The sequence below is a fragment of the Micropterus salmoides genome, unplaced genomic scaffold, assembly GCF_014851395.1.
Source record: "Micropterus salmoides isolate LMB-PRFRI ecotype aquatic unplaced genomic scaffold, ASM1485139v1 Ms_hic_scaffold_19, whole genome shotgun sequence".
Taxonomy (NCBI): Eukaryota; Metazoa; Chordata; class Actinopteri; order Centrarchiformes; family Centrarchidae; genus Micropterus; species Micropterus salmoides.
The window spans coordinates 30,685,829-30,757,917 of record NW_024041039.1 but is presented as its reverse complement, the minus strand read 5'-3'; the positions used below and the strand labels follow the sequence as shown (position 1 = coordinate 30,757,917).

The window sequence follows — 72,089 nt, the reverse complement described above, 5'->3', positions numbered from 1 at the left end:
CCTACAAGCATGGTGGCTAGTCTTCCCTAGTCTAGATCTGCTCTATATTAAAAGTGCAATGAGATAACCTTTGTTGCGATATAGTTGCTATATAAACAAAACTGAATTGAACTGAATGTCTTTGCACGATGACAAAAGTAAAGAATACAAAATGTAATGAATTTGCACAAGAAAACCCAGATAGCAAAATTTGTGTGGCCTACCTCTGGGCTGTACCCTTGCTTCAATTCTGGCCCGCTGCTGGCTGGGTCCCCGGCCCAAAACTGGCCCACTCACTGAAAACTGATACAAATAACTTGCTCTGGCCCAGATCTGGCCCACACACTGTAAAATTACTATTTTTTTATTTATTTGGCCCAGATCTGGCCCGCATACTGTAAAACTGATCTGGCTGAGTGTCAGGTGAGTGTCGATTGGTCCCCGGGTCAAATGTGGCCCTTACAAAACACTTCCAAATGTACTTGGAAAATAAACACAAATTCAAAACTGGTTATCCATTTAAAAAATAATTTTATTTGCAGTTAACAAAACTAATGCAGACAACAACAACATAAAAACTGATTTTTAAAGACACTGATTTCAAAGACAGACACACTATACATTTTCTTTTGAAAGGAGCCTTCTTTTCCTCCCGCCCTCTCGGTCAGCAGCCTCTTTCACTGAAATTAACGTGTGTGGATCTGTGGTGAGGCCGAGGAGGCATTATACATATTTCATTTCAAAATCAATGTTTTGTCCCCCCCTCTTTCCTAATGTAAAGTTTTATTTCGCATTGCCATTCCTGGCTAGGGCTATTTCGGAGCTGGCTCATGTAGGAGGCGGTTTACAAAGAGACCAGTCAATCACTCACACACTCCACATCAGTCACGGACAAAATGTAGCCTGTAGAAATTTTGAGGGAGAATAAAAAGAGTTGCTGGAGGCCGGAGCAGCAAAGTGCCTCAATATTACAGACTTTTCTTTTGTGCTGCTGTTCCTTCTAGCTGAAGGCAGCAGTGATGCTGTCTGCAGCAGGGGTGGGTACATCTAATGTATTTTAATTTCGCTACATTTTCCATTCATACCTTTTATAACTTAACCAGTCTGTAATCTACATTTTGCTTCCTTAACCAAAATGAGCTCATCCAGGCTGTGCGCTCGCAGGTACGCAGGCCCATTTATACTCCTGTGTAGGGCATTTATACTTGTGCGTAGGTGTGTTCGTCATTCTGCAATTACACTCCCAAACACTAGTCGGCAGTAGCGCTACAGCGTCCACTGTGTTGACTTTTGCTGGCCGAGCAGGCTAACTTCCGGTTTAGCGGAACATGTTGGAGGAGGTGCACGTCAGGTGGCGGCGTAGCCTCTGCGTAGCCCTGTAGCCTACGCCTACGCCGTCGATTTGACGCAGAAGTATAAAGTGCACCGCTGGTCGGGCGCTCTTCACAGTCACAGAGCAGGTTAGATGCAAACATTTATCTTTTGTATGACATTTCCTGCTCAATTTGAAATTGGCACACAGTAAAGTAGCATATTTCGATAGGGCAGCATCTTTCGTTAGAACACTGGTTTGTTCACTTTTCAGAGCGCCGTCAGTCAAATCCATTCAACTTAATAAATGCCCTAATTAATTTAAATTGATTCCACGTTTTAGCTACAGCCTTGACTTAGAGGCTGATGGGTCCTCAAATCCACTCCACTCATTAAACTTCATTCTGTAGTTTTACTATTTGCGCCTGCTGCTCTCCTACACTTTCCGTCTCTATCGACATAGTGAGGTAAACGAAGCAGCTGCAAGTGGGTCTGGCTGACCGTGTGTTCACATACTTTCACTAAACAAGCGTGTATTTAAGTGGATGTTAATCATTTGTTTGCCTGTTGCTTTAAAGGCATCATGTAGTCTGTACAGTCACAGTGTAAAGTTACACTATGCTTTTTATAACAACTAAGCTAGCTAGCCAGCAACAGTTAGCTATTTAGCATCAGTCAACAGTTGAGCCACCCACACTTATTTTCCCGACGCCCATAAAGTACAGAAGAGGCTGAAAATAATAAATACTGGTAAACAAGCACACGTCTGCTCGCACTTATTTCTTTTGCTTCACAAAGCTCAATTCAGACATATTTAGACTATGATTTACACAGAACAAATACAGTAGTTACTTACCACAGTGTCCAAAAGGAAAGAGACCGCTTTTCACGCCGCTCTGTTTATATTCTTCTGATGACAGTCGGCCCAGGACAGTGCTCTCTGGGGCGAGCCGATAGATCACTTTGCAGAATCGCGCCGTTTTGCCTCGAGAAAATATGATATATTGGGTGAGCCATTACTTTCTGGCCCGTGCCGACAGTCGCATTACAGAGTCGGGCTGTGTAGGCTACTGTCATGTACCGTTTGTCTATTTTGACCGCGCCGAATTATGATGAGATTTGTGTCAGTTGCATTAGTATCGGGCCACAGACTATATCCGTCTGCCACATTACAACTCTTTTGCGCGTTGACATATTTGACCGTAATCTGGCCAAGTAAAATGCAATGTACTCATACTGAGTACATCATGTCGGAGTCGGCCCATTCAAGAAACACAGTGCTTCAGCCAACACGGACCTCAGCCGACAGTGCCAAATTTCAGTCGGAATCGGGCCTACTGTGTTTGCTATTTGGGAATGCTCAAGATAGGAATGTAAAAGTAAAACATGATAATAAAGTAATGTATTAAAGAAAAGTGTACCCCATGTTCATTTTATATACAACAACTTTCATGTCACACGATTGTGTTAGGAACAAATTCAACAGATTTGTGAATAAACTCAGATTCCAATACAAAATCACAGACCACATATATATTTTTGTAAATCTCAGAGTCACACAACTCAACAATATTGCCTAATATTTTAAGTTAAAAAAACCACCCCCACAAAGCACGTTCGTGTACACACAGGCATGCAGACACACAACAAACTCCACGCAATTGCAAACATGCAGCCAAGGTCAGCAGGCCAAGTGCCAAAGGCACCAAAGGCGTATTAAAGCCTGTCCTCGACTCAGACCTACTGTCTCTGACTATCAAACAACTGAAACAGCTTTAGCCAGCCTATAGTAACAAATCAACACAACATAGCTGACACAGTATGTCAATAACCCCAGAAGAAATAGCAATCAAGAAAAGCACAGCAACTCATTATGTCAACACAGTATGAATTAATGGATGACTGATCAACACCTCAACAATCGCATTAAACCAATTGTTTAGACATCTGTTGATAAGCAGGCTGTCGATTCATGAGCTAGTGCTACGTATTTCATGGATAAAAGCAGAACAGCAGAAGAAGATTGAATGGCCAACAAGTTCTGGCAAAGACGTGAGTGAGGGAGAATCTGATGGGGGAGAGATAATGGTCTGAGTGAGTAAGTCTGTATGTGTGCATGTGTGAGCGAGAGAAAGACAGAGCACTCTGTTTCTTTATTCTCATAGTGTTGTTCTCAAGTTATTACCAAAATTACCAAATGCAAGACTAAAAGAGGGAGGACACTGGAGTTAGATTAAAAAGGGTTGAAAGGATGGGATATTGAGCTGGGGAAAAACGGGTGAAAGACTAGATACGTGCAGAATCAGGTTGGTGGCTGCTGTGCAGAGTGGAGGGGAAACTGTAGCTGAAATTCCTGAGTGTGGACCTTGAACCTAACACAATTTTCAGTGTTTGTATTGGTAATTCAAAAGGGAGAACTTCAAACCCATCCACATTTTGGATACAGTCCAACTACCAATAGAGATAATGAATGGGACTGACTGCAGGAACTCATTGTTGTAACTGTGCCCAATTCTCCACTGTATTCAACCAGTGAGACTATTTCTGCTTCACAAGCGTTTACCTTAAATAAATTCTAAAGAAGTGAATCATGATGAAGAGACGAGCTGAATGTAGCATTTGCCTCAAGTATTTCCCTGTGTATGAGCTGCAGCGCCTGTTGTACTTTGTGAGTACATCTGTGGAAGACTATGGTAGGGAACTGGTTTGTTATGTTTAAAAAGACAAACAAAGCAAAACCAGTGGAAGCAATGAGGTCTTCCAGCGGCAAGGATGCATAGAATCTTTAATGAAAGCTTAAGTTCCAATCAGCAAGCCTTTGCTTGCTCCAGGTAAATTATTTTCCCTCTATTAGCAGACCTGGAGTCAGCCGTTACCTCAGAAATAGATGCCAAATGCCTTTTTATGGCTCATCTGTGAAATAAACAAAATGATGCAATGACTTGTAAACAGCTTATCCTTCTTAATAGCTTTTATTGTATCATAATTTACATAAAAATCAAAGTCAGGAGAGTTTAATTATCCTCCTGCATGAACGATGCTGACGTTCTGGCAAAGAGGGGGAAACACAGAGATGTTTGTAAAGCCAGGCTGAGTTGATAAGATGGTCAGATCTATTGTCCCTGTGTGTTTTTAAAGCTTCAATCGACAATGTTTCTATGTGGAAATATAGCCACATAATGAGGTCAAATCAGGTTCTGCTTTTCCTTTTTGAGATGCTTTAGATTTCACTCCAGAGTTATAGCTGGCATAGGCTGATATTCTCACTGACTTGCCATTTTGTTTCCAGTTAATTTTCCTGTTTATGTTTGCTGATTCAACCAAAATCCAGGAGACTGAGAGGCACTTGGACACCTCCAGAGCCAGTCGTGACTACCCTGGGGCCCTAAGCAAAATTCTGCTATGGGGCCCTCCTACCTGACTCATGAGCCATGTTAACTGTGCCACACCTGACCCCACAGTACTCTCACTACAATTATCCCTCCTTCTCTGTAATAAGCCTGAATTGAAATCTCTTCTAGACTCTTAAGGGTAAGAGAAATCCAGAGCTGGTTTGACTGGACCTCACTAACTCAATCCTCATAAAGTCCGTTAGGACTGGCAACCAATGCATAACATATCCAATGTCCAGTTAGACTTTCAAAAATAAAACCAGTGGTTAACATTGTGAAACGCATGTGGTCAACGTTGTGAAGTGTCCCAAATTGTTTAGGTTTATGCAACGGTAACTGCTTGGTTAGGTTTAAGAAAACCTCATGTATTAGGGGTGGAAATAACAAATATTAATTGATAAAAAATAAGGTGATGAAAATGGATGTGAATTGAAAAATAGTGATAAATATTCAAGTGATTTGATTATTTATTATGCATTTTTGATTTTGTTTATGCATTGGTTGCCAGTGGAGTGGACTTTATGAGGACTGAGTTAGTGGGCAGTTTTAAAGGAGGGATAATTGACCCTTCGCTAAGCCCTGGCCCCCTTAGTTACTTTTGCTAAGACGGCGCTGCCACTGTCTATTACTAGCTAGCGTTAGCTAACTAACATTAGGAACAATCCACACCCGACATTTTTCTGGATTTATTTTAGGATTTGGAAATAGAATAAATCATACTTCTCCTATCAACCTCTCTGGGTAGCGACTGTAACTATTAAAAGTGACCCAGAAAGAGCATTTGACCATATCTTGGAATAATACGGGAGAAGAAAGCTAGAAAACGACTCCTTTTGCATTAGAGTCAATGGAGCGCAGCCATGAAAGTGTCGGACCTCGGTTAGAGCGAGTCCTATACAGCGCTGTGATTGGCCAGCTGTGTATTCGGGGTGTGGCTTAGTGAAGGGTCAATTGTAGTGAAGTACTGTGGGGTCAGGTGTGACTGTGCAGCAATGTACAGTAGTGATGTGCAGATCGATCCTAAAGTATCGATATTTCTGATACCAACGTTTCCTGCTCTAGGATTGATACTCATAAAAGGATCGATATCTAAACTCAGTAATTTAGAGTGTGTGTTTTACCATAAGTATCTTCCTGTCACCAGGATGGTCTAATTATAAGCTACTCGGTTGATAGGAACTACTTTTCCTTCCGCCTGTCAAAGTCATGCTTGCGGAGCTTCTTTGCAGTGAGCCGCTGCAGCCCTTTACATTTCCCACCATTGAGTACTGACTCTGGCTGACTGTTTTTACAGTCACATCTGGCTGTATTTTAGCTGTGAAGGTAATAATGTTACTCTGTGTGATGTGTGTGCAAAGACAGTGAAACACTTTGGCAACACTGCAAACTTCACTAAACATCTGAGATTAAGTCACAATAATAGGATGATGTTATGAAGCGGCAGTTCTGAGCAGGAGATTTTCATTTTAATTAAAGAATATGACAGTAGTTTGTCTTGTCATTATGCAGCTATTATTTTGAATTGGTAAGGCTACAGCCTACTCCTTATTTCTCTCATAAATACAGAAACGGGCGGGGGCAGGTCACATTAAACTAGAAATAAAATATGTAAAACGTATTGGTATTGGTATCGGCAATACCAGCCTGGGTATTACTTGGTATTGGCTCGGATAGGAATTAAGTGGTATCGCACATCACTAATGTACAGTTAACATGGCTCATGAGTCAGGTAGGAGGACTCCGGAGGTGTCCAAGTGCCTCTCAGCCTCCTGGATTTTGGCTGAATCAGCAAACATAAACAGGAAAATTAACTGGAAACAAAATGGCAAGTCAGTGAGAATATCAGCCTATGCCAGCTATAACTCTGGAGTGAAATCTAAAGCATCTCAAATAGGAAAAGCAGAACCTGATTTGACCTCATTATGTGGCTATATTTCCACATAGAAACATTGTCGATTAAAGCTTTAAAAACACACAGGGACAATAGATCTGACCATCTGTGTTTCCCCCTCTTTGAATATTTATCCCTCTGTTTTTCATTTCACATCCTTTTTAACCCCTTTTAATTACATTCATTTTCATCACCTCCTTTTTTTATCAATTATTATTTATTACTTTACCCCCTCATAGGTTTGGGTTAAAATAACTACATTACTTAAGTGACAAGCAAGCCATGTTGAATTTTTCACATGTGAAACGAACAGTATCCTGGGTAAAAGTGTGGTTTGTAGCGCAAACATCCTCCTAAAGGAGTATGTCCATACTAACAATTTAATGTTATTCTTTGTGTTTGTTAGATAAATCTTATTAGTTGTATATTGATGTGTACTTTTCCTTTAAGAACTTAAATGTGGAAATATATATGGTTTATACTGTACTGTGTGTGTATGTGTGTGTGCGTAAACCTATAGGTATTAATAATTATTATTCATTATTATTATTTAGTATTCATAAATTGCAATGAAAATATCATTTGACCAATTAAATAAATACAGCCTTCAAATAAAACTAAATAAACACATTTCTATTCTGTTTTTAAAAAAACGTCATCTTTTATAGTTGCCATGTCACCATGCTGAAACAATTGCTATAAGAAGAGTTTTGTGTTTTTGTGTTCAAAACGGGATTGGTGTTGTATCCCTACTGGTTTTCAAACTAACTGGCTGCTGTACACGTGCGCCTGTTGTCTGAAACAGCTGGTCATAATCAGTCAGTGGTGTGAAATATGGATTAATTTCATGGCGCCTACTTATTTTCCAGCCTGTGCTTTGGCTTTGCCGGTTACTTAGCGAGACAATCAGCTGATCAGTAACGTTAATTGGCAATAAAACATTTCATGTTGCTGCTGCACCCCTTAGAGCAGCAACATGCATGTAACTAGGGAACGCCCTGAATATAATAAAAAAGAGAGGAAATGGAAGAGATAACTCAGAGCGGTTGGAGTATGTAACTGAGTACATCTCTGTCCGTTCTCCTCGCGAGTAAAGAGAAAAAGGCACTAACTCTCTTGTCTTTCTTCCTTGTCTAAAATTATAGGTGTCTGAACCTGACAGTTAGTTGGATTGGTTTATTCTCCAGGGCTGTGCTTTGGCTTGTGGTGTTATGTTAGTTGGATTAATTTCATGTAGTTACTCTCTCTCTCTCTCCAGCGCTCTGTTTTTGGCTTTGTATGTTAAGTTCCTGAGAATCAGCTGATCGCTAATTGGAAATAAAACAGCAGTTTCCAGCATCGGAGCTCAGATCAGCCAGCTAAACTTAGAAAAAATATGTAGTTGGATTGTAATTTCATGTTGTTCTTCTCTAGCGGTTTTGTTACGTGGACAGAAATGCGCTCTTACCTTCCTGAGACAAACAGCTGATGAATATTATTGGTAATGAAACGGTAACAGCAGGGAAGCTCAGATCAGCAGCTAAACTTCACATTTTACTGCCCTGGTGGAAAACATGTACTTTCTTTTTTTACTGCTAATGGTGATATATAACAAGACCGTGTGCCTATCAAGTGACCAATAATGAATACTTTACGAATGTGCATTAACACTTATTGGATATTGCTTCCCACTGTGCACACAAATATGTAATTTGTACTTTCTCATGCTAAATACCCATTAAAACATTGCACCGTTTTACCACAAGCTGAAATTATGGCTGTCAGTACTACTTTGTGTTTCTGTTGTATTTAAAAAAATTAAAAAAGACATTTTGGTAAGATTTGCAGATTGCTTATGTAATTAAGCAAAGTGAGAGGAGCCTTGATCCTCACAGCCAATGCCTTTGTAAACTTCATGTATTATGTGGTTTATAATGGACTGTGGTGCAGAAACAGGCTTACATTGTCCTGGTATCTGTCAGTGGTCAGACTTGATGCACTAGATGTGATAGTGTTTGAGAATTTCTTCATTTACTTTGGTATGTTAGTCCAGATGAGCCAACACTCCCAAGATGTAAAATAATGAGACATCATGTAGCACTTCATTTCTTCATGTGGCTGTTGTTTCTTCATGAAAAAGTAACAATAATATTCAAAAAAACCTTTGGTTTTACATAATTTACACAATTTCTTAACACATCTATCTAAAGAAACCTAATTTCTTGAATGGCAATCTCTTTTTATCTCATAGATGACATCTTTGTCCTGTCTCAGGCACCGTAGTTATACTGCTCGCTTGGGTAGGGGAGGGGGGAGTGCAATTCGCAACCCCCACCACTAGATGTCAATATAACTTACACTGAACCTTATATACATAACCTTATAACCTTAATATATAATCTAAAGAGTGTGTGTGTAAATCTCCAAAAATGACCTTTAAATCCAAAATGGCCGACTTCCTGTTGGGCATCGCTCCAAGAGGCTTTTTTGTATGTCTGGACATGATACACGTACCACAGACATTTCGTACACATAGGTAAAACTTTCTCCAGGGGCTGCTCTGTAGGGTGCGCTAGCAAACCATTTTGCCATGCCCATGCGTGAAACCCATAAAATACTAAATTTTTTGCCACTCCTGAATTATGTGCAAAGTTTGGTGAGTTGTCGAGTATGTTTAGGGCCCCAAAATGGAGGTTACTTTGCAGAAAAATAATTCCTTCAGTTCCAATAGGGACCTCGCATGTTTCATGCTCGGGCCCTAAGTATAAACAAACAAGCAAACAAACCCATTAAGTAAAAAGTAAATCAAAAGGCAGACTGAGTTGTGGGCAGACTGACTGCAGCTGTCATGTGTTGTGCTGGTTTTCTCTCAGGCTGTGACATGCACTGACATATCTCGCTGGTTCTATGGCACTATTTTCTCCTAAGAAACAGGGCATTTTATTCTGTTCAGAGAGCGCATCAAAATCTGGGAATTTACATTAAATTTTTGTAAAGAACTTTGTTCTGATATCTTCATATGTGTTACAGTGTAGTGGGAAATGTTGCTCTGTCTCCACCTGTGTCTCTGGACACAGCCTGTCTTCTGGGCAGCCAGGTCTGTCTGTCTCTATGACCAAGCTGTGGTCAGAGTCTGTACATAGTTAACGTATTCCTCAATTTCTGATCTCTCACGGTGCTCAGATAGTCTGTCACTGTGTGTTTAGAGCCAAATAGCTTGAGGTTTGCTTTGAGTTTTTGTGGCAGATCTCCAGTAGTTAACGTAATTTTCTTTTCTCTCTCTCTCTCTGTCTCTCTCTCTTTATCTTTACTTGTTATTGAGTCCGTCTGGTCTGATGTCATCCACTCCTCCGTTGGGCGGCCTTGCCTGTGGGTTTGCAGATAGTTAATAGTGGCAGCAGCAGCTTATATATCTTGTGACATCCATGTGTGTTCAGTCACTGCTGTGTGTGGTGGTGGAGGCACAAGAGTACCAAACACACACACACACACACAAAAACATACCACAAAAATGTGTCATAGCTTCCAGCTACATGTAAAAATATGAAAATAAAACAAATATTTGTAAAAAAAAAAACAAATATTTTGAATTCCAAATAAAAGAATTGAACCACATTAAGTTGAGAGTGGAAGACACATGCCTTGGTGTGAGAGACCCGGGTGTGAATCCAATGTAAGACACCAATGTGTCCCTGAGCAAGACATTTAATAAGTAACCCTTTATCAAGGGTTTATGATTTGTAACAAATAACTTTATTAATAGTTAAAGAGAGAGTAAGTGATTCTTAACTTACGAATACACCCCTCCCTTCAGTGCTCCCTCAGAAGCTCCACCCCACAAATTTCAAATCTCTGAGGTTTCTCCAATGTTGAAGCCCGTCCCCCTTGACTGGTCATAAAACTTTCTTCTGTATTTATACTCTTCAGACCTTTTCCTCTTTGGCAGTTTCATGGCCATCTCTCCTTCTTCAGAGTCCAGCACGTTCAAATGTGCTGGTGTACAGAACTCTCTCTCCCACTGCCTCCATCTCCATCATTTAATGGAGATGGAGGCATTAAATGATGGAGAGCTTATATATCTTGTTTAATCCTCCAGGTGCACACAAAGTACGTAGGCAAGTATGTGAACAAAGCTGTTTGCGACACTGATGCCTGTCTACACCTACGCATTGTAAAAAAGCAAGTATGTCGGGGGCTTTAGCATGGGCATTGCTACCTGTTGCTGATTAGCTGGAACAATGTTGTGGGTATGAAAGAAAAATGGTATGTTTTTTAGAGCTTTGCAGCTCAGTTATAAGCCATTAATCTAGACTTAGAAAAATCCCTTTGACTGCTTGGATAGGACAGCCACTTACCAAAATGCATTTATAAACATCTTATTAAGTAATTATTAATGGCATACCAACATTTATATTCCCATTCTTATTAGTATCTAATTATCAAACAGAAAAAATAAAAAATACTCACCGCTCTTATTATTGGCTTATAACTGATCTGTAAAGCATTATTGATTAATAAGCCATTATTAAAGGCTGCATTATTAGAAAGTTTTACCTTTTTACATTTTAAAAAGCTTATTAAATGTTTATTTTTTTTTTTACAACTAGCATTTTTATGAGCTATTCAATCCCATAGAAAGTCATTTTATCACAGTTTTGACATTTGGGTTGAAATAAATCTGAACGATGAGATGACACGAACACTTACCCTACAGAGACCATTCCAGTGATAACCTGCCTCTGTGGTGGGGGTCAGATTACAACTTGTCAGACAGGACAAAACTGGTGTTTGATTGACGACAGCTCATCACTCAGTGCTGCCGTCAGAGTATTGGAGCAGCTCATTTAGCTAGGGCCTCAGCCTCCTGACTTACGGCCTTCATCTCCTGCTTTAATGGATATTGTGTTAGTAGTATATTTGCTTAGGGAAGGCTTCTACTGGCTTCTCCAGTTAATGAATGAATGAAGTGATGTGTGTCTGTGTGTGTGTTTGTGTGTGTGGAAGGGGACACCCAGGGCATGCAGCAGAGCTCTGCCAACACAAACTGACTCACTTCTTGGAATCTTTAAATTTGCCACAATAAATCAGAGCAGGTGCCTGCCAATCTACTGAAACATTTGACACTATTGTTACTATTGTGTATATGTGTGCGTTCAAAATTCACCATGTATACAGCCTGCAACAGTAACTGTATGCATGCATGTGAATGTTGATTTTTGTAAGTGAAAGCAGTCTTTCTTTAGCTTTATGGTTTGATTTATATTCTCTGAGCTGCTGCCAGGAAGCTACAGTAAGGGTTTACCAGCATGTTTTGACTAGTGCTTTGATTTACTTCCATTTTACACTGCATCAAGCAGCTTGGTAAGTATGTATGCAATGGGGACAAGACACCAGTGATGCAAAGCAAATGTAAGCAAATCACAGATGTACCAGCAGATTTCATGAAATTATTAGGAATATTCAGTCGTCTTCTTCTCGTGGTTTTTGTGCATCAGTTATCAGGTATGATGACGTAATCATCATGATAATTGCTGATATCTGGGAACACTACAGTGAAGTCTGTTAAGGTTACGAAACTAAGTCTTCCAAGCTACAACAACAAACAAAATCCAAAACAATCCATATCCAGTAATTTTTGATCTGACACCCCTATCCGCAGGATGTTGTTCTCAGAAACTCTTTGACCAAGATTCATATTCGAGCACAGCACAGGGCTTATGTCTGACAGTGATGTAAAGGGTTGAAAATATTCTTATTACGGTGTTAAACCTATATTTTATTTAGGTTATTTTGTTCTTTTTTATGTGGCTTAAACATGCCAGCACCCTCCGTTTGTCTATCATTTTATCATTTTTTAGCAACAAAAGACACAGACCTGTGAGTTGTAATCAAGATTATGCTAATCTATGATTAGGCTGACAGGACAGTTGATTTGGTGGTTACCTAGCAACATAGGGAAAATGCAGCGCAGACCCTGTTATTTGGCTGTGAGCATCCTGGTGGTCCAGCAGCCTGCAGCCTAGTGGACTCTGCCCCCCTCCCGCCGTATCTAAATAAGGTAGAATGGCTGCTTGTCAGTGATAGTGACTAGCTTCTAAACTGTAAACCTTTGACATTTAAAGCTTCAGGATGTGTTAAAGTACTAATCGATCTTTCATATGATCATGACCACGGCACATGGAACAATAAACACAACTCGTCATTCAAAAAAATTGATCGTTTGAGTGAATTTACTTTCGTATAACTCCATGGAAGTGTGACTAGTAAGTACTGTGGGACTGTATGTACTGAGGTACTTTGGCATATCAGATGTGTTTGGTCTCCGAGAAAATCGCTGTGTTTCATTCGTCCCGCGTTTCAATCGTCCCGGCTCTGCCCTATCCTGTTTGCTTACTTTGTCTATCAAAGCACTGTGTAAACTCTGTTTCCAGAGGTGCTATATACACTATATTACCCCTTTACATGCAAATGAAGGTTAATGAAATCCCATTCTTAATCCATAGGGTTTAATTTGTTTAATTTTAATTTTGAGTTGGTCCACCCTTTGCAGCTATAGCAGCCTCAACTCTCCACAAGGTTTAGGAGTGTGTTCATGGGATTTTTTGACCATTCTTCTAAAAGCACTTCAGGCTCAGATGTTGGACGAGAAGGCCTGGCTCGCAGTCTCCGCTCTAATTCATCCCAAAGGTGTTCTGTCGGGTTGTGGTCAGGACGCTTTGCAGGCCAGTCAAATTCCTCCACACCAAACTCGCTCATCCATGTCTTTGTGCACCTTGCTTTGTGCACCACTGTGCAGTCATGTTGGAACAGTAAGGGGCCATCCCAAAACTGTTTCCGCAAAGTTGGGAGCATGAAATTGTCCTAAATGTCTTGGTATGCTGAAGCATTAACAGTTCCTTTCACTGGAAAAACCAAGTCCAACCCCTGAAAAACAACCCCACACCACAACCCCCCCTCCACCAAACTTTCAACTTGGCACAACGCAGTCAGGCAAGTACCGTTCTGCTGGCAACCGCCAAACCCAGACTCATCCATCGGATTGCCAGACAGAGAAGCGTGATTCGTCACTCCAGAGAACGTCTCCACGTCTCTAGTGTCCAATGGCGGTGTGCAACTGCGTCCGATGCTTGAGCTCATCCGAAGGCATCACGTTGTTTGGAAGTCTGTAGCTATTGACTCTGCAGAAAGTTGGCAACTTCTGCACACTGTGAACATCAGCATGCACTGACCCCGCTCTGTGATTTTACGTGGCCTACCACTTTGTGGCTGAGTTTCTGCTGTGCCACTAACAGTTGACCGTGGAGTATTTAGTAGTGATGAAATTTCACTTGCTAGTGATGTGCGGATATTATCGATATTTCTGACACCAACGTTTCCTGCTCTAGGATCGATACTCAGATAAATGGATTGACATCTAAACACAGTCATTTGGAGTGAGTGTGTGTTTTATCATAAGTATGTTACTGTCAGGATGATCTAATTGTACTCGGTTGATAGGAACTACTTCTCCTTCCGCCTGTCAAAGTCATGCTTGTGCTACGGCTCTGTGACGGAGCTTCCTTGAAGTGAGCCGCCGTGACTGTAAAAACAGTCACGTCTGGCTGTATTTTAGCTGTGAAGGTAATAATGACGCTGTGTGTGAGGTGTGTGCAGTAAAATACTTTGGCAACACTGCAAACTTTGCTAAAGAGTCACAATAATATGATGATGTTATGAAGCGGCAGTTCTGAGCAGGATATTTTCATTGTAATTAAAGAAGATGACAGTAGTTTGATGTCTTGTCATTATGCAGCTATTATTTGGAATTGGTAAGGCAACAGCCTACTCCCTCAGAAATGGCGGGGGGGGGGGACATTAAACTAGAAATAAAATAAAGTAAAAAGTATTGGTATTGGTATCGGTATTGAAAGTACCAGCCTGGGTATTACTTGGTATAGGATTGTATAAGAATTAAGTGGTATTGCACATCACAACTTATTGCACAGGTGGCAATCTATCATGGTACCACGCTTTAATTCAACTTTTGTCAATATAGCATATACATATATGTACATATATACCTCCATATTTTAAAACCTGGCTGGACATGGACAGAAACAAAGCCAGAAGTGAGTGTATACTTGCATCTGACAGGTCCCAGTGGAACCGGGTCATTATCAGTACTTCCAACATGGCAGAATGAGCTGAAACTCTAAGTCAAACTTTTTGACATTACTTTGCCAAGTTTCTCCAATTTTCCATCTGTGATTGACTTTAAACCTTTTAGTGTAACTTACTTCTAAAGTACAAAACTGAATGCTGGAGTTGCATGTTTTGGCTGGAGGCAGTGAGGGAACTGGCCTCTGGCCTGGAAGCTACAAATTCCAAGTTACAAGCTGCTGTCAGTCGTGTCAAGGTTCAGTAAAAGTCTAGAGAGTACAGAGGAAACCTGCAGGGAAATACACCAACCCACATTTTATTAATATTAAATAAAATACTCCTGTTAATGAAAGCTGGAAGTGTGTGGCTCTTCGTGTGTTGTGTATGTGTAACAGAACCACTGTACACCAACACAATGATGTATAGGTGTCAGTGTAAGGCCTCTCCCATTAAACAGCTTTACTGGTTCCATAACCTTGAGAATGTGAGAATGTGTCCTGCCTGTTTTACAGCATTGCCTGACTTAATACTGTATAGTCTGCCTAAAGTGTGTTTATTGTTTTGCTGGCTTCCAAGTCTGGTAATATGTGCTGTACAATTACAGCATTCCCAAGAAGCAATAGAACTGCTGTAAAGACAAAACACAAAAAACTTTGATCAGTTCCAAAGCAGCCGGTGATGTCTTTTAAATATCTGTTCTGTGATGTTCCAGCTGTTATCATTTGGAAAGTGTAAGTGTGCTGTTGGTGTGCTTTCTGTCTTCAGGGCTGCAGAACTGATTGGCAGGGTAATCAGCAGCATGGGACACACCTGGGTCCGGTGTGCCCCATGTGTGTAAGCAGCAGTCAGTCTTGGGTTCCTCATCTTTCCTTTCATCCTTCCTTTGTTTGGTTTCTTGTCTTTATTTTTACAGCACAACATCCATGCAACACATTTACACTCATCCACTCCCTACACTACTGACTTTACAGATTCTTCCCACTCATTGGTTTCGCTTATTTTTTTATTAATAAATCACTGTTATTTAGTTTACCCGTGTGTCTCCCGTGTTGGTCCAGTCCATGAGCCGGGCTGTGACAGAGCATAGACTGTAGAGAAATGTTGATCTGTGATGATGCGAGACACTTTCAGTTGCTCCAGAAGCCATATTCAATATAAGACGACGTTGATTATAAGTTGTAAGAACTTTTTCAGCCATCTTTAAACAGAGTGAGAGAGAATAAGCATGTGTATTACACATAATCTGCCATAATTTCAGTGTAGCATATTCACATCTAGTTTATCCCTTTACTAGCACTTTTTAATTGTAACCAAAGATCTGTCTAAAACATGCCGTCTATGATACACTGACCTGCTGTTGAATACACCTAATACTACATGACAACTACAACAAGGACCTGCAACTTTGTCTGGCAGGAAGCCGTGTTAGATTTTTGATCAGCTCATGTTTATTAACGTGTCCGCTCTGATTTAATCATTTCCGACACATGGACTAAAACTGCAGACAGGCGCCACGCAAATTTATTTAGAATACGTGAGAAACTATAGCGCTCCTCCACCTGGATTCAATTTCTGTTGTGACATCTACCATCTACATGTCCCTGAGCAAGACACTTCTATATACACATATGTATGTGTGGAGCGGCAGCCAGGGTGCGTGGAGATTTTTTACCCCTTCTATTTGCTTTAAAGTGGGTAATGTGGTCGTCAATCTCAGGGCCAGGGTAAAAACAAGCAATAAATTATTTTTAAGAACTTCCTGGGCAGTAAGGACTGTCGATTCAGAAAATAATTAACATATTATTTTAAAATGTGTTTAATGCTAGTCACTTCAGTGGGCTTCATTAAGTCTCTCAACGGGCAGATTCAACCACAGAGCATACATGTTTTGAGCCTACAGTGTATAATTTCAAGTGTATAAAAATAAACTACAAAATACAGCAGCCAAGCCATATATCAAAATAAACTCCTCTGTTTTTGTATTCCAAAAAAAAAAAAAAAGTTTCCAGGTAACATGAAATCACTTCACAAACCTTGTTTGTTGGGCTATTTTATCTATCCCTTCACCAGTATACTCAATAATTAAGTGGACAGTGCTTGAAGACAACAGTTTTTCTCTGCTGAATGAGTCATGCGATTAAATCTGACATAACAGATGAAATATTCACATATCCTGTGATCACCCAGATGAAGGTACGTTTTAAAGCAACTAGTTTAATGTTTAATTAACACCCTGCTAATGGCTCATAATTGTATTCTAGTTTAGATTAGAATAGTACCTTGTTTTGAATAGCTTTTGAGGAATCCGTCGAATTAATGGAAATTATCTGCATGTAAGACAGACAGGTAGCTGCAACAGATCAGTTATGCAATGCTCTGTACTTGTATAGCGCCTTTCTAGTCTTTTCGACCACTCAAATCGCTTTTACACTACATCTGCATTCACCATTTACACACATTCATACACTGAGCTTAAGTGCTCAAACAGAAACACACTGGCGGAACAGCCGCCAGGGGCAATTTGGGGTTCAGTATCTTGCCCAAGGACACTTCGACATGCAGCCTGGAGGAGCCGATTTCCGAGTAACGGGCAACCCGCTCCACCTCCTGAGCCACAGCCGCCCTTAGTTATGTTTTTCAATGATGATGCTCCCATGAAAACTGTGCTACATACGATCGTGAATGTTTCAGGAGTGCAGCGCAGCCTACAAGCTTACACCAGCGCGACTCCCTTACCTCTTCTCTACCTAGTTTGCCTTTCTCTCACTCATGTTTCTCCTCATAGACTACTGCCTCTCCATGCTCCAGTCTCCACCTCCAATCTCATTCTGACTAACAAAAGAGGGAGACCGGCTTGAAGGCATGCATTTTCAACTATAGTGCCCACACAGTCTTGTTCAATTGTAGAATTAGTGGGGAACAATTCTCACAAAACACAAACCAGCCCCCAATCCACACTTAGACCTGGAAATGAATGGGGGGGGAAGGAGGTTTTCAAAGCACGTGTAGTTCTTAATCACAGCCTTTTAACCACAATACACTTCTCACTTCACTATCTCACCACTGTTATATAGTGAACCTATATGATGCTGGATGTGGAGGTTCTGGGCTGGTGTGGTTACACGTGGTCTGCGGTTGTGAGGCCAGTTGGATGTACTGCCAAATTCTCTGAAACGCCTTCGGAGACGGCTTATGGTAGAGAAATGAACATTCAATTCATGGGCAACAGCTCTGGTGGACATTCCTGCAGTAAGCATGCCAATTGCACGCTCCCTCAAAACTTGCGACATCTGTGGCGTTGTGCTGTGTGATGGAACTGCACATTTTCGAGTGGCCTTTTATTGTGGCCAGCCTAAGGCCTTTTATTGTGGCCAGCCTAAGGCACACCTGTGCAGTACCCATGCTGTCTGATCAGCATCTTGATATGCCACACCTGTGAGGTGGATGGATTATCTCGGCAAAGGAGAAGTGCTCACTAAGACAGAATTTGACAGATTTGTGAAAAATATTTGAGAGAACTAGGCCTTTTGTGTACATAGAGAAAGTCTTAAATCTTTGAGGGAAAACATAAAAGTGTTGCATTTATAATTTTGTTCAGTGTAATTACCAGCTGCTCTCTGATCCTTGCCAGCGCTGTTGTAAGGCTATGTAAAGTAAAGTTTGTCCTGTCTCGATAAAAGTACCAAAGGTCATAGGATCATTAAAATTAAATATGTTATTCCCTCAATGTACTCGGTATTTTGTGGAAATATGCCTGCACGATTGTGTCCCTGCGCAAGACACTTAACCCCTAGTTGCTCCAGAAGCGTGTGACCTCTGACATATATAGCAATTGTAAGTTGCTTTGGATAAAAGCGTCAGCTAAATGAATAAATGTAATACTTTTGCGGTAATGCTTAGTGAATCTTTGAATCAGAATGGCTGTATTATTATCTGGTTGACTTTACACACATTGAGCATGAGCAAGTAAGTGGCTCGATGCTAATCACAGTTATACGTTGCCAATCAATTGACCTTTTTCTTTTTCACGTGTACCGTGCATCTATCAGGTACATTTCCATACAGCCAGAACATACACGCAAACCAGCAAGGACTGGGGCGTGACGCAGCTGCCAGATGTTGGTCTGCACAGCTCAGAATTTTCATGCGTTTTGCAAACTGCATGAAAGAGTTATACGTTCCTGTTTCATGGCGAAACACTGAATTTCTACCCCACGCCACAGACATGCCCTTCAAAGGAAAACTCACACTTCGCACAACTTTTCATCCCCCATGTCTTTAGACTGCAAACCATTTATAAGTGATTCCAGCACAACCATAGTGTAAGAATTTTATAAGCTGGCTTGTTGTGTCTTGTGTTGTCGCACTTGCTTGATGTTTGCCTGTGGCTGCAAAGTTGTTGACCGACTTGCTAGTTTTTGATCATAAGTAATGTGTTTAATGACAGAGGTGAATTACTGAAACTGTAGAGGTTCAAAATTTTATATAATGTTGCTTTAGATCCGGGGAGTGTTTAATGGAAAGAGTATTTCCAAAAAGACAGAGCACACAGTGAGCTTAGAGAGCCATGAATTTCAGCCAGTAAATTGGGCCGCTAGTACTGATCAACCATCCTATCAAACCACTTTGGTAATTTTCTGTTAAATATTCTTATTCACTTTACGGTTTTGATTCATCATCTCATAAGTGCAAACATTTCCTACTTTCATTTAAGAGAAGCAAGAATTACATTATGGCAAATATGGAGAATCTTAATTAGTTAGGATGTAATAGCTTTCTCTGCTGCACACAAGATGTCTGAACTTTACATCAAACCATGTCTGCTGCAGTGTAAGATCATTACAAATCAAGTGAGAAACGCAGCATACTGCACATGGGTGAGGGAGCCACCAAACTCCTGGCAGTTTTTAGATGATACCGAGCACAGTGCAGATACGGAGGTACCAGGTGTTGACAGCTGTTGGGTCCACAGGGCTTTCTGTGATAAGAGCACTCAGTGTGGGAGGGAGGTAGCGCTGTACTAAGCTCCGACAAGCGTGCAGAAGAACCTGAGGGGATTGTGAGTGATATTCTGATGACCTAATACACTAAAACATTCTAAACAGAATTCTGAAAATCCCACGACCAGAGGAAATCTTAGAAAAGTGTTACATGTTAAATTCTGTCAGCTGTAGTTCATTGGCAGTAGAACCAAATCACTTGTTTCTTTTGATGAAACACATATGAAGTCTCTAAGTCAGTAAACAGTGAGGAATAACCACATCAACAGCAACTCTCAACTCATATCTTCCACACACTAGACACTGTTGCTAAGGTTGCTGACAACTCTGTGGATGCTGGGGAGATGAGCATGCTCCCCATACTGTCCATGTGTAGGGCTAGGGCTGTGTAAGCAAGGAGAACCCCATCCTAACACAGAGACATGAGACTGATGTCAGACTGTCAGCAAATAAGCACATTTCCCAAAGTGTTGAACTATTTCCTTAAATACTTTTAGTGTTTAATTTGTTATCAACAAGAAGCAGATACAAACCTATATGAAATGACGAAGAACGGGATGAAAACATGCGCAGCGGTTGAACAAACAGGACGTGTTCCCTAACATGGCAGCTGTTTAGAAATGCACACTGTCATGTAAAAACATTTCATTAGTGGATGCTGCTGAAAGATGGGCAGCATTCCACCCCTCTGCTCCCAGTAGGGCCTTTGATGGGAAATCAGTTTCACTGTTATTTTTACCTCCGACCTCCTCACCCCTTCCGGCCTCCACACACACACACACACACACACACTCCCCCCTCCACTCCAATTCATCAAAATACAATACCTGGGCTTGTTTAAGGACTGCAGATTCCTGTGGGGAGAATAATAATAATAATAGGAGTCTGCCAGCTCTGGAGGCAGAACCCCCCACTCCCACAGAAGCCCCCAACTCAGGTCTGACTATGGAGGAGACCTAGTTCTCCCCCTCACTCTGTGTGCAGACACACAAGAAAGAGGCCATTCATTACAACAAGTCTTTCTTTAATGCACTCTATCAGTGGCCTGAGCCCCTGGACCAGAGCCAAGCCATGACCCAGCAAGGAGTGGTTCTGCCTGCCACTGGAATGTGGAATAGTGTGTGTGTGTGAGTGTATTCAGGTGGTTTATGTGTGTGCAGAAGTGTGTGCTATTTTCTCCTATCTACACTGCTCAGATTGGACGGGACGCAGAGTAAGGTGTCACAATTGCAGAGGAAGTTAACTTAAAGACATATGTGAATGAGAAGCAATGGGACTAGGGAAGGGGTTCATTCATATGATTGAAGTACTTTACGCTATAGAGGGGGTGTGGAAACACATGTATCCTTACATGCGGACAATTTGCTATTACATGTAACAAACCCCTTTTAATCCATTCCTAATACAATGTCTACAATGAAAGAATACGGTGGGATCTCCGGTTATAAGTTAAATTTGTCCAAAAGTGAACTGCTCCCAAACAACAAGGCTGCCAAAGTCTTTCATACTCATGTTTACCATTTAAGATAACGACAAATTAATTTAAATATCTGTGGGTATTGGTAACGAGAGGGGTTGCCAGCCTGTTTAATGCAAACTTTAAGCCGCTGTTAGAGCACACTACTTGTGAACTTGAAACGTCGTCTAATCTCCCCATAACTCTGGCAGACAGAATCAATGCCAAAAATACTATTCTTATGGAATTTTTGTTCCAATTTCAAATGAAATCCTTTTTCACGTCCATCGGCAGAATAATTTCCAGTTTAATCTGGAACAAGAACAGGACTGGAATTAGGAAAGCTTACTTACAGAGGTCAAAGCCAGATGGAGGCATGAGACTACCTCACTTCCAATTTTACTACAGGGCATGTAAAACTCCAGCGCTCTCCTTCTGGACTCAACTGATAAGCACGTTGAAAGCCCAATATGGGCTAAAATGGAACATAATTTGTGTCATTTGACATCCCTGGCTGCCCTTTAGTTTTCCCCAATGCCTCTTTCATTACAATATGTTAAAAACTATTGTTATTAACTACTATTGTTACACGGTCTTAGAAAATATGGTGCACTATTAGGAAAAACTATGGTTGGCAGGGTGGCTCCCTGCTTTTACCTGTTTGTTCACACCACCTCTTTTCCCCATCCACCTTGGATGACTGTTTTGTTATTAAGCAGAATGGCATAGGCAACATGAAGGCCCTTTTTATTGATAATCACATTTTTCCTCCAGGTTCGTAGATAAGTTAAAGCGAACTGCAAACAGCTTTCGCAGTTTGCCTGATGAGTCACCTATGGAATCTCTGTTTTCCTTTTTAACCTTCAAAAAGGGGTGCAATATCTTTTGTTTATAATGCCTTGTCTAACCTACAAAACCCATCAGGGAGGCTCTGAGGTCTGCTTTGGGGGGTGATTTGGGGATGGCTGTGGTGCCAGAGCAGTGGCGGAAAGCCTTGGAAGAGGTGCATATAGCCTCAATTTGTGCCCGGCATGGCCTCATACAATTTAAGGCATTTTTAGTTAAAGTTAAACTCTCTAGCATGTTAGAATGTTGTTACTTTACTGGTACGATGATTGGTCGTTATGCACTGTAAGTCTCCTCAGCAAGCTGACTCAGTGGCTGAGGGATGTGCTGCAGCATCACAAGCTTGACTCACAATAAATGGCTCTTCTGATAACTTTGAGAGAATATGGAAACCATTTATGGGGCCCCATGCTGTCCTGAATATAGCTTCAAATGTAGCAATGTATCTGATTGTCATTTTATACCTTTTTGTAGTCAATCACATTGAGTGAAACCATTGGCCCTTACTTTGTACAACTGCCTGCATGTGTAAACATCTGCTATTTGTTTGTTTGTTTGATTAATTTGTCTTTCTGTCTTTTCCAATCTGTATTATTGTTTGGCTGTTTTGTATGTTCTAAAAAAACACTAAAAAATATTGGGGGAAAAAACAGTACTTTATGCTGCTCTGTCAGCAGTGATGTTGATAGCATTTCTTTTTCCTGCCCAGAGTCCAGGGCTTTCCACCTTATCTCTCAAGCCATTTGTTCAATTTATTAGACAATCACAGAATTTAAGGACCATATCTCCACATTGCCCTTTTTGCAGATGATGTACTGATTTGTATCCATAACTCCTGACATTTATACCCATCTGCTTAGGGTTATAGAAGAATTCAGCTTCCTAACAGATTTTAAATCTGCCTTTTTACCTCTTAAAGCAGCAGTTGGTAACAATTGAACATACAATGCAAAACCTTTGTTCTCTCTCTCTGGTATCACTCCACTAAGGCCACCAAACACACAAGGAGGAGCACTGGAAACCTCATCCTGCGTTTGTATTACTAAAACATGATCTACTTGATCTTTTGAAGACACAGAGGCCATTTTACACGCCTTCATATCATCACGGCTCAACTACGGCATCAGCCTCTTCACCTGCCTCAAATCTATTAATCGGCAGAACAAAAAAAGATTGTACAGAACACAGCTACCAGGCTTTTAACATCTAAGAGAAGTGACCACATCACGCCTGTTTTAGCCTCCTTGCTCTGGCTCACAGTATGTTTTAGAATTGATTTAGATCTTACTGTTGACTTCATGGCCTCTGTCCATGCAATATAAGTGACCCCTTGGTTGCATACAAACCAGTCTGTAGCCTGAGATCCTCGGGCAAAGGTATTTAATGTGGTTCCTAGGCGCATCTGAAAACGTGAGGTGACAGCATTCGCAGTCAGAGACCCAAAGCTTTGGAACCAGCTGCCTGAGGAAATCAGGTCAGCAGAATCAGTGACCTCTTTTAAATGTCTTGTTAAAACATACTTTTATTTATATATATGCCCTTTCGCTGTTTGGTTTTATTGGTTTTGGTGTTTGTTTTTATTCGCTTACTACTCAACTGGAAATAGTTTTTATGGACTACTTGTTTTTAGGTTACGTTTTTGCCTTATGTGCTTCACACTTGGTAATGTGGGTTCCGAAAACATCTATAGGTTATTATTCCAGGATCTGAAAGGCTGTTATGACCTCCCAGGCACTTCTTTCTTTTTTTATTTAGAACTCAGCCATTTAAACAAAACCATTTGACAAATTCACCACTTCCTTGGGCTAAGAGGTGTCCTCTTAGTTGTCAGATATATTCATCTGTAACTTCAATACTTCTAAATGATACATCTGAAATTCTCATTTATGGGTTGAGGTGACTATTTCTACTTCCCTTGTGAATTCCTAACTTTAGTTATGAGTGACTCTCTATTGTACACAGCACACTTTCATTTCAAGCTCACATTAATAATATCACTGCATTCTGTATTCTGCATACTTTTACATTTTGTTTACATTTACGTAACAGTAATCGCCTCCGACCGTCTCTCTCACCCACTAGTACAGCCATTCTTCTTCACACACTGGTCACATCCCGCATTGATTATTGTAATTCTCTTCTCGTTGGTCTTCCTCTCAAATCCATACATAAACTTCAACTGGTTCAGAACTCTGCTGCCCGGATCATCACCAGAACCCCTCCTATTAATCATATTACTCCTGTCCTTCAGCAGCTTCATTGGCTTCCAGTTAAATACAGCATTGATTTCAAAACTCTGCTCCTGACCTTCAAGTCCATTCATAACCTCGCTCCTCTGTACCTCACTGACCTCCTTCATATTAACACACCCACCCGTACTCTTAGGTCTTCTGCTTCTATTCACCTCACTGTACCTCCTGCTCCCCTGACCACCATGGGGTTCTCTGGAACTCTCTTCCACCAGACATCCGCAACACTGACTCACTTTCCATTTTTAAATTCTGCCTGAAAACACATCTATTTTAACTTGCACATCCCACATGATCACTCTTTCTCAATCTTTGTTTCCAGTTGTTTTGTACCCTGATTTTATGCACTGTAATTATAGTTAATAAATAGTTATTATAGTCAGTTTATTGATTTTTGCTGTACTTATTTATTATGTTTTGTAAGGTGATCGTGAGTGTTCAGAAAGGCGCCAATAAATAAAATGTAGTAGTAGTAGTAGTAGTAGTAGTAGTAGTTTTGTGTTGGAGATGATTTGCTAAAATCTAAAAACTATAGTTTCCACTTCCTCAACACCTGCTATGAAGTCTGTGCATGTCAGTGAACTTCCAACTGCATCCAGAAATTGACAGTAGAATATTATGGTTACGCTGGAAAGTCCCCGTGTGAATGTGAGAGACTTAAGAAATTGCATGTGTCATGTATATGCCATAGTTATATCAGCTCTCCTTGAATAAATGAAATCTGAATGCAGGGACTTCCTGATACAGTAGCAAATGTATTTTTGGACTTGTGTAATAATATATAAGGTTTGGATTTGATATGAAGGCTGGTTCATCTTGATGGATGGCATCCATATCTCACAAACGTCAGCTGAGCTCCTGCTATCATCTGACTGTGGTGCTTTATTGTGAATTACTGCTGTGCAGAAGACCGCCTGTAATATACAGGAAAAGACAGCTCAGAGCTTCTGTCAAACTGAGTGTCTGTTATTGTTTACATATTGTCTTCTTCAACAACAGACAGAATATATTTCTATATAAAACACATGTTCAAATGTAATTTGAATCCCTCAAGTGCGTAAGAAGGCAATTGAAGTTGGGGTTGCTGACAAAAAATAAATTTATTTGTGATACCATCCATCCATCGTCAACCGCTTATCCTGCGTACAGGGTCGCGGGGGGGCTGGAGCCAATCCCAGCTGACATCGAGTAAGAGAAAGAGGCATTGGGGAAAACTAAATGACACCCTGGACAGATCGCCAGTCCATCGCAGGTATATGTGATACCTTTGCATTAAATTTAATTTAAATTGCCATAAAATAAATACACATTTATAGTAATCTTCTCTAATCAGTATATTTATATTTACAGTAAATTAAATAATGCTGTAATGTGGAAGGGGTCGCTCATAGTAACAACCCCACAGAGAATTATCACCTACTCTGCAGTTCCCCAAGCTTTTAGGCCGAATTCAGTACATTATTTTAGTTTTTACAACCAACATTCATCAGGTGGACACAAACACAACTCCAAATGAATACACAGGAATCAAAACACAGAAATGTGAGCGATATGAAGCACAGAGGCAGGTTATTATGGTTAATAAGAAAACCAGTACAATGATATACATATGGAAGCAAAGGCAGGATGTAATAATTTGATTTTTATAAAAACAACTCAATAAGTAATTGTACAATTTACACCACTACTACTATTTACATTTCAACATTAGGTAATCATAATGTTGAAATTTAAATATCACTGAATATGTAGCAGTGAAATAAACCAGTTATTTGAATATATTTTGTATTACTCTCTGCAGTTCTGGTAGGTGTGTCAGGTATCAAAACATTTTCTTACACAACCTGGAAGGACAGAAGTCTGACTGACTGATTCCCTTCAAGGCGAGAGCCTAGATAAGCTAAGAAGAGAGATAAGATTCAAACTTTATAAGTCCTGAAGGAAATTCTTATGCCAGAGGTTGGTCAAAATGGCAGTATCAAGAATAAAAACAAGAAAGTAATAAATATAGTGTAAGGAGTACAAGGAGTAAATGCTAACGCCAGTGCATAATAGAATAATAAAAGTAAGATACATTTAGTAAAATAAGTAAACTAAAATGACCTAAAATATATAAAAGTAGTATTGACAATTATATTGAAAAGTAATAAAAACTAATATGGCACAATTATATTGACATGTAATACTGCACATGATAATATATATTTTCAGCATTCAATGTTTCAGCTGTCCATCCTGCAAAAGGGGGAGGAGTTACACAGACAGTTTGTTCGCCAGTGTGGCTTGCTGGGGATGAGAAGCATTTACCCTAGAATAGAAGATGCCGCTGGCCACCACAGAGTGATAAAACATTTGCAGGGTGGTTCTGCAGTCTCCCCTGCTGATAAAGCCCACAATGGCAGAGGTCGTCTTAAAACATCTGCAGGTGGCATGAGCAGTACCTGAAGTCTAAGTTGTGTTAAAGCCCCCCTCCAGCCAGTTTTAACTGACGTTTTGGGTTAACGTTCTTTCTCAAACAGAGAACACCTCAAGTACATAACACCTGCACATAATAATTATTTATTCCAGCATCCTTTGCATATGCTCCATCACACTGTGTACATGTATGTATGTATGTAATGGGTATGTGTAGCTGTATATCACATCCACCTCTGACATGTACATAATAATGATAATAATAATGTAATCCTGCATCCTTTGCACTCTGCTCACTGCACATTTGTCAATCTGTCTATATTGTTTTTGTTGTTCTGTTCATAGTGTGTATATTAGTGTTCTCTATACTGTAGCCTGTGTCTGATTTTATTATTGTGTTATTGGATTATTGTATAAGTAAGCACATCATGAGCAATGTACAATCCTGAGTCAAATTCCTCGTATGTGTACACAAACCTGGCAAATAAAGCTGATTGTGGTTAACAGTCGGACGTAATCAATTTCCATGGCAAACAGAATCTGACCAGCTGTGAGTGTTAGCTAACGATATGCTGTGTTAACATCACAAGACTGTAAAGTTCGCTCTTAGGTATCTGGCTACAACAAAACTATTGGTTGTCTTATACTGGCAGGTGTATTCCTTACCCATAATGGAAACTAATGGGCTAGTATCAGCTGTTCAGTCATACTATGAGCTTTACTATGAAGATAAATAGTATACTGGAAAGATTTAATACATAATCTGATTCAAACTGAATCACAGTTTTTTGTGTTTCTGTATTTCAAATAACAGAACATTGTCTATATTTACATCACTGCTTATATCACACTGACGATAATGATCATTTCATCAGGTTTAGCTGTAGATATTGTGTTCCTATCCCAGGCATGCCACTATACAGCTTACAGGGCAGGCACATTAGGAAGTCCTTACCCTCGTATATATATATGTGTCACGGCTGGCCTCTATAGATTCAGGTCTTTCCTTTCTGTAAAAAGAAAATGTAATTATACCAGTCAACCTGCCATAAGATTGACTTGTACGAAGCTTGTAATGCTCTGTCTGTGCTAATGCTAGTTCGCTTGCTCTCTCTCTCTCTCTTTCTCTCCCACCATCCGGTTGAGGCAGTTGGCTGCCCACCCTGAGTCTAGGTTCTGCACAAGGTTTCTGCCTGTTAATAGAGAGTTTGTCCTTGCTATTGTTGGCAAGTGCTTGTTCATGGATGGAATTGTTGGGTCTCTGTAAATAATATTACAAAGAGTACGGTCTAGACCTGCTCTGTTTGAAAAGTGCAATGAAATAACTTTTGTTGTGAATTAGCACTATATATAGTGCTATAAAAAACAAACAAAATTGAATTGAAGTCATTTTAGTGAGCCCAACTCACAACATAGAACAAGAGAGCTAGTTGGTTGCAACATGACATCTAACAACAATATGATTAGCCCTTTGATGTCTAAAACAGTTACAATAAATGACTGTAAGTGTTGATGGCTTACCTGCGATGGACTGGTGACCTGTCCAGGGTGTACCCCGCCTTTCGCCTGATGTCAGCTGGGATTGGCTCCAGGAAGGGCACAGGAAGAGAAATGGGAGTGAGTTTCGGAAACAGTCCAGTAACGTTAAACTCATTCTCTCCTCTCAAAGTGTCAGCAGGTAACAGTAACAGTGTTAAGTCACTGTGCAGCTGAATCCTCTGTTGGTCTTGCTAAACGCTGCCGGTCTGTCTGAGTTCGATGCTCCAGACTTTATGTTTGAACAATATTAGAGTGAAATACTACTATTTATTACATTTGATAAACGCTGACAGGCCACCATGGTGTTTATAAACTGCAGCTTGGAAAAGATAACCACGTCGCGCATGAATATGCGTTCATACGTGCGTGCATGAAATGAAACTTGTGCATTCCAGCTGCAACATGTGGGACTAGTCCAGACGATACACGGATGTGATGGCACTCCTCATAGGCATACATCATTTAAAAACAATTACTGTAAAACTTCAATTAATAGTCCCAAACAGCCGCCTGCCTCCTTTACTGGCCTGATGTGGGGACACATTTTAACAAATAAACGCCTGCCTTAATCAAACGCCTGGTCTGGTTTTTATAGAAGTTCTTTGGATGTATAAAACCTCTTAAACCCCGCGGGGTCGCCCACTTTAGCTGCTTCTAAGCTGCTTAGATTTAGTTAATACGTATGATCAATATGTCAGTGTGGACATGCTGAACATCGTTAACTTTGAAGCACTCGTTTAGTCCGAATGTGTCCGTTCCTTGATTATTTATCTTCCTTTAGTCTGTAAGGGTCCACCCATCAAAAGAATCAAAACAGCTTTTAATAAGAATTAATCCAACTTGTGAATCCTGTCATGTGAATCCATCGCTCTCTGTCTGCTAACTTTTGTCATCCTGCACCGTGTTGTTGTTTTCGTGAGGTTGCTGCCTTCAGAATAAAAGCGCATAAGCCGTCTGTCGGAGCCAGATCAAATGAATGACGTGTATTTGATTAATTGGTAATTTTTACACAAGCAATATTCTGTTTGAGATAAATAAACTGTTTCATAGTAGTTTCAGTTAAATGCAAAAAGAATTAAAGGCCTGTCCCATATGGACGCCTGTCCCAAATAAAGGCAGGGTCAATTCAGTGAGTTCAGCAAATAAAAGCTCAGGCTATTAATCAAAGTTTTACGGTATTATCTGCCTCTCAGTGAAGGTTTAGTTACAACTTGGGACTAATGCAAGATGGAAAGCATTGGGTTCACATTGATTATTGACTATTAAAATGTTAATTAGCTAGGCAGACAGGGCAAAATGGATGCACATCTGTCAGTAAATAATAAGCATCATGTATTCAGTCATGTTATAGTGTAAATAGTATTTTCCCTTTGAAAATGTACTAAAGGAAACCTAGGGGAGCAAGTTTGAATGGACCTGATGCAGCAGATATGATTAGTATCTAGCAAGCATATAAAATTTAAAGTTGTGAGTAGAGGAGATGCTGAATCTTAAGCAGTACAAGCCAAGTTGATCTACATCCAGCCTCAGCCAGTACGAGCACAGCCAGAGATGTACAGCCAGCATCAGATACAAGCAGCTCAGACACTATTGGAACAGGTGCTGCTTCACCACTTGACCCAGCAGATTGGCCCCCAGTCTTAACAGACTTTGAGGACTGAGATAGCGCCATTCAAACCAGCACTGGATTCTTCTAGAAGAGGTTTGTATTCAGGCTTATTACAGAGACATGGATGATGGGGGCCTGTGCCCCAGTAGATCTTTATGTCAAGTAACGCCCCTGTGCCTCTGAATGCTAAACAGGAGGACTTGTGTTAAAACTGGTGGCTATAAAAAAAGAGAGAAAGAAAGACACGAGTTAACAATAGGTCATCGAAGACAGAACAGTTGATAAAAATGTTTTTCAGATTATTTTAAAATGGAAGTAGGCAAAGTTATTATAAATGGGGTATAAACAGTTCAGTACTGATAAGGGGGCCCACCAACATTGTCGTGCTATGCTCCTGTTTATACGCACACAAGTGCTGGATGAGTCATCAAAAATATTTTAACCCTTCACAAAGAGCTTTTGGTATTTAAATACTAATAAAGTATTTGTGCCGTGTATTTGACAGACACCAACAGAAAGAAGAGAATATGTATTTTTATGTTCAAGTGTTTCTTTAATACAACAGTCACTTCAAACACAGCACCCTACCTTAATGAAAATACAACAGTCTCTTACACACATGATTACGAGGAGAAGCTGTCCCTCCTGGCAAACTGAAGAATAATTTCCCCTGTTCAAACAGTAGGTGTGGTAGTCCTGGGGCCAAGCCCCTGTTAAATACTCTCCTCTCCCCTGAGTATCATGCTGTAATCTGGGGACCACTGGGGCATTTGGTCAGGGCAGATAAATAATGATCACAGAGAGACTGATTTCCTAATGCTGATGTATGGCTGTGACGAGACAGGTGCTGGCTCCACAGCTTCCTCCCAGCACCACATCAATTAATCTACTCTGTCATGTGATGAACCAGCCGTGAATTACCCAACACTTCCTCTACAGCACAGTCCATAAACTGCTGATTACACACACAAACACACAGGGCATGTATAATTCTGTCTCCTTCTGGCTGGATACCAGTAGTTATGTGAACTTGGTTTATTTCACCTCTGTGCATCCTGGGAAAACTGATGGAGCGTTTCTTTTCAACTTCCTCTTGCACATCCACACAGTCTTAGCTTTTCAGACTGGAAGCTGACAAGTAAAGGTAAAATAAAATACTTTTTCCTGTTGAGATGCATGTCATGTACTCTGCAAGACCCTCGGTTCTAGTCCGCCCGAGAACCTTTGTTGCATATTGTACCTACTTTCTCTCTCCCTCACAAAAATAATATAATAACTTTGTGCTTAGACATTCTGGATACGCTGTTGTCTTGAACACAGTGTGTCAGCTTAATTGCCTCATTTCTTGCCTAACGCTGAGTTGTAGCAGTGTCACCATGGTGTTTCCAGATTTCAGCAGTTATTTCGAAGGTCTGAGTCAAAGGGAACTGGACTTGCTTTAGAGTCTTGAAGATGTTTAGTCTCCCTTCCAAAACAACATTGTAGTTGTTTTTTTGTCACTTGGGGGCAGCAGAAACAAGTGAACACACAGCTGACACATCATCACCTTTTAAGTTGATATGGTGAATTTCAAAAATGTTTTGAAATGCTTATTTACCCATCTAGCAGCTATGGGGCATTATGATTATCATTCATCTGTAGTGGTGTTTCTGTCCACCTGATGACCGCAAGTCCAATCTTCCCTCTCTTTTAGCTCTGTTTTTGGTCTCTACTATATCCACCAGCTCGTCACTGCGTCTGTCTGCTGTTTGGTGCTGGTTCTTTGCACATCTGTTGCATGTCTGTCTGTCCTGGAAGAGGGAACCTTCCTCTGTTGCTCTTCCTGAAGTTTCTGCCTTTTGAAGTTTTTTTGGGTGATATTTTTTCATATCCAAATGAAAGGTGTAGGGATGGAGCGTGTCTTGTGCTGTACAAATTGTAAAGAACTCTGAGGCATATTTATAAGTTTTGACGTTGGGCTATCTAAATAAAATTCAGTTGAAACAGATAAAATGATCTACAATTGTAGTTATACATGTTCAGTTTCAACCCTAAACGCATAGTTCACCCCATTGAGTGTGAAACAATATTTCCTGAGGTCCCAACTCTTCCCTGCTTGTCACGGCAGTACTACCTGATACAAACCATATGTGATTCATCTGAGCGCGCAGAGCCTCCATTAATCTCATTACTCGGCCCGCCACCTGATGAAGAATTATCTTGCTGGGTCCAACCCACTAGTAAATAATTGGAGCAGAAAGTGATTCTACCTCATTAATACAGGTTGGATTAGCATCAGTCACTGGCCTACTTAATGTACAAGCCGTGCAGCCCGGTGCAAGACAGAGGTGTGAAAAAGACAGCTAGACAGTGGGAGCTGCGGATGAGCTGGAGGTAAAGGAGGCCTGCAACATGTGCAAAAGTACACTGAGAAAAGGGAATTATTTTCTCCAGACTCCTCAGAGGAAGAGGAAGACTGTTGTAGAGCAAGAATGCTCAGATTGCTGTAAATTACACTTAGATATTTCTGGTCATCAGAGGATGATTCCTTCTGACTTGGTGACACCCCAAAAATAAGGTACAAAGATCCAATACCCCTTTTTGACACACCAGTTAATTTTCTAGCAACAACATTAGGCCAACATTCTGCCACTGGACTCTTTTCTTTGAAACGGGTAAGCACAGTACAGAACACCTTAGTAAGGAGTATAGAGAGAGGTGCAGTAGGTTCAAGGGATGCTTTGGGCTACAAGAAGTGGATGACGAGAATCCAATCCCACTCCTACTTAAGACAGACACAACAGGGACCACCAGGAGTGGTGAAAAGCCATTCCAAGTACTTGATGCAAAGTGCTTTTTTAAGACAGCTCTTTCTGGTTGTGTACAGATTAATAAACAAACAAGATAAAACATTTAGGGACGTTGGTAGATATATTTTAGTCTTCGGGGAGAGCCAAGCTAGCTGTTTCCCTGTTTTTACAGTTTTTATGCTTAGCTAGGGTAACCATATCCTGACCGGCTCCATACTTAACACAAAGACATGAGATTGACATTAATCCTCTCATCTAACTAAAAAAAATAGAATTACTTTCCCAAATGTATAACGGTTCCTTTGAATATCATAATGAAATTAGGTAATTCCAGTTTTTCATGCCAGAGTGATAATATCTACACCTCTATCTGCCTAAATATTGACAGGTAAAAGAATATGTGGTGTCTCTGGGTGCTCACTGCTGAGAAGCACGTTTTGAAGACCTGGCGTACGCCTGGTTTGCCTGTATCTGACGACCTTACAATGGGGATGGGCTGTATTCAAAGCATGTGCTGTTTTCACTGCCATGACTGGGCTCTATTTTTTTCAACGATTCATTTCCAGTTTGTTTTTTTTCAACCTGCCCATTCAGAGTTTCAGAGCTTTGATTAGCTGTTTTCCATCAGAAATAAACCGGACTGCCAGCTTTTTCCCTTTTTGGGTTGTAAATCAGCAGTCATTTCCAGGTGGCATTAAAAAGTCTTAAACAATCATTAAATGGATCTTTCAAGAGTCCTGAGGCACCCTGTGGAGACGTGTTTCATTTCGCCCACGGTACTTAATCCACAGTGAACTACCACTCAACTCTTTTCAGCATGTTTCAGCTCATGTTGTGGTTGTACGGCCCACACTTTTACTTGTTATGTTCACTCTCACTGCTTTCATTAAACCTTATTCCCAGCAGCAGGCAGCTGTTTTCAGTCAAACAGTTCTGATAAAGCCACAGGACACTACCTGCTCAGCAGCAAGAGAGTAGCTGGTGAACATGGTGTAGCATTTAGCAACCAAATAGTCAGATAGTTTTCTCAGGAGCGGTGGAGACCAAACACGACTTTTAATGAATGGTAATGCTCCGTAGCTGCTGGGTGTGTAAATAGGCAACTGTTTACTAACACATTCACAACATAAACTGGTGATAGTATGTCAGTATGTCAGTGTTTATCATGTTGTGCTCCCAACATGTGGCCAAAAAAAATCAATAATACAGCTTTAAGATCTTGTTTTTAAAATGAATTGCTTGTTGGATTGTTAAAGAGGTGATATTCTGCTTTTTGGCTTTCCCCTCTCCTTTACTGAGTTATCTCTCTTTTTTGTGCATGTAACAGGTTTGCGAAGTGAAAAAGCCCAAAGTCCAGCCCAAAGAGAGTTCCCATTTCCCACAGAAAACACTCTCTGAACCGCTTGAAACAGCTCGTTTGTAGTCCAGCCCTTCACTTTCTTTACATGTGACGTCACAATGAAAACGCGTCATAAAGCTTGCCAAGCAGCTAGCGGGGTCAGGCACGCCCTCAAACCAAGCTAGTCTGAGCGGAGGCCCTTTGGCTCCACTCGCCTTTGTTTGGTTTTCCATTGTAGAAATGTTGTACCTGTTTAGGGATACTAAAATGTAACATGAAAACACGACAGACTGCTGATTGGTCAGAGAGAATCGTCACTATTCACTGCATCATCATTGCGTGCGCCAGACAGAGGCCAGCAACAGAAAGTTTTACATTTTACAGTTTTCGTGTGGAATTTTATCACTAAATCACAAGAAATCAGCTGTGTAGATTTCAAATATTGACAGTTTTCTGAGAAGTGATGGAGGAGCAAAAATGTGCTTGAATATTGTCGGAGTTGAGGAGCTCCGCAAGTGGCAGCGGGGGAATGTGCCAACCCGTGGGAGGAGCGTGTGAGGCCGGCCAGCCGCCCGCTCACAGAGCCCTCTGCTCCCGCCGTCACACAGACCGCTGCAGCAACAACGGCAGAGGAAAACACAGCTGGAAGGTTTTCATACCGCTTATCTGTCTTTACATTCTGAGGAATGTTGAAACGTTTTAACTTAAAAAAGAGAAAGCTGTGTGGATCGCTGGTGTGTGTGTCGCATTGAACATTACGTCGCGGTAATGTGGCATCGCTATGACGACAAGCTACGTACTATCTTTGGGTACTGTCTGCAATGGAAAACAGAGCAGGGCCGAGTAGAGTCGAGTCTATGGATTTGCGCTATGGTAGCATTTTTCAACAAGGCAGCATAGATCGTCAGAACACCGGCAACAGTTCAACGTTTAGTCCTGATGGTCAGATGTGGAACAATGATGTTGTGGACTTGAGAGTATTTACAGTGCTCAAAAAAATAAAGGGAACACTTAAACAACACAATGTAACTCCAAGTCAATCACACTCCTGTGAAATCAAACTGTCCACTTAGGAAGCAACACTGATTGACAATCAATTTCACATGCTGTTGTGCAAATGGAAAAGACAACAGGTGGAAATTATAGGCAATTAGCAAGACCCCCCAATAAAGGAGTGGATCTGCAGGTGGTGACCACAGACCACTTCTCAGTTCCTATGCTTCCTGGCTGATGTTTTGGTCACTTTTGAATGCTGGCGGTGCTTTCACTCTAGTGGTAGCATGAGACGGAGTCTACAACCCACACAAGTGGCTCAGGTAGTGCAGCTCATCCAGGATGGCACATCAATGCGAGCTGTGGCAAGAAGGTTTGCTGTGTCTGTCAGCGTAGTGTCCAGAGCACGGAGGCGCTACCAGGAGACAGGCCAGTACATCAGGAGACGTGGAGGAGGCCGTAGGAGGGCAACAACCCAGCAGCAGGACCGCTACCTCCGCCTTTGTGCAAGGAGGAGCAGGAGGAGCACTGCCAGAGCCCTGCAAAATGACCTCCAGCAGGCCACAAATGTGCATGTGTCTGCTCAAACGGTCAGAAACAGACTCCATGAGGGTGGTATGAGGGCCCGACGTCCACAGGTGGGGGTTGTGCTTACAGCCCAACACCACTGGACCAGCCCGCCTGTTCCAGACCTGAATCCAATTGAGCACATCTGGGACATCATGTCTCGCTCCATCCACCAACGCCACGTTGCACCACAGACTGTCCAGGAGTTGGCGGATGCTTTAGTCCAGGTCTGGGAGGAGATCCCTCAGGAGACCATCCGCCACCTCATCAGGAGCATGCCCAGGCGTTGTAGGGAGGTCATACAGGCACGTGGAGGCCACACACACTACTGAGCCTCATTTTGACTTGTTTTAAGGACATTACATCACAGTTGGATCGGCCTGTAGTGTGTTTTCCACTTTGATTTTGAGTGTGACTCCAAATCCAGACCTCCATGGGTTGATAAATTTGATTTCCATTGATCATTTTTGTATGATTTTGTTGTCAGCACATTCAACTATGTACAGAAAGGAGTATTTAATGAGATTATTTCATTCATTCAGATCTAGGATGTGTTATTTTAGTGTTCCCTTTATTTTGAGCAGTGTATATATATTATACCATCTGCTAGGTTACAGTCGCAGTCTGAGGGGGCTTTGATTTGGATCACACTACCTTGTTTCTTACGACACCGCCCTTCTCTGCTTCTGATCGGCTAGTAGTCCTTACCTGGGAACTGCGCATGGTCAACTCCCAACAAAGATTTTGTACAAGTAAGACGCATCACTCTCTAGCTCAAGAGCAGAGTGTACAACACAGGGTGAAAAGAGGAGCTGCAGCAATGTGCAGTACGACAAAAATATGGTGTTTTTTGAAAATTAAACCATGTAAACCTGTTCTGGTACAACCCCTAAATAAAATTCTGAACCTGAAAATTAGCATAACCACCTCTTTAAACAGTGGCTGAAAAGATGTCAAAGGCAGGGTTTCAACAGGTATGAACTGTTGGTTGGATGGAACATTGTACAAACTAGTTCCTTTCAAAGACTTTGAACCCGTTAGTTTTCCCATCCACTGACTGGGAAGCAACAGGCTGGTTGAGGTGAGGTGTCAGATAAACTCATTGTAGCCCAGCAGGTAACAGAGGGAGATGAGAGAATAAAACAAAGAGAAGAAAAGGCATTGAAAATGTGATCTCGCTCAATAAAATAAATAGTCTGTCATGGCAATGTACTTTTAATTCCAAAAAGGAGCAACCAGCTTCTAAATTCAAATTGCTCTGAGGATACCAATGTGCTGTGAATAGTAATACTCTGCTCTGTACTACTGAAATGAGAAACCTGCTGCTGGATTTATAAATCACGGAAAGCAATTGTGAGATAATGCTGTCTGAAATGTCATGTCATGGGAATTTCGTAGTTATTTGTTGAATGGGAAATTGGTCAAACTTCAGAGCAACAGGTCATACCAGGCTGGGTACAAGTTGGTTTAGTGAAACACTTCCAAGGTTAGTACATGTAGAAAAAGGCAGCCAGAGAGAGAGCCACCCACAAAGACATGGCATTATTTCAACCTCCGAAAACCATCCATCCATCATGGTTTTCCAGGTTCAGATAGTATCATTGGCCTGTTGACATCAGCAACAGACAAGATGACACTCTAACTGGGGTGAGTGAGTTTTGTATGCTGCAGTGCACCCTGGGCGAAGCCTAAAGCTACAAGTAAATTGGCTCATCCTCCGCTGTTGTCTCCTAAACAATAGAATTAAGTCTTTTCCCCCCAGGTAGCTTCAACGGTCAAAATTAAACATTCAAAAACATGAAAACTGAGGGCAGATAAGAAGGTTAAATGGTCTGGGAATAATATATATTTTGTTATTCTCAACAAATTCCATGAAATGAGCAAAACCAACCAAACCAAAGCGAACACAAACATAATGTAATATTTTAATTGTTACATGGATGACATGAGCTGCATGTTCTGTTAGAGCTTGGTACCACTGATGGATAATTTCTTATGTCTTGCCTGGCTGAAATCCAAACATTTCCTGCCGCTGTATGACTTCACATCAGAAATACATAAAATTTCTGCTGGTCCCAGCACTAGTACAGTATTACTGATCTCTCATCTAGCCGTATCAAATAATCTTAATAAAGAGGCTGTAACCTGGGAGTTATTTTTGAGTCAGCGTTGTCTTTTGATGCTCTGGTGACAGGTGCAGTGGTGAAGTCCTGCTTCATCCAACTGAGACATTTAACCAAAATCAGATCATTCCTTTTAGAAAAGGTCATCCAGCTTTCATCTCCTTCAGACTTCACAATTGCAATGCGCTTTATTCTGATATCAGCAGGCGAAACATTCACTTGTATGTGTGTGAGATTTGATTTTCAGTATAGTATGTGAATGAGTTTGGTTTCATATGTGTATGTGAAAGGAAAAGTACATCTATGTGCATGGTAACTTTGAATAATGTCCCTAGGGGCACCTCATAAAAGGCTGTGTTCCGATCCACAGTGTACATAAACAGCACTCCCTGCTCCTTGCTCCCTGCTCAGGGAATGTCGGTTAAGGGAACTTCTCTAAACAGAATTCCTCCAGCAACGTCATCAAAGCAGACTTCAGTTCTGCTGTGCGTAACCGACATTTACTGAATTGAAATATTGAATATACAAAAACTAATACCATTTCAAAACTTATTTCTATAACGTCTTCTAATTCTATTCTATTTAAATGTATGTTACTTGTAAATAAATGTGAATGGATTAATTTAAGAGATATGCAGTGTCAGTCTTAGAAACATTCATATGAGCATTGTTGTTTGTTTGTGTGTGCATGTATATATATATATATATTCTGTTAGTTACAACGACGATTGTTAGTTTTTGCCGCTCCTATAAAGCGCAAAAGCTTATGTGTAATCTTGCTTGTCAACTCCCGGCGAACGGATGAACCGTTGTTCACTTCTTCCCTACACAGTTCACAGTGCCCTTTGAACTGAAAATGTTGTGTTCCCCGCAGTTTGGAATCTTACTTAAAATGGCCAAATACCCGGTGCAGTCCACTTGGGAACTACGGGGCAATCAGAACGCAACCAAAGTTGACGTATTTTAATTAAATAACATGACTTACATCACATGACTTAGGTAACATACTTAAAGTCTGGTAAGCCTTTCGCTGCAATAGTACTCATACATGTCGTTTTGTGGAATGGTCATGTTGTTGAACTTGTATTTGTCATTTTGGGACAACGGACAGTCAACCTATTTTGTCATTTCGGTATGAGGATGTATTGGAATAAGCACAGAGAACAGAGATGAGTCAGATGTTAATGGCCGTAAAGAGCTGATTTCCCATCAAAACTGATCGGGGAATAAAAAGCCAGTGGAAGTAAATGGAAGCTTTGACTGAGAGTGACCTTCAATGAGTGTCTAAGATCTAGGCAGGGAATCCCCTTTGATGCCTGCTGAGGATGGAAAAATGATGAAAACAATATCAGCCCGGGAGTCCCAGAAGACTCCCAGGCTGGATCTTAAAAGGAATGGCAGCTCAAATATAAGGAATCATAGGCTGATGCAGATTGATTTGAAAATTTAAAAAAAGGTTCACAGAGGAGTATCGACTTCAGTTACAGCTGAAGGAATTGGGAAAATAAATCATGCAGACGTAAAAAGAAAGAAAGAAAGAATCATTAAGTATTATGGCCACTATTAGGAAAAAGAAGTCTGAGATGTTGAGTGATGTAAGTACTATACATAAGTACAATTTTGAGGTATCTGTACATTATTTAAGTATTCCTATGTTATACGGGATGTCTTATCTACTACATTTCCGAGGGGTAATATTGTACTTTTACTCCACTTTATTTGGTGGCTATAGCTATTAGTTACATTGCAAATGAAAGTCTCTGCACACTCACACAGTTGACTGTTTTCAGTCACTCTGGCTGAGTAGACCTCTAGTCATATGTGTTGGGTGGAGCTAGGCTTTACGTCACCAAAATCTTTTTTCTAATAAGAATGAACAAAGGCTAAGCTGTTCTGCACTAATCGGTACAATAAAACCAACAGAGGTGTGAGGGAGATGGCAGTTAAGTACAATTTGTACAGGCTCACACTGTCTGACTAGGCAACAAAAGTGATATCCCCAGGGCATGGGAGTGCATACATACAAAATGTATGATCACTTTATAAAAGATGATGATTATAGAATTAAGTATAGAACTATAGAATAGTAGCATAACTAAATGCTAAATAGAATTTGCCCTACCTAGATTATCTACAAAGACCGGAGATTTTGCGCATAAAGTCATAAAAATTGAGAACAAAAATAATCATAGTCACAATGTTAAATGAATAAAGTTGTTTTATACATATAATATGATTACTTCATTCTTGACTTTATTCAGGAAATGTTACAAGATATTTCTTGAAATATTGCAACTATTGCAACCCAGAAAATCTTGGCGTCATTCCTAAAATATAATGACTTTATCTGTAAAAATCTTACGGCTTTCCTTGTATATTGTGAAATCCTACTGGTTTATTGGGAATAAATGAAGGCTTTTTCTCCTTACATATTTAGTTCTCTCTCACACACACGCAATCTAGTATATATATATATACTATGGTCACTTGCGTTTTTTCCCCAAAAGTAAGGCGAGTCCCCACAATGTGAATGTGCAAACAGATTTATGTCCCCACAACATAAGTAATACAATCCCCCCCGCTCCACACACCCACACACACACTGGGGTACATGCAGTACTCCACCTTCATAAACTATTCAACCTTTGTGGTTTTCTGATGCATTTCATGGTATTGCAGCCTCAAACATGGACTGAAAATGTATTCAGAGAGTCTGTCTTTAACAGCAAAACAGCCAGGGATGACAAAGAAAAAACTTCACAAACTGATGGAAATGCATACAGAGGTCTATCATTAAAGTAATTAAGGAATTTCAGATCAAGTTGCAGAGATACCTCAAGGACACTGGAAGGCAGTTTCGAGCAGCTAAACTGAATAATTACTCACAGATATTTTTGACTCAAAACAGTTTTGTTTTTTGCAGGCATTTTATCTGCTCATCACTAGGCCACTGTCTCAAACGTGCTAACTCAATCATTTTAAAATTAGCTTGCGATAACAGAAAATGTGGAACAGTTTTCTCAAGGTGTTGTCTTGCTCTCCCTGAAAAAATTACCCAAACAGATGGAAGATTGAGGGCTCTTTTTCCCACTTGCTAATCCACCCCTGACTGAGCCATACCCTCATTAAAGAAACCCGACACTGATTGAACCGTCTGTCACCCCCCCCCCCCAAGTCCTGACAAAAACCTCTTTGTTGTTGTCTCCACTGCTGTCTGTCTGCGATCTGTTCCTCTATTAATAGTAAAAGATGCAGAGGAAAGGCAGCAGAGCTGTGTGCTCAAAGGTCGAGGCACAGCGGAGGAGTGTGGGCTCAGATGGATGTCTGTAGCAATACATGATTGGCAAATTATGAATGTGTACTTGGATTCGAGGATGAAAAATTTATCAGGGTCGTTACAGCATGAGAACGGGAACATATTTTCAGTGGGGGGGGCGTCCTGGGTAAGTGCATGTGCACGACTGTACATTTTCTATAGTTCTGTAACTTGCATGAAGGATATACAGTATGTAGATCAGTGGTTCTCAAACTTTTTGTCATCAAGGACCCCTAAACTGACACAAATTAGACCAAGGACCCCCACTTGATAAGAGTTACGTTTAGGCACTAACATTTCTAATGGTTATAGTAATTGTAGGGGGCTTCGGAGGGATGTCAACACCTTTAACACGAACATAGCTGTACTAGCTAGCTAGAACTGTCTGGCAGTTTTGGAAGCATATGCACCCAAGCCTGTGGTGATCTACAGTCCCCTCCAAAAGTATTGGAACGGTAGGGCAAATTCCTTTGTTTTTGTTTGTTCAATGAAGACATTTGGGTTTAAGATCAAACCGTTTGTTTGAACCCACCCATTTTTCAAGTGAGCAAAACTATTGGAACATGTGACTGACAGATGTTTCTTGTTGCCCAGGTGTTTCCATTTAAGGTTGATTGTTCAAACATTAAATAGCTCTGCATGACTAGTCTAAGTTTTCATCTTTGGTTCAAACATATAAAGATTGCATTTCCTGTTAAAGAGGATAAACTAACATAAAGACCAGAGAGCTGTCTGTGGGAGAAAAATATTGTCAAGCTGAGAAAAGAAGGAAAATCGAGCAGAGCCACTGGACAAACATTGGACATAGCAAGCACAACAATTTGGAATGTCCTGAAAAAGAAACTACTGGTGTACTGAGCAACAGACGTCCAACAGGTCGGCCAAGGAAAACAACAGTAGTTGATGACAGAAATATGTTGAGAGCTGTGAAGAAAACCCCCAAAACATCAGGAAGTGACATCAGCAACGACCTCCACAGTGCAGGTGAAGGTATCACAATCCACTGTTGGAAGAAGACTCAGAGAGCAGAAATATAGAGGCCACACCACAAGATGCAAACCACTCATCAGCAGCAAGAATCAGAAGGCCAGATTGAAATTTGCAAAGAAGTACCAGAGATGAGGCACAAAAGTTCTGGAACAGAATCTGATGGACTGATGAGACCAAGATTAATCTCTGGCAAAGTGATGGAAAGGTCAAAGTGTGGAGAAAGAAAGGAACTGCTGATGATCCGAAGCATCCAAGCTCATCTGTGAAGCATGCTGGAGGTTATGTCATGGCTGCTTCTGGAACAGGCTCATTAATATTTATTGATGATGGAACTGATGATGGTCGCAGCAGAATGAATTCAGAAGTGGACAGAAACATTTTGTCTGCCAGTTTACAGAGAAATGCATTGAAACTAATGGGAGGAAGTTTATCATGCAGCAGGACAATGAGCCAAAGCACACTGCCAACAAAACAAAGGACTTCATCAGGGGGGAAAAGTGGAAGGTTTTAGACTGGCCAAGTCAATCAGCTGAACTTAACCCAACAGAGCTGCATTTCACCTCCTTCAGAGGAGACTGAAGGGAGAAACACCCCCGAAACAAACAAGAAGTGAAAGAAGCTGCAGTAAAAGCCTGGAATAGCATCACAAATGAAGAATGCAACAGTTTGGTGATGTCGATGGGTCGCAGGCTTCAGGCAGTTAATGTCAACCCACTTTTTACCATGAACAATACCAGGACCCTGAAAGAGAAGCCGCTAAATGGAATTCAGCCATCATTCAGTTCATTCAGTTTATCTAAACCACTTTACTGCATTCTGAGGTAAAACAAACATGTTGCTAATACACCCTAATGGCAATGGTGTGAGTACAACTAACCAATATTTAGATTTTTAAAATATATTGAATATCAATATATCAGTTTACATATCATGCAACTGAACATGTAGTCCAGACCCCAAGGATGAACAACCTGTTTTGGGCCGTCAATACATACTGTATATCATATCAAATAGATAAACATGGCACCAAAAAAAGTAATTACAACAGTAATACTTGCTATGGATCTCTGGTATTTTGGTCATTACATCACTTGTGGTAGGCACATTATGGCCTATGCAGTGTCAGGGTTCTCATTTCTGTGTATGTCTGTCAGCACAGCAGAGGGTTTGTTGTTGACTAGATGCCGTAATCAGAACACCTCCCCTGTTGGGTGTAACTAGACCACCTGGGACAAGGGCCCAGAAACCAATTAGCCTGCTTTGGAATGGATTTGTTTTAGAGTTATGCAGCTACAGTTACAGTATTTCAATGTTTCATATTGTTTTCATATTGACACAACAAGCTCCACTCAAGTCTCTGTACTTGCGTGTTCTGAAGCTTTCAACAATCTCACACAGTCTTCATGAGAAGACTTTCTCAGTTGTCATGGAATGGTAGATATTCAAACTTTTCATTATCGCATTTCTCAAAAATACTTACGCAGCTTTCCCTGAGGCTGCTTTAAAGTTGGTCAAATATTAAATCCCTTTTAATGTAAATATTTTAAAATATTTTGTTCCAAGTCTTAAATTTGTCAAATTTAAACAAATAGAATCTTGAAAGTATCAGAACCAGCTGTAAAAACGCACACCCAGTGTAATTTGTGCATATTTGTGGAATCCAATGAAGGTTAAAGTCAAGGGCATTTGTGGAATATAAAGTCCTCCTTAGGCAATGTCATTTAAAGTCCCATTTTGTGTGGGTGCAACCTTTTTGTTAATTTGTTTGTTATTTTTAAGGCAAAGCTGAAATAACCTGGTGACATCACTGGAGTTTTTTTTCAGACAGTGTTTAGGACCAAATTCTCACAATGTGACCTCTGCTACTGCCCACACATACAAACCAACCAGTCAGAATATGACATGCAGAATACACTTTCAAGCAAGCATAATGGTCCGGCCAAAAAAATCTGCATTATGGGCTGCCTTCTTCTCCAAGGCCACGACTGGTGGAAATGACGTGACGTGAGCTGATGATTGGTCTCTGCCTATTTTTCTCTATTTATAGTTAGCAGCCATTTATCACACAATCTGACAGCCACAAATTTGATTTACAGCTTGACTAGCCAGGATTTTTTTAATCAGATTTTATATGTAATTATACGACTGATGTGCCATAAAGTTACTTTCGTGTAAAATCTGGGGAATGCCCCTGAAATCCTCTATATTCCCGGGAAAAAGCACTGTGGACATGACAGTGGTGTCCGGTGGTATTAATATAGGCAGTACAGTCAGTACAGTCGCACTAGGACCCGTGGTCTGACGGGGCCCTGGTCGCTCAGAATGATGAACAGTGTGCTCATTTTTCTTAATTGGTCCAGTCTGCTTAAAAAGTAGTTGGACCAAAGCAGTTCATATATCTTCAAATCTTCCAATGTATTACCTCATGTCTACCATTGTTACTATCACGTTTCCAATGTGTAAGTGGATTCACAACAGGGAAGTAAGTTATCTTATGTCAGGGGATGGGGGGTGTTGTCAGATTTATTGCTGTGCCATACATTAGTTATTGAGATATCATTTCTCTGTTGTGTGACTAAAGTCAGCATGGATTTTTAAGACTGAAATATGCTACTGTTTGCTGTCTGTGCTTCTCACTGCCACACAATCTTTATGGACCAATTAGGAATTCATGTAATTTTGGTAAGTGAATTTACTAAATCTAGTTTGAATCTTGAACCCAGCTAAAATCCTGCAGCCTCACACACTACTGAAAACCACAGAGAAACATCATCTTTAAGCAAAGAAAACAACATACGCATTAGAGCTCCAAACTGATCTATTTACAATATTGCAGCACTTTATCTACGTTTATATATGTTATATAATAAATATAAATATGTTTTATATTTATTTGTGTGTGTGTGTGGTTAACATCAAGCAGAGTTATTGGGAAATTTGGGGTTTGGAGGCTACTATTGGGCACTACATAAAACCACATAGTGTACCTGTAAAAAAGTAGTCCTACTTGTAATTGCTGTTATATTTTACTAAAACAAGCTGTTTTTCTCATTCATTTTCTGTTTTGTAAACAGATCCCTGTAATCCGGTCACATATCCAGGAAATCCATTACTCCCTAACCCCTGCACTAAACCCTCAGAGCAGCTGTCCAGGTTGCTGCGGGTTTACGCACACAAGCAGCCAGATTACAGTGACACGGCACAAACAAGCAGGCCTAAACCAACATCCTCATGCAAGCCACGGACTCCACATACACTGTGATGACCTGCAGACAGATTTAGTCTGAATTTTAATTTAATAGATTGGAGCTGCAAGAGGCAGCAGCAGATGTGATGTTTGGCAGCGTTCAAACCCAGAGAATTGTGCAATAAGGATATGAATAAACCACAGTGTGCGTGTGTGTGTGTGTATAGTCTGTGTGTGCGTGTGTTCATGTGATCAACTGAGAGCATGGTTGAAGGTTAGCAGTTATTTGAATAGCAGTGTTTTATAGCTGTACACTGCTGCATTATGTGAAGAGTTCAGCCTGGCAGAAGACTTAATCAACACGGCTTATGTGTTAAGTCTATAGCTATGTGTGTATGGATGTTTTTGTGTCTGAAGATAGAAAATTTAGTCTCATCTGAGCAAAGATGTATCCAATGTTATTCTAAATTAATGTGTTAAATCCCTTCAGCTGTTTCAGCTTTGTTGGGCAAAAATGTGTCTGTCACAAGAAATATACAACCAGCACAAACTAAAAACTTTTTGGACAAGTTGGTGGCTTTCCTCATCTGCTGCAGGAGTTGGTGACACATTGGGCAGATCACAACCTACAAATGAGAACAGAAAATAGTTCAGCTAGGGAAGGAAACTACTAACTGATATAGCAAATAAGGTGTTTTCAGTTTCTTGTATTTTTCTCTAGAAAATTTTTATTTTACATTAAATGCTTTCATGTGGAATATTTTGAAAATCTGCCATTGCTAAAACAAAATTTAAAACACGACTTTTAACGTCTGGAAAATGAGTTTAACTCTGAAGTCAGATTAACATACCTACAAACACTTCCACAATAGCAGTGAGTTATAAGTAAAGGAGGAATCTCCGGGGCCAGCAAAGGATCAGTAGGAGGTTTCTTCATAGATTTGTAATCAAGTCAGTCTTTATTATTAAACATGTAAAGAAATTGAAAATAATTACAGTAAAGCAGTAAAATAGTATAAAAGTGAGTTAAAATTAAATAGCATTTTAAATTACCTTCAACAGCATGCAGCAAAATAAGAGTGAGTTCCAAAATTAAACTTTGTAAAATCTTTGCTAAAGCTTTCTCTTACAAACTTACCATCACTCTTGTGAAAAGCTGTAGCCTAGTCTTAAACTTGATTCTGTGTCTCTTCTTCTCTGTCCTCTCTCTTTCTGGTGTAGCATAGGCTGTGCAGGGTTAATTGAGGATTGTGCTCCACCCCCCGCACCTCCTCCCCTCCCTCTGTTTTCTCAATGAGCCACATCAAGTTGTGTGTTTTAACTGTCATTAGCATCTTCAGCTAATCTTGTAGACCAGTTATGGAATAGAGTTATCTATAACCCCAGACTCCGGTTGTTAAAAACGGTCTGGTTTTATCACACAGAGTTCATTTTTGAAACAGGAACCTATTTTTATCAGCCGGAGACAAGAGTTTGGACTTTATATAATAATAATCACCAACCCCTCACCAGTTATCTCCCACATGCTGTCACATACAAAATAAGAGGATGGGCAGAGTTAGCCATGAGCCAATGATAAGAGACTAGGAGGGGTTACCATAGACCAATGATGGGAGTCTGTGAAAATAAAACAAGAACATTCACTGTCTTCAAGAAACTGCCAAGAGGGCACTTGAATCCTTGAGCAGCATCTACCCACCAAAGAGGGGACCTCCATGCGGTGAATTTTTTTCAGCTAATGAGTGTTTGTATCTCTTAAAGACTTTTTGTTTCTTTCAAAAATGGAAATTTTAACATCATTGTTAAACTGTAAAAATTATCTAGGTGACTAACTTAAAAACTTAAGTTCAATTGCTGCCTTAAAAATGTGAGTAAACTCAACTTTAAGAAAAGCTTTGTTTGAACTCATGATGTTACGTTATACAATTTGTTTAATTAATGATAATTTGTTGTTTGAACTTAATACTGAGTTAAATCAACTATCTATATTACATTGCCCATTCAAGGAAACTTGCTTTCACTTGTCTAACAAACATACAATTCCACACCCCTTCAACTCATATATTTAAGTTCATAAAGTGGATATAACTACAGTATTCTAGTTGTCCCAATGTTAGTTTGAGTTATTCTAACTCATAGTTTCAAGTTAAAGCAACTTAACCAAATTAATACTACTTTCCATTTCAAGTTAAGGGATTTAAATTCCAAATTTGTTTCAGTTTACATCTATAAAGGGCCTTGAAGACAGACCACAACAACAGCACTACTGTGCTATTATCTTCAATGACTTGTGACGGGGCAGGGTAGCTTGCTGGTCAAAGTTCAAAATAGCAGCAGATGTCACCTCCTTTCTGAAAGGGCCTTAAGGCCGTTGTCTGGAACCCTTTCCACCGGTGGCACTAGTCTTGTTTACCACAGATATTCTATTGATATTCTATATAGTCTATATTTTGGTTGGAATTAGAATATATGACTTATCTGCAGTGTATAATTAGCAGGGGTGAGCAAGAGCACCAAATTTTCTGTATCTGTGCTCAGAATTGGTGGGGCTTAATCTATAAGTGGGTGGTATTAACTGGAAGTTATTTAAGACTGAAATTTCTATCAGAACTTTCTATATTTATTAGAAAACCATTTACAGAAGAGCCTCAGAATTGAGCTTCAGAGAATGTAATTGATTTTTTTATATTCATATATTTATAGTTTATAACAAAACAGAAATTTTCCACATTTTACTCTGATGATACTCATAGAAAGTATCTGTACCGGATACTCATTTTAACCGAGTACTTGCTAAATCCTAATAATTAGTTAATTATGTATATGTTTTTCTCAAACTCAAAAGACGCAGCACCTAGGCAATCCTCATACTCTCGCCTTTTTTTTCAACTGATAACTTACATACGGAAGTTCAATCAACACAACAAAAGTGTCAAATAGTCAACACAATGAATTAATGCAAGTTTAACTTTCTAAAACTCATACAGTTGAGTTCAAAATCCAAAACTTGTCAGAGCTATTTGAGTTAAAAAGAAGAAGTAAGTTGACACGACTAAATGGGTCTATGATTCTTTTCAGTGTAGTAACATTTCTCTGTGATACAAAAATATTCAGGGCCACTTTATTGAGAATTTACAGTTTTACCTGTTATTCAGAAAAAACTTGGATGCATGCACAAATATCAAAGATTGCAGTATTAGCAGCAAAAGGTACTTTATCCAGGGTTCAATTATATAAAATGTCTTATTAACACTAGTGCAGTCATTTAAACTTTCTCTTAGGGGAATTCAGGTTTGTCTGTGGTGGTTGGTCATTTTTATGACCTTTGTGGAATGGTGAAGTAGGCCTTTTAAAGGGTCTTCATCTTTATCTTATTTTGTATTTGCTCTTACATTTACATTTACTCATTTGGCAGACACTTTTATCCAAAGCGACTTACATTTGAGGAACAACATACAAGCATCAACAGAGCATCAACTACAGATCTACAACTGACAATACATACTAGTAAGAGCAGCAATAAATACTAGTAAGAGCTCACAGTACATATCACACACACACAGCACATGCTCTTCATGATTAGAAATTAGGACTAAAATGCTCAGCAGCAAGATCCTATTTTTATTTTTTATTTTTTTTTGTAAGTAATCACTAAAACAGGTTTATCAACTTTTACTAAACCTTTGGAATAATTCTGTCCCCAAATATTGTGAAATGAAATTGACAAGTTATTACGACCACAAGATTTCTATCAATTTTGCAATGTACTTGTTTCTTCAGTCTAAATTTTATAGGATTGCATTTTATTTATTGACTGCATTACAGAAACGTCCATTGTTGGCTGGCATGTAATGACACGGAGTTCCCTCTTAGTTCCTTCTTAGCTAGCATGGAGCGACACTCCAGCATGGATGAATAAAATAATGGGATATTTCTATTAAGAGAATATTGTAATCTAAACTAAATATTTAATTTGTAGTTACACTTACAAAATAAGGACAATTCTTATGTAGCAAAAAAAAAAAAACTACAAGTGTTAACAGCGTCCAAATAACTCTAAATTTAGTCTTTCAATAACATATAGACTATGTCCCTCATTCTAAACTAAAGCCTTACTCATAACTAGTCGTGCTAACAGGCCTCCCCTTTCCCTTTAGTAAAAAAAGTTAGAATTATAAAAAATTATAGTTTACAACTTCATTAACTGGAAACTTCAAGAGCTAAAGTTTGATCCTTTTACTGAGAACCAGCTGCCTTTTGCTAATTAGTGTGCAACCTGCATTATCCCTGTGAATAAGACTATTACAGAGGTCATGAAATCCAGAACCCTTCCCTTGGGGATGAAGTATTCAAATGCTAGTTAGCTACTTTGTTGACATAACAGGACAGTAGTTTTCTGTTGATGATAATAAAACAGAAGGTTATAATAAATCTCCTATAGGTAAAAGAATAAAAATCAGCTTTTTTATTTTGGCTCAACAGTGATCTGTGCTAATAACATTTATTGCACGTTCCAAAGCTCAACAGGAACCAGCAGCTTCAACAACAAAAGTCTGTAACAATATCTATCAAACTGACAGCAGCTGTACTGTCCAACAAAATACTAATGAAGACACTAATTTTAAATTTAAAGTTTGGTGATGTTGACACTGACTAGCATTAAAATAGCTTTAAAAGCAGCTTGCTAGTTAAACATTTCTATTGGGGCATTCCTGTAGAGATGTGCCTTCCAGAGCGGTTTTAATATATTGGGGTGGAAAATAAAAACATGTATTAAGAATATATTTAACATAATAATTTAATAGAAATACGGTAGCTTTGCTTAGCCTACATGCAATGAATCAATGGCCTGACTCTCTCCATCCCTGCAGAATGTACAGGCTAGTATACCACCATATAGTTGATCATGTGTTGTACGCTAATTCCAACGTTTCTTTTCTTGATTCCCATGTGGAGAGACAAAACTTTTTAAATGACGTGTACATTTTGACTGGTTTTCCACAAATGTAGCAGTAGGTTATATTACTTACTAAAGAGGATGTCTTTAAAGACTGGATGTACTGATCGTCACCAGTTTCAGCACTATCCTTAACAGACGTGTCCTCAGTATTTCCATTAAGAGCTTTAGCCCAAACTCCTGATACTTGTACTTGCTTCATTTCCCTACAAGTATTTTCACTCTGTGTTGTGTTGACTACAGTCTTAGTGTTGGACATTTTAATATTAAGTTCTTCTGAGGGTTGCAAATATTTTGAACGTCCTGCTGTGCTTTCCCATGAACTATTCTGATTGACTGTAAGAATCAGGTGCACATTCCTCCTCTGATAAATTCTATTCACTTGGACTTGGTTCTTTAAAAAAAAGCTAAAAAAGGTCTTAGTGAGTACATAACTTTGAGAATAATTCCGCAATGACACTTACGAGCCTACCTAACTATTAACATGTTTAAGCTTAAATATAGATTTTTACTGTTGAAAGTAAATAACAAAACTCATTGTATCAAGCAAATCTATACTAATAATCATTTAGATGCTTAATTTGGTTGTTTGTTTTGAAGCATGTGCAATTCATCGGCTGTGTTGATTTTTCGCTTCACTTTAATTGAGGTGCAAATTGATGTTTGTGTGTCTCTTTGTTATTTATCAAGAAAATTAGTATTAAAATTTTGCATATAGGTGCAAACATAAGATTGTAAAATGGGAGACTGTATAGATTTTACATGGAAGCCAATTTGACTTTTTATATGGATGTATGCATTTAAAGTAATTCAGATAGTTTGTGAAAAAAATGGTTGCCGCAAACTTGTTGGATTGCAAACTGCAAGATAGTTGAATAGACTGCTGAAAGTGTTTGTCTAGATACCGTTTGGTCCACACTGTCTTTGGTGTGCATTTTGTTGCCATCCTTGTTGAGTTCAATGTTCATGTGCACTTTCAATTCAATTCAATTTTATTTATATAGCGCCAAATCACAACAACAGTTATCTCACAGTGCTTTTCATAAAAGAGCAGGTCTAGACCGTACTCTATGATGCTATTTACAGAAGCCCAACAGTTCCCACCAAGAGCAGCACTAGGAGACAGAGGCAAGGAAAAACTTCCTTTTAAGAGGCAGAAACCTCGAGCAGAACCATGGCTCAGGGTGGGCGGCCATCTGCCTCGACCGGTTGGGGGTGAAGGAGAGAGAGAGAGAGAGAGAGGACAGGAGAGGAACAGAGAGAAAAGGAGAGGGATGGAAGGAGAGAGAGAGGGGAGGGAGGCAGCCTACACAACATCCACACAGAGGTACAGACAGTAAAGGTGATGTTGCTATAGACTAAATGAAAAATGGTACAGATATTTATAGTAGTGTTAATGGTAACAATCGTAATGTTAATGATTATAATAACAATAATAACTATAGGACTAGTAACAATAGGACTAGTAACAATAGTCATTGTAGCAGAGGGTGTCGAGCAGGAACACGGGGGCAGCAGGTGACTCGCAACCACAGATCCAGACTCCACAGCTCCAGAGCCAGAAAACCTGCAGGAAGTGATAGGAGGAGAGAGGAGAGGGACGAGAAAGCACAAGACTACCAGAAAGGGGAGAAGTTGTGTTAGTAACATGCAATAATGGGATGAGGTGCATACAGAGGGAGAGAAAGTAGAGGAGAGAGGAGCTCAGTGCATCATGGGAAATCCCCCAGCAGTCTAGGCCTATAGCAGCATAACTAAGGGATGGTTCAGGACTCACCTGAGCCAGCCCTAACTATAAGCTTTATCAAAGAGGAAAGTCTTAAGCCTATTCTTAAATGTGGAGATGGTGTCTGCCTCCTGAACCCAAACTGGAACCTGGTTCCACAGGAGAGGAGCTTGATAGCTGAACGCTCTGGCTCCTAGTCTACTTTTGGAGACTCTAGGAACTACAAGTAACCCTGCATTCTGGGAGCACAGTGCTCTGGTGGGGTAGTAAGGTACTATGAGCTCTTTAAGATATGATGGTGCCTGACCATTAAGAGCTTAAGAATGATTTTAAATTCTATTCTGGATTTTACAGGAAGCCACTGCAGAGAAGCTAAGACAGGAGAAATATGATCTCTTTCCTGGTTCCTGTCAGAACACGTGCTGCAGCATTCTGGATCAGCTGAAGAGTCTTAATGGACTTTTTCAAGCAGCCTAATAAGGAATTGCAGTAATCCAGCCTAGAAGTAACAAATGCATGGACTAGTTTTTTATCATCTTTAGACAGGATGTTCCTGATTTTTGCAATATTACGTAGGTGAAAAAAGGCGGTCCTTGAAATTTGCTTAATGTGAGATTTAAACGACATGTCCTGATCAAAGATAACTCCAAGATTCCTCACAGTGGTGCTGGAGGCCAGGGCGATGCCATCAAGGGAAACTTTATCTTTAGATAATGTGTCACGGAGGTGCTTAGGCCCCAGAACAATAACTTCAATTTTATCTGAGTTTAACATTAGAAAATTACAGGTCATCCAGGTTTTAACATCCTGAAGGCACATTTGAAGTTTAGCTAACTGATGAGTTTCATCTGGTTTGATCGATAGATATAACTGAGTATCATCTGCATAACAATGAAAGCTTATGGAATATTTCCTGATAATATTGCCTAAAGGAAGCATATATAAAGTGAACAGGATTGGTCCGAGGACAGATCCTTGTGGAAAGTCACACAACTGTTTCGCAACTGCATTCTCCAGAACCTTAGAGAGAAATGGAAGGTTAGATATAGGTCTATAGTTGGCTAAAACATCCGGATCAAGTTTGGGATTTTTCAGAAGAGGTTTAATTACAGCTGTGGTAAGTACTGTGGTACATAGCCTGTTGATAAAGATAGATTGATCATATCTAGTATAGAAGTGCTGACTAAGGGTAGAACATCTTTAAGCAGCCTAGTCGGGATGGGGTCTAAGAGGCAGGTTGAGGGTTTAGATGAAGTTGAAGTTAGTTGGTAAAAATTGAGGGAAGCAAAACAGTCTAAACATATATCTGGTTCTACAGCTGTTTCTAAGGTTCCTGGGTTTAGAGATAAGTTGGTGCCAGTTGAGGGCAGGTCTTGGTGAATTTTGTCTCTAATAGCTAGAATTTTATCATTAAAGAAGCTCATGAAGTCGTAACCACTGAGAGCTATGGGAATACTTGGCTCAATAGAGCTGTGACTCTGTCAGCCTGGCTACAGTGCTGAAAAGAAACCTGGGGTTGTTCCTATTTTCCTTTATTAATGACGAGTAGTACGCTGCTCTAGCATTACGGAGGGCCTTCCTATAAGTTTTAAGACTATCTTGCCAAATTAAACGAGAATTTTCCACTTTGGTGGAACGCCAATTCCTCTCAAGTTTCCACGATATTTGCTTTAATTTGCGAGTTTCAGTATTATACCATGGAGCTAACCGTCTTTGTTTTATTATTTTCTTTTTTAGAGGGGCTACAGAGTCGAGTGTCATTCGCAGCGAGCCTGCAGCACTATCAACAAGATGATCGATTGGGAGGGACTGAAATTAGCATAGGAATCCTCCGTTACTTTGTGACTTGATAATGAATTTAGAGCTGATGGAATCGCATCCTTAAATTTAGCTACAGCACTATCAGACAGACATCTTGTATAGAAATTTTTGCCCAATGGCGTGTAGTTCAGCAATACAAACTCAAAAGTTATCAAACAGTGGTCGGACAAAGAGGGATTCTGTGGGAACACCACTAAATGTTCAATTTCAATACCATACACCAAAACAAGGTCGAGGGTGTGGTTAAAACAGTGAGTCGGTTCATGAACACTCTGAGAGAAGCCAATGGAATCTAACAGAGAGATAAACGCAGTACTAAAGCTGTCATTCTCAACGTCCACATGAATATTAAAATCCCCTACAATAATAACTTTGTCCGTTTTAAGGACTAAAGTTGACAAAAACTCTGCAAATTCAGATAAGAATTCAGAATACGGGCCAGGTGCTCGGTACACTATAAGGAAGAGAATTGGTTGCAGTGATTTCCAACTTGGGTGCGAAAGACTAAGAACAAGGCTTTCAAATGAGTTATAATTTAGTTTAGGTTTAGAGCTGATTAGTAGGCTAGAGTCGAAGATAGCTGCAACTCCACCTCCTCGGCCTGTGCCTCAAGGAATGTGAGTATTAATATGACTGGGAGGGGTGGATTCATTTGGGCTAACATATTCTCCATCACCCAGCCAGGTTTCAGTAAGACCAAATAAATCAATATCATAATGTGATATTAGTTCATTTACTAGTACACCTTTAGAAGAGAGCGATCTGATGTTTAAGAGTCCACATTTAACTCTCCTATTCGTTTGCACTATTGCTCTTGTGGTTTTAATTTTTATGAGGTTTTTATGCACAGCTCCTCTTCTGTTTACCTTTGATTTAAATAATTTCAATGGTTGGGGGACAGAGAAGTGTGTTAGACTGCGACTCTGCGTAGGGTTTTGGGTGGGTAACTGCTGAATTAGAAGGGCAGAGAAGTGTGTTAAACTGCGACTCTGCCTCCTGGTCTCAACTCTGGGTTGTCATGGATTTGGTCCACTAATAAACTTGGCCAGATTTCTAGAAATGAGAGGTGCTCCTTCCCAAGTGGGATGGATGCCGTCTCTCCGGATCAGACCAGGTCTTCCCCAGAAAGTCTGCCAATGATCAACAAAGCCCACATCGTTTGCTGGACACCACCTCGACAACCAGCGGCGGAATGACGACATGCGGCTATACATGTCATCACTGGTCAGATTTGGCAGGGGTCCAGAGAAAACTACGGTGTCCGACATTGTTTTTGCATATGTACACACCGACTCAACTTTAATCTTAGTGACCTCCGATTGGCGTAACCGGGAGTCATTACCGCCGAAACTTACGCCGCTACTTGAGTAGCTCTAACTTCTTCACCAAATTAGAAGAGTAATTTGCTAATGAAAATGTAATTTCATAATCAATACTGTTGTCAGCACAACAGTCAACTTGAGGAGTGCTCCTCAGCAGTACCAGACTTGGAAAATGTGCCAGATGAAGTGAACCCTTTTCCCCTCTTATGTGGCTTAGTGTGAGATGTAAAGGTGAGTATTTTTATAAATAAATGTTGCATTCATGAATGCTTAACTTTAAACATAATAAGTAACAGTCTTTTTTCTTCTGTAAGAATGCTATTTCAGTGAAGGTGGTAGTTAAGTGTTTTAATTTAACTTTTTTAAATCTTTGGTTCACCAATATACAGTCTATTGGAACTTGATACGTGCAAAGCAGCAAATATTATATTTACAGAGTGTAAAAATGTCCTTGTGGTGTTAAGTAATTGTGATTCTTCATATACATCACTTTACAAATTTCTACAATAATCCTCAAGGGTGGGTTCACACATAAAGGTCCAGTCCCTGAATCAAACTACTAAAAGGAAACTACCAATGAATATGTCATTTAAAATACTACTCATTTATTATTATTGTAAATGTATTATTGTTATTATTTATAATATTTCATATTTATAAATTTTATTACAAGTAGGTTTTCACTTTTGCTACACTATTTGTAATGATAAATTTGTTGCCATAAACACCTACTAGTTAATTCATTCAAGTTCATGTTTTATTACTTAATAAAGTCTTTAAATCAATGAAAAACCTCCTCCAATTATTAGTCAAAAACACACAACGGAAGGATGTACGCACCCCTCTTATCACTTACATACACATATTTACGGTTGGGGCGGGACCGGATACACCCCTCTTATCAGATACATACACATATCCGGTATGGGGGCGGGACCGGAAGTTGCTGTCAAAATTAGTTTTATGGAATGTCATCTATATTTCTCTCTCACAATCTAACAAGTTATCAAAGGAACATTTTCTTTTGGTCATAAAGCAGCAAAATTGATGTTGTGATATAATGTAGAAAAATGTGTGTCGTCACTGTATAGTGAATTATTTTTTAGAATTGCCAAAAGTGTTTGCAAAAGGTGCAAGCAGTGGAAACGCTAACACCAGCACGAGGCTTAAAGAACATTCATATAATTTCCGACACAATATCCTACATTGGATATGTACATCTCATGCACCAACAACAAAAATCAAATAAATGAAAGAATACACACAACCAACCGAACCATTTACGTATGTAATTACATAATGTGGAAGAAACCTTCCATTCACTTGTTTATCACTGGAGTGGTTTTTTTTCTATTTTCATGCACATCACTGTGTGCAAACCTTTGAGCTACTCATCCAGGAAGACAGCCTCTGAGAAGCTTTCTTGATCTTACATGTGAATTCAATTTACCAGACAAACCCCCATCGCAGACTGAGATATTGTCAAAGGTGTTGAGATAAGCCCAATGGGCTGCTGACAGATTGAATCAGATTGGATTGTTAAATAACCTGTCTGAGATTTCCTGAGTTCTGTTCGTCTTTGGTTCTCACTCTCAGACTCTCTCTCAGGCTCCTTATTAGCCAGCCCACAAACTACTGTTTTAGTCCAACCTTGTTGTAATGATATAAAACCTTGTTCTGAATGTCGATCTTCAGAAGAGACGTCACGACTGCTGTGAACTCTCTCTCTGCTGTGTAGTAAATTGCATAAATATTCTTTGTGGATATTTAGTGTAATAGAATATAACGCCAGTCACCTGCTGATATCCAACAACAAGGCAACAACATGGAGAGAAGCAAAATAAACCTGTTATATCCCCAAAATACAAAACGATATGAAAAGTGTCTAGGTCATAACTAGACAAATGATAGCTTTGTTTATAGAGTCAGTGGGTTAAGCATGATCTTGTGTTTCAGAGGCCCAGGGTTATCAGTATAGCAGTTACCACTAAAACACAATTAAAAGTTTAATTGTAAAGTATCAAAGGTGGCTCTTGCATGCTTACATCATCTTGTCTTCCAGAAGGGCCTTGTGTCAAAATCTTCTCCTGGTACTTTAATATTTCAGTTTACTTAGTGCATAGTCTTAAACCAACTTGTGTTTAATCAAAGTATGGCAAAATACAAACTCTGTTTGTTTTTACATGACATGTTATTTATACAAGATGTGATTTTGTGCCACATTACATTTTTTTATTATCAAAAAAGGCTGGAAATGTCGTTTTTTTATACAGTTTAAAATACGTAAACTATAAACGCACACCTCCACGAAATGAGAGAGAGGGTGGGAGATAAAGGAGGATGTGAGGAAAGAGAGAGAGAAATGCATGAGTAGTGACAGAGCGAGGGAGAGAGAGACAGTTCGTTAACAGAGAAGAGTCTCGGGCTCCAGGACGGACCAGGCAGTCTCTGGAACAGTTTACCTAGACTACGGACTATGAACCGGGTTGCTATCGACGGAGAGGCGGGGGTCAGGCTGGGAGTCTCTAACTCTCTCCTCTCTGCTTCATGCCCCCTTCCCCTCCTGTGAAGACAGCGGAGGAACTTCACCGGCAGCTCAGGAGCAGCGCGGCCGGCCGGGACTCTCAGGCTGTCGGAGTGTGTTTGAGGGAATGCGGGAGAAAGATGTGGGGCGACCGCTGGTGACCTGAAATTCCTTCCCTTCCTGGCTGCTTCGGTCAGGACCTTGCATATTCAGCATAATGCCTCAGTTTTCCACCACCGGAAAACCAAGTAAATTCAGTCAGAAGCCGCAGCGGGAGCGGGAGCTGGGAGCGGACGCAGCGGGCAGGATGCGGACTTTGTGCCGCGTCTGAGCGCAGCGGTCTGCGGAAGGACGAGCTGGATGTGCAGCAGCAAGACTTTCTGCGTTCCCGAAGGTAAGAAAACTATAAATTAATGCAGTATGTACTGGTAAAAATGTATTTTTAACCTAGAATTTCATTTTATTCCCATGTTCAAATGTTATGGGAATGTCTTGTTCAGGGTGAACTTATTCCTGTCAAAACAATTGTCAGAATAAGCAGTTACAGCCAGAATAAATTGGAAAATTGTACCAATTTTAGTACAGTTTACTTCATTGTAATAAACGTACAGGACTACATTTCTTTCATCAGTAGGCTACAATCAACAACAATAATAAATAAACAACAATGTAAAAGCAAAAATACAGGGAATGTCCTCATGAATTACAGTATAGTAGTTACTTGAAATGGACTGCACTCTCTCAAGGCTCAAACCAAATGAACTACCCGCCAGTTTATTTCCAAACTAGGACAGTGCTGCTAAACAACAAAGGCAGTCTTCTTTCATAGAGGCTACCTTTTGCAAGAGCACATGAATAAACCTTACAAGATTGATGCCAAAGTCCCTGCTGACAAAAAACCAGGTGAGGTCGGGTCACCATAATTGGACTCAGTTTGATGCCTTGTTTGGCCCCCCAAGGAACATTACATAACTATTGAACTGCCTTGGCCACAAATCAATGCAATCTGTCAATTGGCTGCTGCTGCCTGGTGCCATTTCATTAATCATCACTACCACCCAGTTAACAACAACTAATAATACATGATCATCCCTTCATTTACAGGGACTCATAATGCAGCGGTATAGGCAGGTTTATTGATATTTGTCTTGAGTTTACCTCAATAATGAGGCTTTGGTTTGTGATGCTGTTGAGGAAATCTCTCCACTTTGTTTAAATTGTATGACCTTGTGCGCATAATAGCACCTTTCCTCATTGCGAGGCCCACATCGATCTTAGTTTGCAAGGAATTTGTCTCATCTTATCTCTGCTGACAGGCTGCGTTCATCACCGTCCAGCACTCCTCCTCTCCTCCAGCACAGCTAAACTTCAGGAGGCAAGGGAAAAGAGGGAGGCAAAGTCTAATTTAGCAATAAATGTGAATAATAATGAGGACTAAATAAGTAAAAAAAATAGTAACAGTTACCACATTAGGCTTTGTATCAAGTATTGTGATAATAATATCTGACACACCATCTGACACCCCGTTTTGGTAATTCCCCCTAAGAATGAGTCTTTCCTTTAACATATTCATAGCGCTCACCAGTCGTCTCCTTAGCTCACCTTACACCTCATTTCTCACAAAATGCTTTTGGCTGCTGTGTTTTAAATGGTCTTTTTGTCAGTTTGTTCACGTTCATGGCTATCAACTGTTGAAAGAAAAAAATGTGAATCCTCTTAGTGTATGTTTTCATTTTAGATTAGAACTCACTTTAGGAAATCTGCACGTACACTTGTTAAACTTGTTTTTCCCATAATTCTATCACATCCTTGCTCTTGGTATTTTTTCAGATATCATTTTGCTCTAGCTGCGTGTCTGAGGAACATGTAACAAATGTATAAGTCATTTGTATGCACACTGCTCTGCTCCCCCAATTGTCTCACTTTGCATTTGTGGGGTAGAAAGGGAAAATAAATCATTTGGTTGGCTTTAGTGGAAAGCTTACATTTTGAGGACTGATTTTCCCATTATTCTTATTTTGCAACAGGTTTCTGGATCCAAATGTCAAGTTTGAGAGAAGCTTTATTGTTGCAGAACCAGCGGTGTGTGATCTGAAAAGTAAAGGAAGCAAGGAAGAGGACGTCCAATGATAACCCTCCTGTGTGTTGTACATGGCTCTGTCAGCGCTGAGTACCATGAAGAGAGCTGTTTCTGGTGGTAAAAGAGAAGAGAGGGTGAAAATGTGATGTAGCTTTACTAATGTCTGCCAGCTCAATTATGGACAGTGGCTGGTGAAGGAATCATATTGCCTAATGAGACCATTGCTCTTGTGTTGGGAAGCTTAGGACAACTAATTACCAAGGGATTACTCAAGAACTTCTTCAGCACCAGGCTGGACATGGTGGTGTTATTAAGCCAACCGCCAAAATCTAATGACTGGTCTGTTGGATTTTTTTTAATACTAATTTCTTATCATTTTTTCTCTGATTTGGTGTTTGTATTTTTTCTGATCCATTTGAAATGGAGATACAGTGGCGTTTATGGAATAAGGACTGGGCCTCCTTTATAAGGCCGTGGATACCTATACTGTTAGGCCTTCACCTCCAGTTCTCCCGGGCCTCCAACTGTCCCGAGGAGTGCCGCTGTGATCGCACCTTTGTTTACTGCAATGAGCGGAGCCTGACCTCAGTGCCTCTGGGAATTGGTGAGGGTTATAAGACCCTGTACCTCCACAACAACCAAATCAATAACGCTGGGTTTCCCTTGGAGCTCCACAATGTGGCTTCCGTGGAAACTGTCTATCTCTATGGCAACCAGCTTGATGAGTTCCCCATCAACCTGCCCAAAAATGTAAGAGTTCTCCATCTGCAAGAGAACAACATTCAGACCATCTCCAGATTGGCGCTGGCGCAGCTTCTTTGGCTGGAGGAGCTGCATTTGGATGATAACTCCATTTCTACTGTAGGGGTGGAGGAAGGAGCGTTCCGCGAAGCAGTGAGCCTGAAGATGCTCTTCCTCACCAAAAACCACCTTAGCAGTGTGCCTATTGGTCTTCCAGATGATCTGAAAGAGTTGCGATTGGACGAGAACCGGATTGCAGTTATCGCAGAGGAAGCATTTAGGAATGTCACCCGCCTGCACCGTCTCCTGTTGGATGGGAACCTGTTGACAGATGAAGGGATTGCACCAGGGACCTTTCAGGACCTGGTCACCCTGAGGGAGCTGTCCCTGGCCCGCAACTCACTCACATACCCTCCACCGTTCCTCCCAGGGGAGGTGCTCGTCAAATTAAACTTTCAGGAAAATCAGATAAACCAGATCCCTGTCAGGGCGTTCGCAGGGTTGCACAAGCTGGAGAGGCTGGATATTTCCAACAACCAGCTGCAGTCATTGACACAGGGGGTCTTTGATGGCCTCGTCAGTCTCAGACAGCTCACTGTTCGTAACAACCTTTGGCTGTGCGACTGCAGCATTAAATGGGTGGTGTCATGGCTTAAATCTCTGCCAGCCTCGCTCAATGTGCGCGGCTTCATGTGCCATAAACCTGAGAAGTTCCGGGGCATGGTGATCAGGGAGCTGAGTGCTGAGCTGGTCCAGTGCCCGCAGACCACAGTGACGGCACCCCTGCCCACCTCACCAGCTGACACCACTCTGATCCCATCCCTGTTATCTTTCACAGACTCTCCACTGATCTCTCAGTATGTGTCCTCCTCCTCCTCCAGGCAACCCTTCCCCACATCACCCACCCTCTACCCTATCTATTCAACCAGAGAGGGGGGGTGAGGACTAAGCAACCTCTGGACCCCCGGAGGGAGACTTTGCAGGTCACGTTTGCCATACTGAATGGTTCGGCTATCCATGTCAGCTGGGTGGCTGCATTTCCAGTCACTGCCTACAAGGTGACCTGGGCCAGGATGGGCCCCAGTCTGACAGGGGACACCGTCAGGGAGAGGATAGTGGGTGGGGATCACCGGTGGATCCGACTGGCTAATCTTGAGCCAAAATCCACATATCGGATCTGTGTAATTCCCTTGGATGCATTCAATAATTATCGGCCCAAAGACGATACTGTGTGCACAGAGGCCATGACCACACCAGCGACTTTCAGCACTGACAACAACAAAAGACCATCAGGGCCTGAGCAGGCCACACAACAGGAACCCAGCTCACCTTTCTTGTTGGCTGGGCTGATCGGTGGGGCTGTAATCGTGGTGCTGGTGGTACTCCTCAGCATCTTCTGCTGGCACATACACAAGAAGAGGCGTTCCAAGTCCTCCATCAAGTGGAAATACAACCGGGGTCGACGAAAAGATGACTATTGCGAGGCAGGCACCAAGAAAGATAATTCCATCCTGGAAATGACTGAGACTAGCTTCCAGATAGTCTCACTCAACAATGAGCAGCTCCTCAAGGGAGATTTCCACATTCAGCCTATTTACACCCCTAATGGGGGCATTGGCTTCCAAGACTGCCCCCTTGGGAACAACAGCACAGTCTACTGCAAGAACAATGCTCAGGATGCAGATGTTTGTTGCACATGATAATTTTAGAGAGCATCAGGAGACTTTTTACTGACAACTACCCACACTTTACTGGGCACTATACAGTGTTAATATTATTTGAAACCCCAGTGTCTTCAAGAAATGTAATTTATACAACTAAGTGGACAATATATTTTATATAACAACATCAGATTTATAAGTTATTGGTTATTGGATTTGTGAATTTGAGTTATGTGCACAAAAACATTGATTGATTGATTAATAGTGAAGGATTTTGAAGTCATTGTATGCTGTAACCATAACAGACACAGAATCTACACTGTAGCAGCAGTGCATCACAAGAGTACCGAAACCAGCTGGTAGAATTCTGTATGACAAAAGGGGAAAAGAGACAGGCACACATCTGCCACACTCACCACTAGAGGGCATAGTTTTCTGGAAATCATATAGTCCACCACACTTTTCCTCTGACTTGTTTTAATCAAGTCATCACAGTAATATGGCACATTTGTTTAATTGCCACTACACTTAGTAGAGATGCAAATCATTAGATTCCAGCTCTAGGAAAAGGACATATTTTTATGCAAATTTTATGAATTTCTCTCGGCTTCAAAAGAAAATTTAAAGGTCACACTCATTAAACATTCACAGAAAGTGGCAGGCCGCTGTGCTTTCACCTGCTTTTCAAGATAAATACATTATCGCAGTTAAGGGGTCATGTTAATAATGCTAGCTGTGTTTGATAGTGGGTGTCACAGAGTGAGCTGCAAAAAAGCACATCCGCCCATGTTTAACCCATTAAGAACCAACCCTTTCCCTTTGTTCAGCAAAAATAATGTTATGGTAAAACAGTATATATTTGTGCCTTGAAGAATTCCGCTTACAATGTCTTTTGAATCCTTGTTTTTGCACAACAGGTGTACTGTATATACATTCATTGGAATTGTTGTTGAGGAAACCTCTTGCTCTTGATTATTTATTTACATCATTACACAATTAATTAAAAACATATCTCAAATAATGAATTTATTCCTCATGATCTGTTCCGGAATGATCACTGACTCAGACTGTTGTATACTTATCTAGGAGAGCTCAGTGATAGGTCTGTTTGGAGAGGGAAGCATCCCATTGCTCAAAAGTCACAAAGACATTACTGTGGGCATGCACATGAGAACAAAGCAGTCAAACAATAGTCTAAATCTGTGGCATATTAGATTATTTTGTCCCTGGATAAAGAATTAAAGGAGCATTTATGACATGTAAAGTGTCATTATAGTAAGTGTGACTTCAATTCGGTCATTGCTTAGAACCATTACGTTTGTGTCAGATAAGCTATACAATCTTCAATCAATCCACTACAAAGACTTAATGACCTTTAACCTCTAGCTTCCATAATCTGAAACTCTGAGAACCACGCAACTTTCAGGTTCTGCCCCCCTGCAAAGCAGAATATAAATATACATATATTTCCATAAACTTAATCAAAAAGGCCACACCGCCAGGCCACACCGGGACAAACTTTGCACTGTACTCACCTTTTTGGGAGGCGAGTACAGTGCAGTTATGGGACAACAATGGATAAAATATAGATTTTCTTTTACATTTACTACTTGATGTTTAGACATCAGTATTGTTAAATTAACAGAAGAGCCAAACCTGTAGTACGAAGTCAAAATAGTGGAGCAAATGGAGATTAACTCAAGACCAGCTCCCGGTATGCTGACCACCTCTCCAGAGACATCTGCGTCCTTCAGTACAATTCACTGCCCTGAAGTATGCACCAGCAGCTGCTGGCTCCACTCTCTTTGCTCCATACAGTGACAAAAAAATGACGTGATGGGAAAATAATTATAGTGAAGCGACTCTTTGATAATTATTGAGTTTCAGCTCCTACACTCTTTTTGAAATATCTGCTAGATTTGTATAAAGTTTGGTTCAGTTTGCATTGTCCTGCATTGCAATTGAAGGTTATGAACTGTACAGTAACTTGTAACTAATGGCAACAGATCCATATTTCTTGTCGCTGAAGCAGACATTGGATCTTTCTGTGTTGGTGTTAATAGATACACACTGAGGCAGGAACAAAAGACAGGAGAGACTGCTGCAAAAATATTCTAGCTTCCCTTTAAAACCATGTTCTTAGCTAGTCAGGGGCCAAATCTTGAAGGATATAACAACTTGGGTCTTTTTTTATCTTGTTAATTGCTGATATCTTAAAAGAAGTCCAAGAAAACCGAGAAAACCCCAGGTTGTCAAACTGTCTGTAATCCATCACATTTTACAGACAAGCTTTGACTGACTAAGTGGTTTAGATAATCTGGATAAACTGTTCGTTTACAACCTGTCTGATTGTCTGACTGCTTGTGTTTGTTGACCTGAGGGATTTTTAGTTTTAACAGTGTCACATTTTCTGAAATCTCAGCAACACTTTGGTGAGTACAATGTCACAACATAAGTGACATGGTATTAGAATTGAAATAAATACTCCCAAAATGACCTGGAATTATCATAAAACTGCTATGGAATTATCTTAAAACTGCCAATGTAAAGGATAGGTTCTTTTTTTTAAGTCTGTCTTAATACAACACCCACATGTGGTAAATGTATATGTTGTGATAGTTATTTGTCATTGTAATCATTCTTCCTGCCCATACTGGCCGTAAAGCCATAAATCCCTTTTAAACTGTAAAATCTACGGCTCTGTTTTGTGCAAAATTGCATCCCAGTATTCAGCTGTGGCTAATGTGAGGCCTCAGCAGTCTGTGAGTAGGTATCTTTGTCTAGGCAGAACAAACAGCGTATTTCAATACTTTTATAAGTGGGCTTCTGTAAGATTGTGACGTACACCAAGCATGCATTATGTGGTTGCAATAACCAGCATCAGTCGACATGAACAAAGGTGGGATAAATTCATTTTTTAATTATTTAATTATTATCACTGATTTATTTATTAAACTGACCTAATGATCTCATATTTCAGTCATCTGCTTAAAACACCATCTGCTCATTGACAATATATTAATAACACATTTTTCAGTTTTGACATTTTATAGATCAATGATTAATAAACTAATTACTTACATAATTGATAATGAGAAGTGGAAATTGCAGCCCCAGTAATCCTTGCAGGCAATTGAGCCCTTTAAAGTACGTCCACCAAAGTGCTTGTTTTTGCCACTGATAGGCTCTGATTGTTATTACAAGTGTCTGACAACATTATGGAAAGGATCCCTACAGCTGTTCTACATCATTTACAATTAAACAAAAAGGATCTTTAACCCCTTAACGCCGATTGTCGCAAATTCGCATCACACCTCTTCCTTTCAGACTGCAGCTGAGATAGCATTTGTATTCCCCAATCGATACATACTTGGGAACCTTTAGCAAGCCCTGGTTTCTCATTTATGCCTGTTGTCGCTAATTTGCATCATACCTACATCATACCTGAATTTATATCTGTTCTATGTTCTATGGACAAATAACAATTTCCACTTAATTTAACATCAACCTGAAAGCAAATGAAAACAATTTTTTTTTTATTGTAAATAAATTCAGGCGTCAAGGGGTTAAAAAAGGTCTCTCTCTACAGGGATCCTTTCCATAATGTTGTCAGATGTGTAAAATAGGCCTTAGTAGTAAATGATTAGCAGTCATGATGTGATGTATTTAGATTTAGTTAACACAGTCATATCACACCTTCAGCACAAGACAGCAGAGAAGAGTGATGTCCGGTATTTCAGCTGGGTCTGATGGATGTATCACATGATGGATGTTAATTAACATGTGCAGCAAAGATTGCGAAAGGTAATGCAATCAGTAGAAGTAAGTCAGGTGAAAAGATTTACTCTCCATCTGTGCAAATTACAATGGTCCTGCTGTGGCCCGTGGTGTTTGGTTGTTGGTAATGAATAAGCTGCATTCCAGTCTGATTCTCCATCATCAGAAGCTCATGCCCCCTGAGGAAGGAACATAAAGCTTGGTGTAACTACAGTGAGCCTTACTGACTACACCGCAGTTTGCTAGTGAATTGGTGGGAGTTATGCGCAGCAACACAAAGGAGGTTAACCCAAGGGGGTAAGCCAGGGATCGAACAGTGAAGCCAACCAAAGCCTGCATGGAGGGATCCATGTAGGCCCAAAAATGACGTCAAATCCCTGTGACAGCCCGTCGCACATGAGAGATGTATTGTTTGGATTAAACGTACTCGGCCAGCATTGAAGCTGCGTTGGTGTTTGGCAGGTGAGCCTTATAGGTGGGTTGATTAAACAGTGATGATCCGAGTCAGACAAACATGCTGAGCCGTGAAACTTTATGTTGGTGCAGCTATGCAGCTACCAGAATTACGGTGTTTCTGCCGTTGTTCTACGTCATTATACCACGGTTATGCTGCGCGATCATGCTTAGGAAACGCTGGTGCCAACAGGAAGTAGCCCTGTAGTAGTGTTTTATTGGTCCAAAACTGGCTTAACTGCTCTCCATTCAAATCAGCAGGGTGACTTCGTCCAGTAATATACTGTCTATGGGTTAACCTTATCTGCTAGCACAAAGGTTAAATGGTCAACATTGTGATGGCCTGTGGGATCTTGTGTGGGTGTGGCCAATGGAAGGTGAATTGCTGAGGCTGATTGCAGTAACTTGGGGCACCTGGGCCCACTGCCCGGTGGTGTATTTGTAACTCCTCATTCTCATTCTTCAGTAAGCTTCTGTGCTGAGGTTACAGACCTTCCTGCTGACTGACTCCATTTTGTTTCTCTCCACAGGTTCCACATTTGGTTTGGTTTCTTGAAATGCTGTTTTAGTTGTATTTATCTTGTTTCGCCCTCTCACGCACACCCATCTATCATCCTGCCCTGACACTACTGAAACCACCGATGTTCATATTCCGGACTTTAACAACATTAATTTGGTTTATTCTAGTTTAAATACACATATTTTGTTAAATTTTTGCCATGATGTGTCTCCGTTTGGTTGTGGCCACTTGAGCCAGGTCATAACAATTTGCGTACAATCACTGACTTAAGTTTATGAACACATCCTGTGACGGGTAAGGGGCTTCAGGGGGGTGTCCACATATTTAAGACTAACCTAGATAGATACTCACACTACAGTCCTAGAAATGCAGTTACTCCGTGAAAGCCCAGGGGGTCTCATATGGAAGGATACCTTCTCCTTCATATACTGACGCTTTGTCAGGCTTTCTAAAAGTGTCGGTATTTGACACCCTGGGCAGGCTACGTTGACTACCCAACTTAAACATCTGGCCAACAAGTGCAAGGATCTAGCAGAAACAACTCGTACCATCAACTTTATGGTCCAGTTTTTGCTACAACTACTGGAGAACAAGCCCATACTGGATAATGCTCATTGTTACTTACATAGAAAAGCTAAAAATGGCCACCCACTTCATCCATTTATGGTCAGAGTTCAGGTCTGAAGCTGGATTCTGTCACTAGCCAGAGAGGCTGGTCCTCTCATGCACAGCAAGATGATTTCTTTTTCCCTGATTCTGCTGGAATGTTTACATCTGCTACGTAGGGGCTTTCTTTTAGTTAGACCTGGTTTAATTAGCTCTTTGTACTGTAAAGCTTTTTTGTACATTATTATTCAGTATTTTTGTAATTCTGTGTACTTTACTTATGGTCCTTTATCACTACAATCTGTACGTGTCTTTGTAACCCTAACCCTCCTCTCTGGCCCAGTCAAGACAATTATTACCATATATTGAAAGGCATATTTAAAGCATTTTTAAATGTGTTTCTTGTAGGTTGTAACCTACTTTATTTCCATCTGCTGCGTTGTTTTCCATTTTCTGTTTATGGCACAATTGTTGTTGTATGTTGATGGTGGTACAGTGTAGTACTCTTAAACTGTGTGTATTTTTTTAATGTAATTTTAATTGTGGTGTCATTGTTTCATATTTACGGTGGCCCATAGGTCTAAGGCCAAATACAAAAGCCAATAACACGAACACAAACGCCACAACATGAACACAAACGCCACAACATGAACACAAACGCCACAACACAAACACAAACGCCACAACACAAACACAAACGCCACAACAAAAACACAAACGCTACAACACGAACACAAACGCTACAACACGAACACAAACGCCACAACACGAACACAAACGCCACAACACGAACACAAACGCTACAACACGAACACAAACGCCACAACACGAACACAAACGCCACAACACGAACACAAACGCTACAACACGAACACAAACGCCACAACACAAACACAAACGCCACAACACGAACACAAACGCTACAACACGAACACAAACGCTACAACACAAACACAAACGCCACAACACGAACACAAACGCCACAACACAAACACAAACGCCACAACACGAACACAAACGCTACAACACAAACACAAACGCCACAACACGAACACAAACGCTACAACACGAACACAAACGCTACAACACAAACACAAACGTCACAACACGATTACAAAAGCCACAACACGAATTCAAAAACCACAACGGAAATATAAAAAGCCACAACGGAAGTTGACAACGAAGGAGACACTTAGTAAGAGTGGATTACTCTCCGCAGAACACCGCTACACAGTAGTACAGCGGCAGTGTAGGCGTCCCACATTCAGGAGGTCTGGGTTCTAATCGTAGAAAGAATGTTCTTCTTCAGGTGACTTTTTTCCGCATAAAATTAGTAAATGTAGGCCTACGTGGAAGAAGAACTTCTTACCCGTTTGATAAATAAGTAATACTTTGTTCTGGTCAAATAATATACAGCGGGATATTTTTGTGAAACAGCTGTCTGTGCAGATTAGCTTCAAAAATAGACGTAAATGTGCTAAACAAAAAGCAAGGAGTCTCAGGTTACCATGGAGATGACTTTATACTTATACAAAGGGGTGTTCATAGACGTCACATTCCATGAAAAACGCTGCCAGGATGCAAGTGATACACTGTTACTATGAGTTTTTTACTTTTGCCAAAATGCTGGATGGTAGTTGTACTTTCTGATGCACAAATTGAGGAAGAGACAAGCCTGAGCTGTGTTAGGTGAGGGATTCCCCACAAGATAAACATAAACATTACCGCAGTCGAGCGGCGGCAGGGACCTGGCGCTTTTTAACGACGGGTGCTGTAACATGGCTCGGAAGTGCCCAACACTTGCAGTTTGTGTTCATATCTTTCTTTTTCTTAAAGAGGTTGAGAGGTGATTCAAATAAATGCGGCGTCTCTAATGGCGAGTCGCGGCGTGAGCCATTGTGTTGGTCTGTTGTTTTTGCCCTCCAGGTAGCCTACCGCGAATGTCACGTGACTGAAAACTATGAATTGACAGGGAGGACCACTTGTAACTATTGTTACAATATGACAACATAAAATACACCAGGTTAGTGCTGAATGCAAAAGATGCTCTTTATGTTGTGCAGCCTAATAATTTGACGTCAGCAGCTGTTTGCACTGTTTTGTCACGATTAAATGAGCTACATTGGTGTGATGCGCGAATTGGCTCTGACAGTATCTGAATAATCATGTACGCACAAATCATCCACCCACACTCAACCCAACTAATTATTTTCTCGGATTTTCCAGGTGATTTCTTTATTGTTTTGATGTATGAGTGTTTTTGTTTAACGGTTTACTTTCATGATTAGAAAGGCATCTGTCAGTCATTTTAAACGTTTCCATCGGCGCTGTAATGTCATAGCAAATAGGCTATCCTGGGACATGAAGCTAATCTGCACAGACAGCTGTTTAATTCACACAAATATCCCGCTGTATATTATTTGACCAGAATAAAGTATTCTTATTTATCAAACGGGTAAGAAGTTCTTCTTCCACGTAGGCCTACATTTACTAATTTGGCAGACACTATTATGCGGAAAAAAGTCACCTGAAGAAGAACGTTCTTTCTACGATTCGAACCCGGACCTCCTACACTACACTGCCGCTGTACTACTGTGTAGCGGTGTTCTGCGGAGAGTAATCTACTGTTACTAAGCGTCTCTTTCGTTGTCAACTTCCGTTGTGGTTTTTGTATTTGTGTTGTGGCTTTGTAATTGTGTTGTGCCGTTTGTATTTGTGTTGTGGTTTTTGAATTTGTTTTGTGGCTTTTGTAATTGTGTTGTGGCTTTTGTATTAGGCCTGAAACCTACGGGCCACCGTACATATTTGTTCGGAGAAGACAAATTTCCACTAAGGTGGGCAATAAGTTCTAATAATCATAATAATAGCACACCAGCCTCCCATCAGGTGATAGAGGAGAAAACAATGTCACCATCATGACTCAATCAGGAGTGGGAGCAGTACTTGAAGTGGGCCAGGACTCACCAGTATGCAAAACCGGTACTTCTACATTTGGCTCTATGTCAAAGTCTCCCCGGGCAAGATACTGAACCCCGAATTGCCCCCGATGGTGTATTGGTGTATGGATGTGTGTGAATGTTAGTTTCTGTTTGAGCACTTCGGCTTAGTGTATGAATGTGTGTGAATGGGTGGAATGCGATGTAGTGTAACAGTGCTTTGAGTGGTCGGAAGACTAGAAAGGTGATATACAAATACAGAGCTTTTTCATGTATTGAAATGTATGTAAAGTAACCTATAAAACAGTCTGTGGGATCTTCTACAAATAGTGATGTCATTATCGGAGAAAACGGATTGGTCAGTTCTTTTATAGCGTTCATCGCTTATCTCAGACATCACTGACTCCGGAGCAGGTTAGCAGTTGAGTATAACTTACCATGTACCCCAGTAAGAAGTCCGCTATAGTTGCAGCAAGATGGCATGGGTGATTAAAACTGCTCAGAAGATCATTGGTACCCATCTCCTGAGCATCAATGATATCGTTGAGGTGAGGTACCTACAGAGCCCAAAGGATACTAAAGGACAGTACCCACCCAGCCACAGCCTGTTCACCCTGCTGCCTTCTGGGAAGAGATATAGAAGTTACATATTAATGTAATTAATATCATTCTAACATCATCTGTCTTTTCTACAGGCGTATCTGAAAATGAACATTCTAGAGCGATCTAGATGGAAATCTCTGATTATCCAGTGTCTTGGCTTTAAAGTCAACCAATAAATACCCGTAAGGTGCAGCTGTTGCATTATTAAAATATTCTAAGAAATGCCTATGAAGATTCTCAGTCATCCAGGTCATTCAAGGAATTCAGTTCAGTTATTCAAGGAATGTTAAGTCAAGAGGAAGTGGTCTTGTTTGAAGATACTTGAAGCAGTTTCACCTCTCACCAAAGAGGCTTCTTCAGTTCTAACTGACTGGAAGAGAGTCCCAGCTATTAAAGCTCTGTAGGGTAATATTCAAGTTGGTAAATACAGCTTGGTTTGTTAGTGCTCCTGGCTGTTGCAACACCCGTCCTTATGGTCTTTAGAGTCACCTGAGGCCAAGTCTGCACGGCGGTCGTTGGCATTGTCACGTGGGTGAGTGTTTGTTCAATCTCCTGTGAAGAGATGAAAGGACAGCATTGTAAGTGGGGGATACTGTAAGTGGTGTTTCAGACCTCCTCCCCTGTTGAAAGATGGTTTCTCTACTCTGATGTAAATGGTTTCTTTCACTCTTCTTTCAAACCATTTGTCCTCCCCATCCAGAAAATGAAAATAGGTGTCCTGAACTCACTGTGTCCAATGCAGTGAGGAATGTACAGACTTGGGGAAACTAAACAACCACTACATAAACACATGGCTCAACACAGACGGGCCAACTCCACAGGTCAAGACTCTGTAGGTGGCGTAATACAGTGTGCAACCATGTCGCGCTTCTGCGTAGGAAGAAAGTTCTACCGGTGAGAAACTGCAGTTCCAGAGGAAATGGATGTCTCACGGCAGGTAACTCACTCATTCATCAGCAACCGCTTATACTGTATAAGGTCGCAAGGGGCTGGAGCCGATCTCAGCTGACACTGGGCGAAAGTCAGGGTACACCCTGGACATGTCGCCAGTCCATTGCATGGCCAAGATAAAGCACTTAAAATACTAAACATATAGTGTACACTAGAACAGATATAGATATTTTTGTCTGTGGGCCTTCTTTTAGATCGCTAAAATATGTTTTGCTGACAACAGATAAGCACCTCAGGCAGCCCAACTTCGAAAATCCCAAACTATCCCTTTAAATTATCTGGTTGTCAGATTTCTATTGCAT

General features: G+C 40.5%; 1 protein-coding gene and 1 long non-coding RNA gene across 2 annotated transcripts; one reads left to right on the top strand and one right to left on the bottom strand.

The window, feature by feature from the left end:
• Window positions 1-42,505: 42,505 nt before the first annotated feature.
• LOC119909787 lies at window positions 42,506-46,291 on the bottom strand. Its single transcript, XR_005445541.1, has 3 exons — window positions 46,248-46,291; window positions 45,961-46,066; window positions 42,506-45,735 (listed from the first exon to the last, which is right to left on the bottom strand). It is a non-coding gene; the product is annotated as an uncharacterized LOC119909787 (long non-coding RNA).
• Window positions 46,292-57,282: 10,991 nt separating this feature from the next.
• Window positions 57,283-62,954, top strand: si:dkey-87k14.1 (leucine-rich repeat transmembrane protein FLRT2). The gene is given in 3 exon segments (XM_038728012.1): window positions 57,283-57,853; window positions 59,487-61,177; window positions 61,180-62,954. Coding segments are annotated over 2 exon segments (2,019 nt in total). The 5' UTR covers window positions 57,283-57,853; window positions 59,487-59,959; the 3' UTR covers window positions 61,981-62,954.
• Window positions 62,955-72,089: the final 9,135 nt, after the last annotated feature.